General features: G+C 53.4%; 2 protein-coding genes across 4 annotated transcripts; one reads left to right on the plus strand and one right to left on the minus strand.

The window, feature by feature from the left end:
- Positions 1-4,091: 4,091 nt before the first annotated feature.
- Positions 4,092-17,446, plus strand: LOC122123553 (DNA dC->dU-editing enzyme APOBEC-3-like). Its single transcript, XM_042697910.1, has 8 exons — positions 4,092-4,402; positions 7,116-7,265; positions 8,522-8,787; positions 8,928-9,033; positions 12,456-12,627; positions 15,225-15,492; positions 16,661-16,776; positions 17,259-17,446. The coding sequence occupies exons 1-8, from the start codon at positions 4,323-4,325 to the stop codon at positions 17,304-17,306; spliced, it is 1,206 nt and encodes a 401-aa protein (XP_042553844.1). The 5' UTR covers positions 4,092-4,322; the 3' UTR covers positions 17,307-17,446.
- Positions 17,447-18,462: 1,016 nt separating this feature from the next.
- Cbx7 (chromobox 7) lies at positions 18,463-31,785 on the minus strand. 3 transcript variants are annotated; one of them, XM_042697912.1, is made up of 6 exons: positions 31,524-31,785; positions 29,554-29,597; positions 24,275-24,340; positions 23,090-23,156; positions 20,984-21,335; positions 18,463-20,805 (listed from the first exon to the last, which is right to left on the minus strand). In XM_042697912.1, the coding sequence occupies exons 1-6, from the start codon at positions 31,590-31,592 to the stop codon at positions 20,651-20,653; spliced, it is 753 nt and encodes a 250-aa protein (XP_042553846.1). In that variant the 5' UTR covers positions 31,593-31,785; the 3' UTR covers positions 18,463-20,650. The 3 variants fall into 3 exon arrangements, with proteins under 3 accessions (XP_042553846.1, XP_042553845.1, XP_042553848.1); XM_042697911.1 differs by having other exon boundaries at positions 18,463-20,808; positions 31,524-31,783; XM_042697914.1 differs by having other exon boundaries at positions 18,463-20,808; positions 20,984-21,056; positions 31,524-31,773.
- Positions 31,786-69,513: the final 37,728 nt, after the last annotated feature.

The following is a 69,513-nucleotide window of genomic DNA, read 5'->3' on the forward strand; positions in this document are numbered from 1 at the left end:
GGAATAAAACCACACACCGCTCCTCAAAATAGATCTTCGTACATCAATTGACCAGAAAGACACCTGCCTAGCCATCACTGTTCACATTAGCCAAATGATGGATTCAGGGGTGCTGAACAACAGATGAAGGGGTGAAGAAAATATGACATGCACACTCCACACACACACACACACACACACACACACACACACACACAGGAATAATTACACAGCCATAAAGAAAAAGTGAAGGAGCTGGGAGTGTGGCTCAGTGGTAGAGCGCTTGCCTAGCATGCATGAAGCCCTCGGTTTCATTCCTCAGTACCACATATACAGAAAAAGCTGGAAGTAGTGCTGTGGCTCAAGTAGTGGAGTGCTAGCCTGGAGTAGAAGAAGTTCAGGGACAGTGCCCAGGACCTGAGTTCAAGCCCCAGGACAAAGAAAGAAAGAAAGTGAGAGAGAGAGGAAGGCAGGCACCAGAGGCTCACACCTATAATCCTAGTTTCTCAGGAGGCTGAGATCTGAGGATCGCAGTTCTAAGCCAGCCCAAGCAGGAAATTCTGTGAAAATCTTTTATTTAATTATTTTTTTGGGGGTCCAGTGGTGGGGCCTGAACTCTGGGCCTGGGCGCTGTCCCTCAGTTTTTCAGCTCAAAGCTAGCGCTCTACCACTTGAGCCACAGCGCCACTTCCGGCTTTTTTCTTTTTGCTTATGTGGTGCTGAGGAATCGAACCCAGGGCCACCTTCCCAGCCCTTCTGTGAAAATCTTATCTCCAATAAACCACCAGAAAACCAGAAGTGATGCTATGGTTCAAGTGGTAGAGCATTAGCCTTGAACTGAAGAGCTGAGAGACAGCATTCAGGCCCAGAGTTCAAGCCCCATGACCAACAACAAAAAAAATTACAAAAGAAAGACATTATTTTATCTGCAGGAAAATAGATGTAATTGGAGAACATTGTACTGAGTGAAACAAAGCTCAAAAAGCAAAATACTGGGGCTGGGAAGGTGGCTCAGTGGTAGAGCGCTTGCCTTGCATGCATGAGGCCCTGGGTTTGATTCCTCAGCACCACATAAGCAGAAAAAGCAGGAAGTAATGCTATGGCTCAAGTGGTAGAGTGCTACCCTTGAGCTGAAGAGCTGAGGGACAGCGCCCAGGCCCAGAGTTCAGGCCCCACGACTGACCAAAAAAAAAAAGCAAAAAAAAAAAAAAGCAAAATATCCTCCAAATCTTTCTCGTATGTGCAAGCTAGATGTAAAAACATATTATTAGACCTTGCCATATTTTCATACATGTATACACACATCCCAATGTGATCAGTGTGACTATTGAACAAGTTCTGTGTTTGGTTTCTTACATAAACCTTCCCAATAACCTTATTAGGCGGGTACTATGTATACTCACTTATAGATGAGTATGGCTGTCATTTTTAGTTTTGGGTATATTTTTAGTCATGAACTCAGGGCCTGGGCACTGTCCACTTGTTCAAGGCTAGCTTATGCTACCATTTTTTTTTTTTGGTCCGTCATGGGGCTTGAACTCTGGGCCTGGGCGCTGTCCCTGCACCCTTCAGCTCAAGGCCAGTGCTCTACCACTTGAGCCACAGCGCCACTTCTGGTTTTTGAGTGGTTTATTGGAGATCAGAGTCTCACGGACTCTCCTGCTCGGGCTGGCTTTGAACCTTGATCCTCAGATCTCAGCCTCCTGAGTAGCTAGGGTGACAGGCGTGAGCCACCGGTGCCCGGCTATTATGCTACCACTTTGAGTCACAGTGCCACTTCCAGTTTTCTGGTGGTTAATTGGAGAAAAGAGTCTAAATTTCCTGCCCTGGCTGGCTTTAGACTGTGATCCTAAGATGTCAGCCTCCTGAGTAGCTATGATTACAGGTGTGAGCCACCAGAGCTGGGCTATAACATCTTCTAACAGGTGTCCATTTCTGATTTACCACCCCGAGGGCCTTTGTTTTCCCTGACACCAGAAAAAGTTCAAGGCCTGGGAGCGGGGTTTGTGAGGAGGTAGATCAGCCTTCCCCCAGGTGGGGGCGCTGACAGCTGGCATCACCTCGGGGATGGGGATCTGCCTCCTCCTGCAGAGGGCCCAGGGACACCGCCCACAGCCCAGCTTTTCTTGGGACAAAAAATCCCATTGAGGACACATGTTTAGGAAGATTAGCTAGCAGTGTGCATTCATTCCTCCAAAGAATTCTGGGGTTTATCCTTAGATGAACTTAAATAATCAGAAAGCTGTGTGTGTGTGTGTGTGTGTGTGTGTGTGTGTGTGAGTGAGAGAGAGAGAGAGAGAGAGAAAGAGGGAGAGAAGTGAGTGAACCATCCCAACTTCCTGGGGTCGGTGGGACTCGAACCCACAAACGGTGAAAGGAGTCACCAACACTCAATCAGTCGGGCTAGGAACCTTTATTAGCTGCCTCAGCTGCCCTTCACTATATGAAGAGAGTGAAGACCAGCAGCCAAGCTCTCTTGCGCAGAGTATTAAAGGGTCAAGCAGGTCGCACGCTCGCACGCAGGTGGCAGTGTACGTGACAGCAAGCAGGTTTACAGAAGCAGAACTAGCCGTTAGTGAACCCAAATAACAATGACAATTTCCATATGTCATGGAGGCAAAAGTGACATTTCCAGGCTCCCCCTTTGTTTCATTCCTGACATTGACCAAAACACAGTCCAAATTTCTTACTTATCCAAAATCAAACTACCTTCCAAGTTTGCGGGCTCTTTCTAAGTCTCACTGTTATTTACCACATTTAACTCGTCTAACTCCCTAATTTTCTGAGTCTCTGCTTCTGAGAAGTTCCTTTAATAATTAACCTGGGGTTTCTCTCTACTGAGAGGTCCTGCCTTTAATGCTTGCCCTATCCTTACAGTCTGTGTTGGCAGTTCAAATGGGAAAATGATGGATGATATTAATTGGGGTACATTTGAGAGCTTGCAGACTTCTGGGACTACTAAATTCTGGGGTCATGTGCTCCTCCTCTCTCGAGGGAGGAGGGCTCAAGGGAGAGAGTAAGTTCCCTTCAGCACGAGGGTCTGTGGCCAGACAGCAGGAAGGACTTCCTGTTAGTGAACAGTAGCTCAGATGCCCTAATTTTGGTGTGTGTGTGGGTCACCTCAGTGAGTATTACGGAATATTGATATAGTGTGGTGTGGAATCTGGAATCGGGAGTGTAGGTGTGCTATGAAATATATTAAACCGTGAAAGTATGAATTAGGAGGATGTAGTTTGGAATATAGAGATCAGGACACACCCAGAGGCCCGAAGACAGTCACCAGCTGAAGTATAACCTGCAGTGATAACCAGACAGACACAGCCAGAAGAGCTCCAGCCGGAAATACATAAAAACCCAGCACAGGGCGGGGGACCCGCCCCACCCCCCACCCCCACCCCATCCAGTGGGATGATCTCCCTGGGGAGCAACTCCACATCCCCTCCACTGGAGGGCAGCTGCTATCCCCTCCAGCCGTCCAGAGCAGCCGGGAGGACCCCCTGGACGGACTCTCCGCGACCTCCGGACCAAGTGACGTGCCATGTGAGCTCTCTGGGTGTGTGACACACTAAGTAGAATGGAGGATAGGAGTTATTGGTGTGGGTTAATACTGGTATATTTGAAGTGTTGGAATAAATTGGGTGAAACTTATTAGTCTATATGTGTGCTCAGCACAGAGAGAGAGAAACAGAGACAGAGACACCGACAGACAGATAGACAGACAGAGATCCTGGGCTCTAGGTCTAGCTTTGCTGCCTGGTGCTATCTGATCAGTGTCCCCAGCGGCCTGGTCACTCTGGGCAGCTGAGAAGTTACAGGTGACTAATGCAGAGAAGGAAGAACCCAATTAAGGGTCCAAAATATATGTCTGTCTGTCTTGTTGCCAGTGAAGTCCCCACCTGTAATCCTCATTTCCATCACCCCAGACTCTCCACACCTCCCTTCATCCAACAGCCAGGGGCTCAGCTGAGTAGAGGTGGTGAGCAAAGGGTTCCGTGCACAGCCACCAGGGAGGAGCATCTGCCTTGCCTGGCCCTCCTCCGCCTCTCCCTCCCCTCCCGCCTCCCGCCTCCCTCCTTCCTCTTTCATCAGTTACTTTCTCTTTCCCTTTCTAAGCAATCTTGGCCGTTCTGGCCCACATAGGCCCTGACTCCTCTGCCCAGCCAGGGCAGCGAAGGAAGGAGGGAAGAAGTTAGGGCTGAGCTCCGAGGAGGCGCTGGGCACCAGAGCCCTCCCATTGTGGGGCTGAAGCAGGAAGAAGGTGGGGCCTGAATTCAGAAAGCCCTGGTCACTGGCGGTTATCAGGGGAGGGGGTCTGCCCAAATCAGGAGCCTCATAAGCACAAAATGCAGCTGCAGCGCCAGAGACCAAGAGCCGGGCTGGGACCCTCCTGCCTGGGATGTCTGTATCCGTCTACACAGATAAGGTAACGCTCTGCCTGTGGGTCCCATGCTGTGGCTCTGCTGCAGAGCCTCTGCCCCGGCCTCCCCATCCCAGCCCTGGCTTTGCTCCAGGCTCCTTGGTCCCCTGAGAGCACCCTTTCCCCCTCCAGGAGTGAGGCCCAGGCTGTCCATATTGGCCACCCTAACCCCTCCCTCCTCTGCCCAGTGGCCTGGGGCTTTCCTGAGGCAGAAGTAACAATGGGTGTTTGGGGGGGGGGGGGGGTAGTAACTCGGGTTTCCTGGACGTGTCTAGACTTGTCATGAGTCAAAATTGAAGAAAAAGTCAGACTGGGAAGGAAACTTTTGGTCAAAGCATGTTGATGGGTTTTCTGTCATCTTTATGAACAGCCTCAGGGGAGGGGAGGAAAGGGGATCCTCTCCGGAATAGGTGGGGAAGAGAGGGACAGCAGAGGATCCCCCAAACATAAGTACCCCCTGGTCCATTTGGGAAAGAAAACAGGATGCTCAAGAAAAATGCCCACCTTCTTAGATAAAGAAGCAAGTGTCACCCGCAACTGCACAGTTCTGCTGAACAGGAAAAAAATGGCTGAAAGCAGTTGAGGTGGGGCAGGTCCCAGAAGACCGGCTCCCAGCTGCACCAGATAAGCCCAGGACCCATTTTAGAGCCCCACTCAGACCTGCCATGTCTGTTTCTGTAATGGGCTGCCTGCTACAAGCCTCCTGCACTGCCCCGTCCACCGCCGTGTCTGCTTACGCAGCCCCCACATAGAAACCCACCAATTGCACCCCCCCCACAGCCCTTGCACCCTGATCCTGCTCATTTCCCTGTAACCCCCATACTCGGGACCCAGCGTGAGCTCCTCTGGGTCGGCAGCTGGAACATTATTTGTTTGCTTGCCAGTCTGGCATTGTGCAATACTTCAGGTGATCTGGTGTACCCTTGGATCTGTCCTGGCCCAGCTAGGGATCCAGTACCACTAAGTACCAGCTCTGAGATGTGGGCAGATGGCCCCCTTCCCCAGCCCCGACCCTACCCCACTTTCCCAGCCAGACTCTGCTCCCTGGGGACTGGAGCCAGTGAGTTCAGAATAGTAGCTCATAGCAGCTGTGAATTTAGGTGTTACCTTAACTTTAAGACAATAACAAAAGCCCAAACAAAGCCCTGCACTTGCTGGGCGCTGATGGCTCATGCCTGTAATCCTAGCTACTTAGGAGGCTGAGATCTGAGGATCATGATTGAAAGCCAGCCTGGGCAGGAAAGCCTGTGAGACTCTTATCTCCAATAAACTACCAGAAAACTGGAAGTGGCACTGTGGCTCAAGAGCCACTCAGCTCGCCTTAAGCTGAAGAGCTGAGGAATAGCATCCAGGCCCAGAGTTCAAGTCCCAGGACCGACAGAAAGAAAAAAAAAAGCCGAGCACTGGAGGCTCATACCTGTAATCCTACCTATTCAGGAGGTGGAGATCTGAGGATCCACGGTTCAAAGCCAGCCCGGGTAGGAAAGTCCCTGAGACTTTTTGTTTTTCCAGTCACGGGATGTAAACTCTGGGTCTGTGCTCTGTCCCTGAGCTCTTTCACTCAAGGCTCACTCTCTCACTCTCTACCACTTTGAGCCACAGCTCCACTTCCGGTTTTCTGATGGTTCATTGGAGCTAAGAGGCTCATGGGGACTTTCCTGTCCTGGCTGGCTTTGAATCATGTGCCTTAGATCTCAGCCTCCTGAGTAGCTGAGATTACAGGTGTGAGCCACCACCAGTGCCCCGTGTCCATGAGACTCTTCTCTCCAATAAACTACCAAAAAAGCCAGAAGTGGAGCTGTGGCTCAAGTGCTAGAGCTCTAGTGTGAAGCAAAAGGAGTTCAGAGCTAGTGCCTTGGCCCTGAGTTCAAGCTCCAGGACTGATGAAACAAGCCTGGTGCTGTGGCTCATGCTTGTAATTCTAGCTACTCAGGAGGCTAGATCTGAGGATTGCAGTTTGAAACCAGCTCCGGCAGAAAAGGCTGTGAAACTCTTACTTAGTCTAGTTAAGCACAGAAGAGCCAGAAGTGGAGCAATGGATCAAGTGGTAGAGCATCTGTCTTGAGCAAAACAGCCCAGGGATTGTACCCAGGCCCCGAGTCCAAGACCAAGTACTAGCACCTCTTCAAAAAAAAAATCAAAAAGCATGCATAGCTAGAAGCCAGGAATTAAATATCTAATGCTATTATTTGTGAGTACTGAGGATTTTGTTCCTTTTCATTTTCTAATGGGTTGGAGGGGTGCTTCAGCAGGAAGACTGAGTATTATTGGATGGTACGCCCTCTGCCCTCTGTCTGTCTCCCCGGTCTTTCCACCTACAAAGATGGTAAAGAAATCTCAGGGCCAGCCGGGCGCTGGTGGCTCACGCCTGTAATCCTAGCTACACAGGAGGCTGAGATCTGAGGATCACGGTTCAAAGCCAGCCCGGGCAGGAAATTCCGTGAGACTGTTATCTCCAATAAACCACTCAGAAAACCGGAAGTGGTGCTATGGCTCAAGTGGTAGGGTGCTCGCCTTGAGCTGAAGAGCTGAGGGACAGCGCCCAGGCCCAGAGTTCAAGCCCCACGACCAACCAAAAAAAAAAAAAATCTCAGGGCCATGGATGGCTGGGAGGTGGCACACAGCTGTGCCTCTGGGGAGGGCTTGTTCATGGACCAGGTGACACCATGGTCACTTTGGAGGACACCCTGCAAGCGTATGTGTCCTCTCCTGTCCCCAGAGACCCCATGTTCACCTTAAGTCAAGGATCATTCTACTTCCATTTCCAAAACCTTCTTTACGCCAACGGCCGGCACACAACCTTCCTATGCTGTCGAGTGGAAAGAGAACAGGAAGGCCTGATAATCACGAGGGTCTTCAAAAACCAGGTATGGAGGGTTAGGGGAGGGGGGCGTGGCTCGTGTGGTAACTACAAAATCAAAAACAGACACAGGTATGGGACAGACTCTTCCCAGCCTGGGGCCAGAGCTAAGCCATTCTCCCATGTAGAACAAAGAAGCTAAAATGCTAGACAGCGGGAGCCCTTGGCCCTGCCGACCTAGCCTGACTGCCCTGGAATCTGATAAAAGGTGAGATCTGAGCGGGAGGCTCGCGCCCGTCATCTGAGCTACTCAGGAGGCTGAGATCTGAGGACTGTGGTTCAAAGGCAGCCCAGATAGGCAAGTCCAGGAGACTCTTATCTCCTTAGCCACCAAAAACGTGGGAAGTGGCTCTGTGGCTCCAGGGGGGTCTCGTGTGTCTACAAACTCTTGTCGTCACACCTCTGAATGGAGCTGCGTGCTACAGCAGTTTTGAAGTAAGGGAAAAGGTCAAGTTCATTGAAAGCGGAGCATTGTATGTCGCTTGGCTGGCTGCTGGGCTGGCCCCCCTACACCCCATGGCATGGATATTATCACCCAGAACCACGCTTCACCTGCCCGCCCCAGCTGCTTAGAGCCTATACATAAGAGCTCCTGTAGATAACCATCTGGGCAGCTCTTACCAGCGCTGGCACCCCCTGTAACCACTGTGCTGACTGCTGACACATAAATTCTTCATGAAAGCCCAATGCCCATGGCTTGTGCCTGTCCTCCTAGCTACCCTGGCAGCTGAGATCTGAGGATTAAGATTCAAAGCCAGCCTGGGCTGGTGAGTCTGTGAGACTCTTATCTCCAATCAATCACCAAAAAAAATAAATCCAGAAGCGGAGCTATGGCTCAAGCGATAGAGCATCAGCCTACTGACAGCACGTAGGCCCTGAGTTCAAGTTCCAGTACCGGCACGCATGCACACACACAAATTATGCTTGCTGTAGGTGTCAATTCAGACAACCACATTTCAAGGGCTTAGTGTCCACCTGTGTCCAGGGGTCCCCCTGGGGGATGACAGAGTCCCATGCTGTCCCTAGAGGCAGGCAGGGGACAAGCTGACCCCAGCAGGCCTGGCTGGAGCCAGGCTCAGAGGCTTTAAGTGATGCCTGGGAGGAGGGCTGGGGAATGAATGGAAGAGAGAGCTCAGGAGGGGTGGAGAGCGGGGCTGAGTCTCTGAGTGGCATGTCCTCTGCTGCCCCTTGTCCCCCTTCCAACATGGCCTGTCCCTCAACCAGAAGCCTTTCTCCTCTTCTTCCTCCTCCTCCTCCTCCTCCCAGGGCATCCACGCGGAGCTCTGCTTCCTCCATTGGTTCCATGACGAGGAGTTCTTCCCCGGAGAGGACTACCAGCTCACCTGGTACATGTCGTGGAGCCCCTGCCCCAACTGTGCGGAGCAGGTGGCCCAGTTCCTGGCAGCACACCGCAACGTGAGCCTGACCATCTTCATCGCCCGGCTCTACTACCACTGGCTGCCCCAGTTCCAGCAGGGGCTCCGCCGGCTGTGCCAGGAGGGGGCCCAGGTGGAGGTCATGTCCTACCAAGGTGCGAGGCCAAGGTTCAGGGCTGGGGGCTAGATGGGGACTGTGGGAGGGGAGGGGTCTGAGATGCCCCAGGGCCAACACAAGGGCCCGGGGAGAGGCCTCCTGGACTGAACAGCGTCCTTCTTGTGTTTTGGATCTCAGAATTTGAAGACTGTTGTGAAGAGTTTGTGAAGAAGTCCTTCAGGCCGTGGAAGGGGCTGTATACTAATTATAAGCAACAGGAAGGCACACTGAGGAGGATTCTCGGGTGAGGGGCTCCCTTGTGTCTGGTCGCCTCTCCTCACCTCTCCTTCCAGTCTCTTCCTCCCCCGCCCCCCACCGCCCCGCCACCCCTCGCCCCTGCTCAGACCACGATCCGCCTCTTGCCGGGCCTCTCGCCAGCCTGGGAGCCCCACCCTCACAGTGCTGCCCTGGAGATGCAGTCTTGTTATTATTAAACGGAAACGAGCATTTGTACACAGCGCGGATGGGGGTGGGGAGACACCCTGGAGGCAGGCGTGGCTGGAGCATCCTTCAGGACACAGCCATGAGGGCCCAGACTACCAGGACAACCAGGGGTTGGGACTGCAGACCTGGCCATCCGTTCTGGACCATCATGATGCCAGGCTGCTCTAGGCCTCTCCGGTCTAGCTAGCCACCCGACTGACCCTCACCCATCTGTCCTCCTGCCCCATGCGTCCCTGCCATGCCTCTGTATGTCCAAATGTCCTCTTCCAGATAGCTGTTGGGCCCACACCAAGGGACTCCGCACCTGATCACCATGTTTCCAGGGCGTGTCCGCACACAGAGCGTCCGTTCTGAGTTCTGGGGCTTAAGGCTTCAACACGTGCATTTGGGCTCATGACGAGGACCCATGGAGGGGCTTCTGGGGCGGGTGTGGATGTGAGTGCAGGAGTATTTGTTCTGTGTGACCGCACATGGTGTTCCCTGCCTGCCCCCCGCCCCAGCCCTGTCCCACCCCCATGTCCCTCCAGGAGATGCAGCTCTGAATGGCATGCAGACTAGCCATGGTGATGGAGACTGGGGTTGGCGGGGTAGGGGGGGAGCAATGGTAAAAGGAGGTAAATGGAAAAACAACAACAACAAAAAATCATTTAAGCCAGCACGGGTAGCTCACACTGTAATCCTAGCTACTCAGGAGGCTGAGATCTAAGAATCGCAGTTCAAAGCCAGCCTGAGCAGGAATGTCTGTGAGACTCTTTATCTCCAATAAACCACTCAGAAAACAGGAAGCAGTGCTGTGGCTCAAGTGGTAGAGCGCTCGCCTTGAGCTGAAGAGCTGAGGGACAGCGCCCAGGCCCAGAGTTCAAGCCCCATGACTGACCAAAAAAAAAAAAAAGCATAATTAAGACTTTAATGGAAAGGGATTGGGCAGCAGGAGCCATGATTGACAGCTTCTCCCAAAGGAGGGAAGGAAGGCTGGAAGGGAAGACGCCAAGAAGTGCAGCGCAGATGTATCCAGGGGAGCAGCCAGACAGTGGGTCCCTACCTGGACACCATGAGTGGGAAGGGAGCGTGAGTGGAAGGGAACACGCAGGCAGGGAGACGCGGGAGGGACAGCAGGAAGGAGGTGGCAATGGCTCTCCTGCTGCTCCTCCCTCTGCCCCCCACCCCTGGGCCCCCTTTCTGGGGTGCCTAGGTGTAGGTCCCAAGGGCAGCATGTAGCGATTCTTTCTGGCTAGTTTGAGACATTTGTGACCTGACTGCTCACTCCTTGACCATTTGGGTTAACACGGGCCTGGATGGGACACTCTAAACTCTTCCCCAAGCCTCTGTTGCTCCGGACGTAAGGGAATATCATCCCATATCAGCCTGGCACTGGACAATTCCTGAACACAAGGAACAGAGTACCTACCCTGCTCGCTCACATAGTTTTGTGCCGTAGAAACATTCTGTGGGGGCTGGGAAGGTGGCTCAGTGGTAGAGCGCTTGCCTTGCATGCTCGAGGCCCTGGGTTCGATTCCTCAGCACCACATAAGCAAAAAGAAAAAAGCCGGAAGTGGTGCTGTGGCTCAAGTGGTAGAGCGCTAGCCTTGAGCTGAAGAGCTGAGGGACAGCGCCCAGGCCCAGAGTTCAGGGCCCACGACTGGACCCAAAAAAAAAAGAAAAAAAAGAAACATTCTGTAAAGAAACCCAAAAGTTGTCTAATGAGGATTATTAGTGCAGGGCACCGGTGGCTTCCGCCTGTTATCCTAGCTGCTCCGGAGGTTGAGATCTAAAGGATTGAGGTTTAAAGTCAGCCTGGGCAGAAAAGTCTAGGGGATTCATCTCCAATTGCCAGCAAAAAGCGGGAAGTGCAGCTACAGCTCAACTGGTTGAGCACTGGCTTTGCACAGTAGAAAAAGTCAAGTGAGGGCGCAAGGCCCCGGATTCTAGAATCCATGATGGGGAGGGGGCAGTGGGAAGACCCCCACCCTACTTGGGGGAATATGAATAAATCCCGAGGGAGATCGGTGTGGTCAGTCATGTCCAGCTTTGACCTTCAGAGCGCCTGGGGTTCCTGTGCATGTGGTCGGGAGCCCCAGGTGACCAGCGGAGCCCGGCCTCCTCTCTCTCAGGACGCAGCTCTCACAGAATGTTCTTTGTTGTCTTGTTTTTCAAGCTGAAGAGCCTCGCTTTGGCTTGCCAAGGCGGGCAGATAGCTTCAGGAATGTGGGCTTGAAGTCCAAGTCCTTGAATCCTACACTGGGCGGCCCTGCGGGGGGAGGACACAGCCCTCTCCCCCTCCCCCGGGCGCCACCCCAGTCACCCCAGCCGGGTCCTGGGAACAAAGCAGCCTGCTGTGGAGGGGGAACAGTGGCCAGCACTTCCGCTCTGTCATTTACTTGCTGGATGACCTCCAGTAGGCTGAGAAACCTCTCTGTACTTGAGATCTCCTTGGAGATGATCTGAGCCATCCCCTCAGAGGCTTTGGGGGGACTGGGGTGCAGCTCTGGCACACACCGGCCTTCTCCAGGCAGTGACCTCTCTGAACCGTGCAGAATCCTGCTCCTGAGCTACAGGTGCACCCGTTGTGCATCCTCCCTCCCTCCTTCCCTCCCTCCTTCCCTCCCTCCCTCATCAGTTCCTTTCTCTTTCCCTTTTTAACCAAGCTTAGTGTGGGCCCTGCCAAGCCAGGTGCCTGCCAAGCCAGGTGCACTGAAGCAAGGAGGGAAGCAGTCAGGTCTGAGCCCGAGGCGCTCCCCCTTTGTGGGCCTGAAGCAGGAAGAAGTTGGGGCCTAGGTTCCCAAGGCCCTGGTCGCTGGCGGCTCTCAGGGGTCTGCCCAAATCAGGAGCCTCAGAAGCCCAAAACGTAGCCCCAGCCCCAGCACCAGAGACCAACAGCCAGGGAGGCCACGTCAGGACTCCACAGACCTCAGGGCCCTAGGGAGCTAAGGCCACCCTAAGGCCAAGCTAGGACAAAGGTGTGAGGGAAAAGGGAACAAAGGGTCTGAGCCAGGAGGGTGGCAGGTGTCCAAGAGAAAGCTGCCCCTTGGTTCTCAGCCCAGCCTGGACACTGCTCCACCAGCTGGTCGCATGGGAGCCTCTCTGCAGAGTCCCGGCCCTCCCTGACCTCTCCCCAGGGCCTTAGAACCCAACAAGTGGGCTCCAGGGAGTAGGTAGAGTGCAGCGCGGGGCGGCTAGTTCTGCGTAGCTCTCTGCATCTTTTATTTCTCTCTTGTCGCGCAGAAGCACGGTGAGTCTGTTAAAAGAAGAAACCTTCCTCTTCCAGTTCAACAACCGGCACCGGGTGCCCAGGCACTGCGGCCAGCACCGGCCCCGCAGGAGGACCTACCTGTGCTACCTGCTGGCTCGCCCCGGGGACACCACCGCCCCCACCAAAGGCTGCCTTCAAAACAAGGTGCCAGCCCCCCCCCCCCAGCCCCGTGGCTTGAACTCAGGGACCTGCGCTCACTCGTCCTTGTGTTTTTCACTTAAGGCTGGCACTCTACCACTTGAGCCACACCTCGACTTCCAGCATTTTGCTGGTTAACTGGAGATAAAAATCTCAGCTTTGGCTGGGCACTGGTGGCTCACGCCTATAATCCTAGCTACTCAAAAGGCTGCGATCTGAGGATGGTGGTTCAAAGCCAGCCTGGGCAGGAAAGCCTGTGAGACTCTTATCGCCAAATAACCACCAGAAAACCGGAAGTGGTGCTGTGGCTCAAGTGGTAGAGTGCTCGCCTTGAGCTGAAGAGTTGAGGGACAGCGCCCAGGCCCAGCCCCACAACCAACCAAAAAACAAAAACAAAAACCAAATCTTAGCTTTGTCTGCCCAGGCTGTCTTCATAACCCTCAGATCTTAGTTTCCTGAGTAGCTGGGATTATAGGTGTCAGCAACCTTGCTCCTCTCTGAGCGTAAGGCGATCTATACACTCCATCTACACATGAAAATATGCATCATGCAAGCCTACATGAATCCCCTGACCACTTCAACCCCCACTGTTTCCCTGATTTGGGTTGAGGGGGGCCCACATTCTTTTTTTGTCCCTGGTCTGTTCCTTCCTACCGAGTACTCTTCCTGCCCCTTGGAGAGGTGTTAGTGTCTGCTCATCCTCCTGTTCCAACCTCTGAGCACTCCACCCCCTCCCACTGAACAACACCTGCCTCCTGCTTTGCTGCGGTTCCCCTCCAACTCCATCCCTCCGCTTGCAGCAACCCTCCTCCTCCTCCTCCTCCTCCTCCTCCTCCTCTTCCTCCTCCTCCTCCTCCTCCTTCTCCTCCTCCTCGTCTTCTTCTTCTTCGTCGTCGTCGTCATCGGTCATGGGGCCGGAACTCTGAGCTTTGGCGCTGTCCCTCTCAGCTCTTCAGCTTAAGGCCCACGTTCTACTGCTTGAGCCGCAGCGCCACTTCCTGTTTTCTGGTGGTTTACTGGAGATAAGAGTCTCACAGGCCGGGCGCTGGTGGCTCACACCTCTAATCCTAGCTACTCAGGAGACTAAGACCTGAGGATCAAGGTTCAAAGCCAGCCCAGGCAGGAAAGTCCGTAAGACTCTTATTTCTAATAAAACATTCAAAAACCAGAAGTGGCGCTGTGGCTCAAGCGGTAGAGTGCTCGCCTTGAGCTGAAGAGCACAGGGACAGCGGCGCCCAGGCACAAAGTTCAAGCCCCACGACCTACAAATAAAAAAATAAATTTAAAAAAAGGGGTCTCACAGATGTTCCTGCCCAGGCTGGCTTTGAAGCAAGATCCTCAGATCTCAGCCTCCTGAGTAGCTAGGATTACAGGCATGAGCCACCAGCGCCCAGCACAGCTCTCTTCTTGAACCATCTTTGAACAACTCCTGGGTCAGTATGCCAAGCGCATGGGGGACTGTGTCCTGTGTGGTCTGTTTGTTGGCCTCTCTCCTCTGGGCACTGATGGCCTGATCTGGTTTAAAGACCATGGTGTCTGGGTGTCTTGGCTCACACCTGAATTCTAGCTATTCAGGAGGCTGAGATCTGAGAATCTCCATTCAAAACTAGCTTGGGTAGGAAAGTCTGTGAGACTTTTTTTTTGGGCCAGTCCTGGGGCTTGAATTCAGGGCCTGGATACTTGTCTCTGAGCTTTCTTTTGCTCAAGGCTAACACTCTACCACTTGAGCCACGGCACCACTTCTGGCTTTCTTTTTGCTTTTTCTGGTTATGTGATACTGAGGAATCAAACTCGGGCTTCATGCATGCTAGGCAAGCCCTCTACCACTAAGCCACATTCCCAGCCCCTGGGAGACTCTATCTCCGATTAATTACCAAAAGCTGGCAGTAGAGCTGTGGCTCAAGTGGCAGAGTGCTAGCCTTGAGCAAAAAACCTAAGGGACAGAGTCCAGGCTGAGTTCAAGCTCCTAGATCCGGACACACACACACACACACACACACACACACACACACACACACACACACACACACACACACACACACACACACACACAGAGTAAAATAAAGGCCAGGGGGCTTTGGGAATGTTGTAAGGATGGGCAAGATCCTGAAGAACTCAACCTTCACCTCATAACCCCAGGTGCACCTGGATGTACCTGCCCCTGGGTGAAACATTCCCTTAGGGGTTTAACTACAAGTCCCACCTGTCCTCCATTTTCTTTACAGACTCCACCCCCATTAGAAAATTCACAGATAGAGCCCTCTTCCCCCATCTCGGGACTTCCAGATTCTGCCTTCTAACCTTCTCTTTGTTGTTGTTGATTGTGGGGCTTGAACTCAAGGCCTGGACACTGTCCCTAAGCTCTTGTACTGAGGCCTGGACACTGTCCCTAAGCTCTTGTACTGAGGCTAGCGCTCTACCACTTGGAGCCACAGCTCCACTTCCAGTTTTCTGGTGGTTCATTGGAGATAAGAGTCTCACAGATTTTCCTGCCTAGGCTGGCTTTGCGCCATGATCCTCAGATCTCAGCCTCCTGAGCAGCTAGGATTACAGGCGTGAGCATCCAGCTGACCTTTTCTTCTCCACGTGTGGCACCCCTCCAGAAAGGTCACCACGCAGAAATCCGCTTCATTGAGAGAATTCGGTCCATGGGCCTGGACCCCAGCCAAGACTACCAGATCACCTGTTACCTCACATGGAGCCCCTGCCTGGATTGTGCCTTCAAACTGGCTAAGCTCAAAAAAGACTTCCCGCGCCTGACTCTGAGGATCTTCACCTCCCGCCTGTACTTCCACTGGATCCGGAAGTTTCAGAAGGGGCTGCATCAGCTGTGGCTGTCAGGGGTGCTGGTGGCGATCATGGGCCTCCAAGGTAGGAGGGAGGGCTCAGTCTCCACAGGGCAGCTGGGGGCAGGTGGATGGGGTAGGGAGGAAGGATGGTAGTCCACATTAGACAGTGTGGCTGGGCACCAGTGGCTCAGGCCTATAACTCTAGCCCCTCAGGAGGCTGAGATCTGAGGATCAGTTTAAAGCCAGCCCAGGTAGACAAATCAGAGAGACTCTTCTCTCCAATTAACCAGCAAAATGCCAGAAATGGAGGTGTGGTGGGGTGCTGGTAGCTCATGCCTGTAATCCTAGCTACTCAGGAGACTGAGCTCTACAGATCATGTTTCAAAGCCAGCACCCACAGGGAAAACCCTTGAGACTCTCATGTCTTAATCAGCAGAAAAGCCGGAAATGGAGCTGTGGCTCAAGTGGTAGAGTACTAGTCTTTTACAAAGCCTAAAAAAGGGATGCCCCCCAAAGGGAGTGGGGAGGGCAAAGTGGGGAAAAAATGAGGGAGGGGTAAGTTGTTAGACTCGAACTCGAGACCCCCGAGCAGCAAAAGAGTCATTTATTTGCAAGCTCGAGCCTGGATTCACTATCGTCACCGACAGTGGGTCGGAGTTGTGAGCCCTGACCCCTTGTCCATCAGGGTTTTTATTGAGTATGTAGCAGGGGGAAGGATGTCTCAAGCTCATTGGTTAGGAATATGATCATTTCCGGTAAAGGCAGGGACTTTCTGGCTTAGCGGTTACAGGATAGGTTAAATCAGACATCATTGGTTGGGTAAGTGGGGCTAACCACAGGAATGCTGAATTATGTCTTGTCCTAAATCTTTTCTCAGCAGAGCTGGGGGGAGAGACTGCCCAAATTCCTGGACTGGTCAGGGCAGACTGATCCCTTAATAATTCTCACTGTGCTCTTGTCTTGGTGCAGGATCTAATACTTACTCTCCAGTAACAGATGACAAATGTTTTCGTTCTGTCTGAAAAGACTGCTAAACTTATTTTTGGTCTCTCACATTGTCCAAAAAGAAATGTATTCATCACCTGACTTATGTAACTGTAACCCCTCTGTTCATCACCTTTACCATAAACAAGAAAAAAAAAAATGACAGTACTACCGAAGGAAGGTTCCAGAGAGAAGAAGGCAGGAGGGAGACCTGGCCCGGGCTCCCTGGCCCTTGGGCCTCACTGGCTTTGTGGCTTCCTCCTCAGAGTTTACTGACTGCTGGAACAACTTTGTGAACCACCAGCAAAGAAGCTTCGCCCCCTGGGAGAAACTGGATGCGTACAGCAAGAACATACGAGAGAGGCTGGGCCGGATCCTGAGGGTGAGCAAGCCTCTGTCCCCACCGCCCTCCCTCCTGCCCTCCCTCCTGCCCTCGCTCCCAAGGCCTCTCCTCTTTCCATACCCTCTGCTGTCCCTCCCCCCACTTTTTTTTTTTGGTCATGGGGCTTGAACTCGGCCTGGGCGCTGTCCCTCAGCTCTTCAGCTCACGGTGAGCGCTCTACCACTTGAGCCACAGCATCACTTCCAGTTTTCTAGTGGTTTATTGGAGATAAGTCTCACGTCGTTTCCTGCCCGGGCTGGCTTTGGACCGCGATCCTCAGATCTCAGCCTCCTGAGTAGCTAGGATGACAGGCGTGAGCCGCCAGCACCCGGCCCTCTGCTGTCCCCTCTGCCAGCAGGAATTCCTAAGTCTCCCTCCTTTGCCTTTCCCTGCACGGTCTTGTCATCCTGCCCCCACTGTCCCACCCCACCCCTTGCCTCCCAACCCATGGCTCATCCTTTTTTCTTCTCTTCTCTCAACAGTCTTGGGGCTGTGGACCTACACCATCCTCAGGAGGGGATTCAAGGTGACCTTGGAACATCAGTGCCTCCCCCATTCCCCCCCCACCAGGCCCCTAGCCAAGACTGAAAGTCTTTCCTCCTACATTTCTTTTCTTTTGGTGTGTGTTCTGGAGCTTGAACTCAGGGCATGGGTGTTGTTCCAGAGCTTTTTTTTTTTTTTTTTGTCGGTTGTAGGGCCTGTGCGCTGTCCCTGAGCTCTTAACTTAAGGCAAGTACTCTACTATTTGAGTCACAGCGCCACTTCCAGTGTCTTGGTGTTTTATTGGAGAGGAGTCTCTTGCTCAGGCTGGCTTTCAACTGTGATTCTTTGATCTCAGCTGCCTGAGTAGCTAGGATTACAGGTGTGAGCCACGGTGGCTCATTTCCAGCTTTCTACTGGTTCATTGGAGATAGGTCTCACAGACTTATCTGGTGGTCAGGCTTCAAGCCACAATCCTCAGAGCTCAAGCCTCCTGAGTAGCTTGAATTGTAAGTATGAGTCACCAATGCCCAGTTGTAAGTAGGTAAATAATGTTATAATTGAAAAAAAATTAAGGTGATTTTTTTTTTTCTTAGTTGGCCAGGGGGCTTGAAGTCAGGGCCTAGGTGCTGTTCCTGAGCTCTTTGACTTAAGGCTATCACTCTACCACTTTGAGCCACTGCCCCACTTCCAGTTTTCTGGTGGTTATTGGAGGGAAGAGTCTGACTTTCCCTGCCCAGGCTGGCTTGGATGGCAGTTCTCAGAACTCTGCCTCCTGAGTAGCTAGCATAATAGGTGTGAGCCGCCAGCGCTGGCCTAGGTGATCTTAAACATCTAAACTCTGCTGAGCCCTGGAGGACTGCGGTGTAGAGTCAGTCCAGGCAGAACAATAGTCTGGAGGAAACAGAAACGGGAGGGGAGGCCATCAGACAAGTTCGGTGTGTGGGCACCAGAAACGCCACCTCAGTGGTGTAGCTCAGGGCTGGCCCCATGCCCGTTCTGTCATGTGCTGCATGAACCGTGGGGTCTCACGTAGGGGCAAAGTGTGTTTGGAAGAGTCTTAGTTGCCCTGGAAAGCAGGGTCTGGGTGACCTGTCCTGTCAAAGATCTTGTCCACAAAAGCTGCAGACGCTGGGCCCAGGTCCCAGACTGCTTCAGGAGCGTGGAGCTTCTCCCTCAGTCAGAAGCAGAGATCAAATGCCCGAGAACGTCTTAAAATCGTCTTTAATGTATTTGTAATAATTTTTGCCTCGTTTACCAGATAAATCATCTAAATAAATAGATGCTATACAGTCTCTTACCAATATCAGTACAAAAATAAACCGTGCTCTGCGCTCGCGACCCCCTCCCCCAGGGCAGGCCCGGGCCCCACCCCCAAATACATTCATGTAGTCTAAGCTCGGAGCTCACTGTGCAAGGAAGCGTCTTGTGCTGAGACCGGCGGCCGCACCACCACTTATAAAGCAGAACTGTACAGAGCACAGTGGCTTGGCCTCCCTGGAGCGGAGGCGGAGGAACTTGGCAATGGAGTCACCGTCCTGAGAACCACGGAGCCCAGGGCTGGGCCACGCACTGCAAGTGACCCCTCCTCTAGTCCACCCCTCGGTAAGAGCCAAGTACCAGCGCAGCCTCTACATTCAAGGGGGGGAAGGGGTGGGCAGGCAGTCGGGCGGCTGCCGGCCCCCTTCCCATCCAAGTACTGGCCTTGTAGGGGCTATGGAGAGGGGGGTCACCATCCACCTGGCCTGAGCTGGGGCCTTGCTGGGGTCTGAGCAGCCACTGGGTCCTGGGCTGGAAAAGCCGCCTCTGGAGAGCGGGCCCAGCCTGTGCCACGGATTCCCGTGAGCCAGAAAGACAGGAAAAACACATTCTGCTGCTGCAGCAGACAGAAAACAGCTGCCCACCCGCTCGCACAGGACCCAGATGGAGGGGCCCAGAAAGGGCTGGGGGTGGGAGTGTGGTTTCCACTGGAAGCTGCCTGTGTCCTCAAGCCCCGAAGTGGGGAGACACACTCAATCTACTTGAGATCCTGCTCTGAGGAGCCCTGAGCTGCAGGGGCCCCCCGAGCAGGCAGAGGCCCCCCCTTGCCCGCTCTTCTGTTCTCCATCTGACCTCTGGGGCTGGGGGCGGGCGATGAGGCTGTCCCCCAATGGAAGCACTGAATTGACCCTGGACAACTAGAGACTAAGGAAAAAGGGGAGCCCCAGGAGTTTGAAGGTCTTGCTAACGGCATCCCAAACACAATGGGTGCAGGCGCTCTTTGGTTTGGGAACTGAAGAGGGGAGAAGTTGCCCTGGCCTTGGGCCCCACATTCTGCTGGCTTTCCTGGGGACACAGCAGTCAGGGGACAGTGCTGGGCCCCCAGCCATAGTGTCCAGTCCACCTGGACGCCGATGGTGGGGGGACCGGCCTCCCTGCTCCCCTGGGCCCTCACCCATCTGCGTTTTTGCCCCCACAGGATTGGGGTAGGAGTCCTTCCCGCCAGCCGGCACAGCAGCACCGCTCCTGGCAGACGCAAGCCTGGCCCACCACACACAGTGACTCCACCTCCACAGGGGACAAGGTGGCATTCAGGTTGCCTGAGGGACACAGAAGGGGGGGAGGAGGGGTCCAGGAGATGAGGGCTGCCCTGAGAACTGGTGGCCACCTCCCCCACCCCCCGGGGGTGCTGAGCCACAGGGGAGGGCAGGAAGCGAGGGGGGCTGGAAGAGCTGAGCCGGGAAGGACAGGACCCTGTGGAAAGACAGGTCCTGCTGTCTCAGAAGCCACACACGTGTAGTGGCACTGGTGGCCTGGCCAGATCTGCATGCTGGAGCCTAGGAGGCCTCCACGCCCGGACCCTGGGCTCTGAGCAAGCAGAGCTGGCAGATCCCGTCATGGGACGCGCATGCAAGGTGGAGAGAGGGGCTCCGTGGCAAGTTTGCGTGTGCCGAGTCGCCCTGTGTTCTCGGCAGCTTCTGAAGGAGGCGGGCACGGGTGTGCGGCTGGACATACGCGTGGGCGCTTCCATGCCCGCTGGGGAGGAGGGGCTCAGCGGGCAGCCTGCTCTCAGAAGGGCAGAAGCCTCTGGAGGATCAGGACCCTGCCTGGCCATCTCAAGGCCTCCATCTGATCCTGTCCTTGGAGATCAAAGCAGCCTCCAGTTCCACCATACAGCCCGAGCAGACAGGGAGGTTCGGGTGATGTTAGCATGCCAGCCGCCAGGCGGGGCTGGGCCGGGGGCTCTCCAGGCCCGCTGTCTCCATCCCTCACCGAGAAAGGTTGGGTGGTGGGAGGGTTGTGTGTGGGGGGTCTTCTTTTCCACTGAAATATCACCCTGCCCCAGCCCCTCCTGGTCTCTGGGGTCCCCCACCCCACACCCCAGAGAACAGTTGAGGAAGAGTGGGAGCCTGGGTCACAGCTTCCTGCCACGGTCTCGGAAGAAGCCCTCAGCTGCCTGGGCCTCACGGAAGGTGACAGTGACCGAGTTGGCGGTGATGTCTGTCACGGTCACTTCGCTTGAGGGGAGTGCAGGTGTCCAGGATGGGGGCCCATCAGCCAGGTCTGCATCTGCTGCAGCCACGGACAAAGACACAGAGGGCAACAGGCTGACCCCAGGCAGCACGCTGCCCCTCCCGCCCGCGCTGGCTCCTGGGCAGCTCTGGCTCAGTGAGTCCAGTGTGATCCCCCTCCCCCGCCCCCTCCCCCTGGCTGGGCTGGGGGGACCCGAGGGCACGGGCTGCCTTACCCTCCTCCTCAGGGGGCTGCTCCTCAGGCTCCCACTGGCCGGCCGCCTGCAGGGCGTCTGGGGCTGGCGAGTCCTGCGGGGAGAGCTCCTGTCCGTGGCTGTGACTTTCCAGGTAGGACCCGCGGGGCGGGAACTTCTTTCGTGACAGCCGCAGGTACTTGTGGGCCTGGCCCGGCTTGCAGAGCGGGAAGGGCAGGGCGGGCACCAAGGGGCCCTTGTCCACCAGCTTGGGTGTCCCCGCCTTGACCACCCCCTTGGGGCTCCCGCTGCCGAGCGGGCAGGTCAGGGAGAAGCAGAGCTTCTCCTTGCCCTTGGCCTTGTGTGAGCTCCGCAGGTCCATACTGTACAGCCGCTGCGGGGGGAAGCCAGGGCACCGTGGGTCAGCCCGGCCCGCTGCAGCTGCGGCGTCTCCGCTCGTGCGGTCCCCCCCACAACTCAGCCCCACGGTTCAGGCTCAGAGCCTGCCTGCCACTCATCCCCAGCCCCCCTCCCCCGCTCCCCTCCCACCCCCGCAGCTTGGCCACCTGCTTGGTGCCTAAATTGTAGCCCCATCACCCCATGGCCAGGGGCATGGCTCAGGCCAGAGCACCTGCCTGGCTGGTGTAAGGCCCTGGGTTCCATCTCCTGATCAGCATTTAGAGTAAGAATCTGACTTTCTGAAGCCAAGTGAGGAATCACCCTGCACTGCAGAGAAGCAAAGAGCTGAACCACAGCAGAGCTGCAGCAAGGTGAACGGCCCTCAGCAGCCCTGGACAGAGCCGAGACAAGAGCGCGCCAGCAGCCACCACCCAACCCTCTTCTCCAAGGTGGGCCTGCAGCTCTGCCATCTGGGATCTGGGATCTGACTGACTCTGGGGACAATCTGTATGACTATAGGATCCAAAATGTCCAGACCCGGGGAGCTCCTGTGTCACTGTGGGACAGCACCTTCCACTGCCACCTGTCACCCAAGAGTGCTCTGATGGACCTGAGGCCACATCCCTAACCTGGAGGCCCCCAGGGTGTGGGTGGCAGGCTCAGAACCTGCCCCCAATGGCTCTGTGTGTGCCCCAGAGCAGAGCTGGAGCCTCTCCCCAGAGCAACCTGGGCAAACTCCAGCCCCCCTGAGCTTCTTGCTGTCTCCCAAAGCAGGGAGACTAGCAGTGGCTCACATGGAGCTGTGCTGGGCACTTACTTCCAGGCTGGCTCCTTGATCTTCCCACGGGTAAGGGAATGGCCACATAGAGAGGACATATATAACAATTCTATCGGGCTCCCCAACACCCTGGCTGTAACCAGAACTAGGGCTGAGGGGTGGGGGGTCAGTGGTGTGAGGCCCTGAGTTCAAACCTCAGTACTGGCAGGTGAGGTGGGTAGGGGAGAGGTATTCCTAAGTGGAGGGCCCTGGGCACGTGGCACAGCAGGCCACGTGTCCATGTAGCCACGCACCGTGAAGAGGCCACACCCCCATGCCCTCACAGGGCTACTCGGGATGCTCAGTAACCCAGCTCGGCCTTGTTGCACATCAAAGCCCCCCATGCCTTGGCCTCAAGCACCAGCTGGGCCCCATGAGCTGTCCAGGAGAGCACAGACTACTGTGACCCAGGACAGGGCCAAAACCCCAGCTCAGAAACCTGCACTCCCTTTTGAGGCCCCCAACACCAGGTGTCTCTGGGGACTGGAACTGGGGGCGGGGAGGGGCTCCACAGGTTTCTTCCCACTCGCCAAGGCCAGGCTTCTGAGGGTGGGCCAGCCCAAAGCTCTACTCCAGAATCTGGCGTCTCCCGAGCTCCCTCAGCTCTCGAGTGTTGTTTCTCAAGTTCTGGAATATTGCAGTTTTGTGTTCGGGGACTTTGAATATCACAAAGCCTCAGTCACAAGATTGCAAGCTGTCAACCCCTTCACAAATGTGCCCTTCCTGCTGCCAGTGCCTCTCCTGGGGCTGCCAGCCCCAGGCTCCAGCCAACATTTGGCCTTTGCTGGCCCTTCCCTGGGGCGGTGCCCTCGAGTGTCCCGCCCTGCAGTGCCCAGGTATGTGTGTATGTGTGTGGGGGGGGGTTCAGCAGGAGTGCATGCTCATGCAGGGCAGGGCGGAGGAGGGAAGAGGCCCCACAGTAGTGGGGTTACCTGCAGCAGAAGCCGCTTGGGCTTCGGGCCTCTCTTCCTATACCCCGACGCTCGGTCTCTCTCCTCCCTGGGGTTGCAAAGCAGGTGGCAAAAGAAAAGGAAACACTGCTGACATCTACGGGGAGGCAAGGTATCCCCACCAAGGCCACCCCCAGCCTCTCCACTGCTCCCTTGGGACCTAGGGTCCTCATGGAGCCCAGACCATGCAGGCCCCGCCCCCCCGGAATAGAGTTCAGTTTCTACTCTTAGGAGAGTTGCACAGAACTCTATGAACCCCACTCCCTGACTCTTGGGGGAGCTGGTGAGAGCAGAGGGTCCCTGCATCAGGGATCCCTAGGAACCAGAAGAGGAAAAATCTGCCTCAACTGTACCAACTGGCTGGGCAGCATGGGGCGTGGCCAGTATCAGTGCCCAGCAGATACCTGGCTCTGCGGGGTGCCTTTCCCACAGAGGAACACATGCACACCACACCTCCGTGGGACAACACAACCGCGGACTCAGGGCAACAGGGCTCAAGCGGCGGGAGAGATCAGGGCCTTCACTGTGCCTCAGTTCCCTCTGCTTACAAATCCACAGCCCCCACCACACAGTCCCAGGAGCAGCGAATGAAGGACCCAGGCTTTCCCCCTATCCCCCAATGGCTGGGTGACCCTAGGCCAGGCTGTTGGGGCTCAGCCCGGGCATCAAGGCTAGAGCTAGGTCAGATATTGGTCTTCTAGGCAGCAGAGAAGGGAAGATGTTTCTTCATCTACATCAAGCTCTTCGCCCTGTCTCAGATGGCCCAAGTGTCACAGACCCAGGGCTCTGTGACCCAGCCCCTCAGGATATGCAGAGGCCCGGCTTGCAGTCCACACCCGCTCCAGGCCTCAGCTGACCTCATCAGAGGTCCCGTCCTTCATGGGAATCTCCAGGGACTCTGACCTGCACCAGCAGAGTTGCTGCCACCGCCAGTGGCACCTCTGTGGACACCACGGCTTTCACATTCCTCAGGGGAACTCAAGCCCATGCCAGGGGCAGAGTGCTACAGACAGAAATGGAGGCCACAGCCAACAGCACAGGAAAGGGGCCTGGGGTCCTAGGTGCCACCCTTTTCCTCTGGCTGCAGAGCAGGCTGGACTATGCCATCAGATGCCCCGTCCTGCCCTCCGGCCAGGCCAGGCCCAGCAGCAGACCGAGGGCGCTTACTTCTCCTCGTAGGCCATGACGAGGCGAGGGTCCAGGATGTGTTCCTCCGGCTCCCACGTGCTGTACCTGGGGAGAGGGAGAAGGGTCAGGGCTTCCCTGCCTCCACCTGGCGCTCCCAAGGTTGTGGCTGCTGGGTCAGGGCCGAGAGCCACCGGCCTTGGCTCTGCCAGTAAGGTGTGACTGACCAATGCCGAGGGGCAAGCCTATGCCAGCTGGGCTCCAATGATGTCAGAATTCTCCTTCGCCCACACACCCCAGTCCACGGAGCCCTGCTACAAATTATAGACACCACATCCACGCCGGGCGCTTGGGTTCCTGCGTGGCCTGGGACAACCACAGCCAGGGCCGAACCCCAGCCCTGCCCTCAGCTTGCTGTGCAACCCTCAGCCACCTCCTCCACAGCTCTGTGCGCCAGCGTCCGCATGTGTAAGACTGGTGTGGATAGAGCCTAGCAACTGAGCGCTCGGGCAGCGCCTGGTTGGGACAGTGCTCTGGTGTTCTCCTGTTTTGATGGGTGCTCAGCCTCCACCGTGGGGGGCAGCTCCCTCTACCCCAGCACACTGGGCCACTGGGGCCAGGCTCTGGGCCTGGTCCACAACTGGCATCTGATAAACACTGGCTATAGAAGCCATGCAGTGGTGCAGGATTCCTCTGTCTGTCCCCAAGTGCTTCCACATCTGTCCATCACCACCCCAGACCACAGGACACAGAGGGCAGAGCTGGGGTAGCAGCGAGCACTTCGACCCCTCCCCTCCCTCTCCTCACACCTGCGCACTGGCTAACTCATGGGAGAGTAAGCTACTCTCAGGGTCTGAAAGCAGCTGGGGTGGGACGGGGTGGGGCTTGGCATTGGGACTTGAACTCAGGGCCTAAGTGTCCCTTAGATTTTCTTTTTCCCTAAAATTTTGACTTTTAGAAACTTTCCCGCTTGGCTGGCTTCAAAACTCGATCCTTAGCTCTCAGCCTCTGAAGTAGCTAGGACTAATGGAGAAAGCCACTGGCACCCAGAAACAGCTCTTTTCGAGACAGGGTCTTGTCACATACCAGGCCTGCAGGGACCTCTCATCCTCCCTCCTCAACCTCCAGAGTACTGGATTACAGGTGTGCACCTCTATACCTGACTCAAGCAGCTCACATGTTGTGTCTAAATAATTTCATTTAAAAAGTACACTTTTCCAAAAATGGAAAAAAAACAGTATTGCTATGAACAGATGCAAATACAATATCTACTTTTTGTGCTGATCCCAGGGCTTCCACTCGGCGGCTAGGTGCTGTCTCTGAGCTTTTGTGCTCAAGGCTGGTGCTTTACCCACGTTAAGCCACAGCTCCATTTCCAGCTTCCTGGTAATTAACTGGAGATGAGAGACTCGTGGATTTGCCTGGGCTGGTTTTGAACCTTTATCCTCAGACCTCAGCGAGTAGTTAGGATTACAAACAGGACAGAGTCACCGGCCCCTGGCAAGTGCAATATTTTTAAATAAAAAATGCAAAGTACAACCTATCTATGCACGGATTGCGGGAGTATGTGCTTACACACTCGGACGCACGACACGTGTGCGCACACCAAGGCACGGGTGGCAGCGGGGCAGGCGGCGCCCCGAGATGCACGCTGCCCCCGCAGCCGTCCACTCACCCAGGAGCCGGGGCGGGTGCAGCCGAGCTGCAGAAAGCCACCCCGCCACACTAGGGGCCTCGGCCCCACCCGCCCCTCCGGCCTGGGGCAGGGGCGGCCCCGCCAGGCACTCGCCTCGCCCTCCCCGTTCTCCGGGGAGGTGGGTTTCTAAGTCACCCCACTTCACAGATGAAGAAACTGAGGCACGGAGCTCGGGCGCTGTGCCCTGGTTTAACCTCGGCCATCCACGTCGGACCGAGTTCCAGGTCCCGGGCGGGTCCTCCCGGGGTCCCCGGGGTCCGACCCGGGCCTGGCACCGCCCCTAGCCACGGGACCCCCCGCAGCTGCGACCCCCAGGCTCGCCGCGGGCGCGCCCCGGCCGGGCGCGGTCTCCGCCGGGCTCTGAAACGCCCTCCGCGGGAGCGAGCGCTCCGAGCCCCGCCCCCGCCCCGGCGGCGGCGCGCACGCACGCACGGAGGGCGCGCGCCGGGACGCCGCACGCCAGCGGGGGCGGGGCGCGCGCCGGCTGGAGATAAACACGGCCACGTGACCGCCGCCCCGCCCCGCCGCCCCGCCCCCACCCGGGTAAACAAGCTGCGGCCGCCGCGCCCCGACCGGCCGCGCAGGCTCCCGCCGCCGGGACGGACGGGACGGGGGCGGGGACGCGGCCGCCCCGCTCCGCTCCGCAGCGCCGGGAGCTGCACCTGGCCGCGCCCAGGCCCAGGCTGCAGCTGCGGGCCTTGAGCCCGTCGGCCTCACCTCTCTGGGGCCTCGTCCGGTGATCCCTTCCCTCCCTTCCCATAGGGTTGCGTGGAGCGCAGACGCTAAGCCACTAGACGCACTTAGCTCGGCGTGCGCGGCGCGTAAGAAAGGCAAACAAGCGGAAACAATTTCGGAAACCTAGAGTGCAGAAGCTTTGTCCCTGGCCTGGCGTCGAGGACTTGGCTCAGGCCATCCTCAGCAGGGCTTCAGCTTACAGATGGAGAAATGAAGACCCAGAGAGGTTGAGGTCTTTGCCTGGGGTCACACAGCTGGCATCCATATACATGCAGAGTTCGAAGGCAGGGTGCTCAGACCCTGGTCTGCGCACATCCAGTGGACCAAAAAATGACCAACGGGCAGGAAGGAGACTGCTGGTCCCCTCTGGTGGAGTAAGCTGCATGCCACGGCATAGTTCAAGTCTTCCCTGGCACCGGCTCTTTCCCACCGCGGACCTCTGTCTTCCCATCTGTACATGGGCCAATGCCTGGCTTGTGGGGAGGCTTACTGATCGGCAGCTTAGTTACTACTGTCCCAATGATAAGCATTACTAAAGCTCTACGAACCAGGTCTGCTAGAAGAATGAGGCCACAATCACAGTGGACAAAAGGTGTTCTCAACCGGGGGTGAGGGGCTGGGGGTGGGGTTGTAGGAGGGCTCTGGAAAGGAGGAACTGAAAGTGGGGTACTTGGGGTCTTTGAGACCTAGGCCACCTACAGCTGATAACATTGTAACGCCTTGTGGCCCAGCCCCTCTTGCGCCATCTGTGGTGACTTCCAGAAGGTAGCCCTGTGCCACTTCTACTGGAGCGAGGGAAGTCAGTCATTTGCCTACTGTTGCAGAAAGAAAATGGGCAATACTTGCACAGCATCCTGGCTCCAGAGTGTTATTTCTAATCACAGCTACTGTGTTGTGATTACTAGATGTCTTCCTGGCTAGAGGAAGAGTGTTGCTGAGCAGGACAATTGGCCCCCTGCCCAAGCTGGCACTGCCCAGCCAAGGCTCCCAGCCTAGCAGAGCAGCCTGACAACAAGGCTCCCTGGGGTGGGAGGCCGGATGCAGGGGCCCAGGCTCTCCCCACCACACACACACACAACATCTGTCTCCCCAAGCAAGGTCTGGTACAGCCGCTGCAACTGCCTCATGCAGATGGCATTGTGGATGGCAAGAGTGGGCACTGCACTGCACGCGGTTAGTAGCTACATCCTTGTGATGACCTCCCCTCTTTGGGCCTCAATGTCTCCACCTGGAAAGACTACAGGAACGTTATTCCTTTTTTTTTTCTTTTTCTTTTGTGACAGTACCAGGGCTTGAACGCAGGATCTTGCTCTCTTGCTGAGCTATTAATTGGAGGTAAGTGAGCCACTGGCACCCAGCAGAGGACATTAGAATAACTAAGGAGGTTTTGAGATCCAGTTTGGAAGTGCAATCCCTTAGCTTCAGTCCCCAGTGTGGGGCAAACGAACAGGAAAACAAGCCTAGAGGCCAGCCAGCCCCTGCACCCACAGCCTGCACATTCACACAAGAGCTCAGGCTCCGCAAATCCAGCCTACAACCTCACAACAACCTGCAAAGGAAGGGTTCCCTACTGCAACTCAAAGACCAGGAGGAAGAAGCCCAGACATCTGGGGGTCTAGGCAGGGGCTAACAGCTGACCTGGCCTGGAATCTAGGGAGCAACTTGGGAGCAGGCAGAAGGAAGACCCACATTATCCGGTCAGATGGCTCCCAGGACCTCATCTGTCAGAAGGGCCCACCTGGTGGTCTCAGCATTTTAACAGAAAGAAGCACGCACGCAGACCAGGGTGTGCACAGACACAGAAGGGCTCGGAGGACTTCAGCTCCTGGCTGGTGCTCCCTCCCTCCTTGGCCAGCAGATGCGGACTGGTCCAGGGTTTCCAGGTGACCAGCCCCCCAAGAGGCCAAGGGATGGAGTGAGGCCCCCTCCCAGGTGCTGTCTGGGTCCCTACTGGCCACCATGCTGCCATCAGGATGCCAGGGGTTCACCTGGAACCCGTGCCCAGGACCACCAAGCCCGCCTTACAGAGAGGGAGGCCAAGTGGTGCTCATGCTCAGGGCTGTCTTTCCCACCATGCCCACAGAGCACCTTAGAACTCAATCCTAGGTCAGCCCCTCGCCCCACTCCAGAAGAGAGAAGCCCCAGCACTGATACACAGCAAGGCAGGGGCGGCTTCCAGGAGCCAGTCTCTGGGAAGGGGGGGGCAGGGCACCCACATACCAACGGATTAGTTCGTCCCCACCCTGACAGACAGCTCTTCCTAGGGAGGTGACGGGTTTGAGCCAGAATCCCTGAGTGGGTAGAAGAGGCGGGGCAGCTGGGAGAGGTCTTAGCTCAGATCCTCAACTCTGGGATGGGAGTTTAGGGAAGCCAAAGAGAAGAGGCTTGAAAATGGGAAGACTTAGTTCAAGTTCCCAGTTCTGCCTCCATGCTGGGTAACATGAGGCAAGTTGCTTACCCTCTCGGAGCCTGTGTGCTCATCTTGAGAGGTTCAGTCACATCACGAGGCTGTCTTGACTGGCAACTTACCCTGTAGACTGGGAAGTGCCACCCAGTGGCTCTGCCTCTCCAGACAGGGCACTGGAACTTGCAGTCTCCTCACCCAGCGCTGGACCTGCTGCACCTTGAGACCCTTGTACCTGGCCAGCAGCCGTTGCTGAAGCCAGGTCTTCACTCACGGCGGGGAGAAGCAGTTGGGGGAAGGGAGGAGGCAGTTGGAGTGGAAGAGGCTGGACACCCACACATGCCAGCCTGTGTTCAAACCTCCGTGGGCAGAGGGGAAACTGAGGCCCATTGAAGCCGATCATCTAGTCTGGGTCAGCTGTCCGAGCTGGAACTTTTTAAAGCTAGGCTTGGGAGGGGTGGACAGACACACACACAGGAGCCTTACTTGGGGGGCCATCCTTTCCACTTCACCAGGTATTCCACCTTGCCCTGTGAAGAGAGGGAATGGACACAGTGAGACACATGCTTGTCCCTGCCCCCCCCTCCCCCCCCCCCCCCCCCACCCGGCCATCTGCAGCGCAGACTTCCCCAAACGCTGGCTGCGTATCACCGCCTCAACAGACAGCAAGCACATCTGGACAGCACTGTGAGGCCCAACTTCAGAGCCTGGAGAAACTGAGGCCACATGTACATAGACATGTGTGCAGTCTCAGAGCCAAGGCCACACCTCTTCCTTTGGTGTGTGTGTGTGTGTGTGTGTGTGTGTGTGTGTGTGTGTGTGTGTGTGTGTGTGTGTGTGTGTGTGTGTGTGTGTGTGTGTGTGTGTGTCAGAGAGAGACAATACTGGGTCTTAACTCAGGGCCATGAGTTCTGTGTTTTGGTTTTTTCAAAGATTCTAGCTCCACTTCTTGCTTCTTGGTGGTCAGTTGGGAGTCTCACAGACTTTCAAGCCAGGGCTGACCACAGCAATCCTCAAATCTTAGCCTCCTGAGTAGCCTGGCTTACAGGTAGGAGCCACCAGCGCCCAGCTTCCTCTTAGCATCCTAAGACATTCCCCACAGTTCCAGTCCCCGCAGCTGGCTGAGGCTCAGCAGGCCAGCAGTACACACTTGGAAAGACCGGGAAGGACCCTGGAGGAGGCCGGTCAGCCTCCAGTTTAGGTCAGCCCTGCCCCGGGCGGTGGATGAAGCCCCTCTTCACCAGACCTTTGAGATCGGACATGACACCTCCTTCAGAGACCGCTTCCCTCCTACCTAGCACCTGAGCTCTCCCCACAAAACACAGCCCAGCCAAGGCATCTATTTCCTCCTCATTCATCCAGAGTCTGCAGCCGCCCCCTGCCCCCTGGCCCCTGCCCCCAGGGGAGGGAGGGAGGGAGGGGGGCCCCGGCTCAGGACGCGGCTCTAACACTCCAGGAGGTGGCTGAGTCCTCCCCGCAGAGCCGTCGGGGGCCGCGGTGGGGACCGGCTTCAGGCCGCTGGCCACCGGGAGCCGGAGCTGTTCGGACTCAATTAATCCTCTGTAAGCAGGAGGACTCGCTCCCTGGGGGAAGGGAGCTGAAGGTCGGAGCTCCAGCCGGAAGACAGAGCCCCCAGGCGGCGTCGGGGAAGGAAGAAGTTGCTGAGGATCCTCGGCCCGGGACGCGGAGGGGAGCCGACGGGCACCGGCCAGCCCCGCGCTCCGCCTCTGCCCGCGTGGGGCCCGCGTGGACCTCCGGCCGGGCACTCGCCACCCCACCGGCCTCCCCGGGAGCGCCGGGGAGGGGACGCGGGGCGACGCGCCCGGCCAGGGGCCCGGGCGGGCACTGCTCCCCACGATCGTGCCCGGTCCCGGCGCGGGGCCGCCCCGCAGGCTCGCGGGGTGCGGAGGGCGGGGGGGCGGAGCCCGGGGATGCCGGGCGCGGGCGGCGGCCGGGGGAGGGGAGCGGCGCCCCGGAGAATCGGGGTGTGCACTGCGGGGGGGGGGGCAGGGATCCGAGAGGCCAAAGTCCGGCGGAAAAACTTGCGAGGCGCGGGGGAGACTTTCCCCAGGTCCCGCCTCCAACTTCTTCAAAGGACTTGGTCCTGAGGTTCGAGGCTCAGCGCCGCCACTCACGCAGGGGGCGGGCGAGTTGTGTCCTCGACCTGGGCCTCAGTTTCCCCACGCCTAGGGGAGGAGGTGGGGGGCGAGCCGGGACGGCGCTCGGGGTCCCCGCGGGCCCATCCCCGTCCCAACTCTCCCGTGGCCCCGGAGGCCCCGGCACCTCGGAGCGATCCCTACAGGGAGGGTGGCGGGGAAACTGAGGCACGGGCCGGAGAGACGGGCTCGGCCACGCAGGGCCGCCCGCCCCGCTCTCCCGCACGCGAGCCTAGAGGGGGCGGTGCCGGGGGCCCGAGGCGACGCGGCCGGGGTCCCGGGGCCGCTCCGGCGCCTCACCTTCCGCACGCGCTTCTTCCGGATGCTCTCCACCGCGAACACCTGCTCACCGATGGCTGACAGCTCCATGCGGGGCGGCGGGCGAGCGGGCCCGGGGCCGGGCCGGGCCGGGGGCGGAGCTGCGGGGCCGCGGCTGCGGCGCGCGATGCTGGGGCCCGCGGGGTCCCCGTCACCCTCGGCCCGGCGCGCACGCGCACGCGCGCACACCCCCTCGCGCTGCCTCACGCCGCCGCCGACGTTCCATTTTTGAACCTGCGCAACGTTTTCCTCCGCGCCAGCGGGCGGGCGCGCGCGCGCGCACGGGGAGGGGGCGGGGCTCCGGCGGGGCGGGCGCGCGCCGGCGAGCTGGCCGTGGGGCCGCGCTCGAGCCCAGAGGGTCAGCCACGCCCCTCGGCGCTGTGACCACGCCCTCCGCGCCGGAGCCACGCCCCCAAGCCGTCCGGCGGATTCGGACGCGCGCTGCGCTGCCGGCCGGTTTTCTCGGTCCTCGCCCCGGCGGGACTTATTTGGTGCGGTGCGGCGGACCACGCGCTTCCTCCCGCGGCCCGATTCCTAGCCAGGACGTGATCTTTAAGAGCGAGGCTCCGGCCCTCAGTCCTTTCGAGGACCGACACCGGGCCGGGAGACAGCAACCGGGCAGGGGCGGGGAGGTCAAGGGCATCACCGTCCGTCCAGCCTCCAGCGGAGCGGGCCGGGCCGGGCTGCGGGAGGGCGGGGACCGCGGAGCCTTCCGCACCGCGGTGGTCCGGGCGTTGCGGGCACCGGAGATCAGGACTCCGGCGTCCGACCCTGGCCAGCTGCGCTGGGCCCGGGCGGGCCGTCCTTGGCCTCCCGCGCACTCTGGGCCGGTGCGGCGGACGCGCTCCGCCCCACAGGGGTTCTGATTTGTGGAATGAGGGGGTCTGGGGTCCGAGAAGCCCTCCTCACCTTCCTCCTTTTCCTTTCCTCTGCCGCGCCTCCACGCATCCTCACCAGGATCCCGGCCCCGCCGGCTGCGGCTTCCCTCGGGCGGAGACCCTGAGCGACCCCAGGTGCTGCCCCTCCCAGGGCTCCACACCCAGCCCGCCAAGTCCCGATCCCGCCTTCTCCCCCGCCGCCCCGGCCCAAGGTCGCCTGAGGATGCTCGAGGGTGCAGCCCTGGGGGCTGGGGCTGGGGGGGCGCCTGCCTGGCACGCACAGGCCCTGGGGCTGGGGCTGGGGGGGCACCTGCCTGGCACGCACAGGCCCTGGGGCTGGGGCTGGGGGGGCACCTGCCTGGCACACACAGGCCCTGGGCCTTGGGGTGCGGGGGGGGGGCGCCTGCCTGGCACGCACAGGCCCTGGGGCTGGGGGGAGCGCCTGCCTGGCACGCACAGACCCTGGGGCTGGGGGGGTGCGCCTGCCTGGCACGCACAGGCCCTGGGGCTGGGGGGGTGCGCCTGCCTGGCACGCACAGGCCCTGGGCCTTGAGGTGGGGGGGCACCTGCCTGGCACGCACAGGCCCTGGGTTGCATCGGCAAAATATATAGGTTTGAAAACAGTTTTAAGATGGGGACCAGACTGGGTAGCACCCCAATTTCTTTTTTAATTTTTTTTATTGTGAAAATACTGTACAGAAGGGTTACAATTACATGGGCAAGATAATGAGTACATTTCTTATCAAGCATTGTAGCTTCCTCCTTTGTTTCCCCTTCCCATCCTCACCCCCGCCTCAAGCACCCCAATTTCTTCCGGATAAAATCCAAACGATTGTTTGACACACAGGAAAAGAATGCTAGATATTTTTTTTTTGGTAATCAAGAGCAATAGATGGAAAGAAAATACCCTCCATCCTAGAACTAAATACCTTCCGAAAGGGAGGATGAATAAAGATGTTTGCAAACACAGACTCTAGGAATTTTCCCCTCTCGAGGGGAATTCCAGCCCGAGGAGTGGATTTAGGAAGGAGGAACTAAGACAATTGAGAGTTTGAAAATGAAACCATGTCTTGTAGGTAAAAATAAAAAAAGTTGCCCGAATGTGGGTCGTAAAACGGGGGTGAGTGTTGTTCAAGTGTTCCAAGGTCTTCTTCCGGAGGGAAGAAGAATGTGGAGTTGAAGGTCCGGGTTGCCGGCCCTCGGTAAACACTCCATGAATGGAAACTATTACTGGAGAAAATAGAATGAGAAAACCAAACAATCCAGGTGGAAGCAAGAAGGGAGGGGGGGAGGGAGAGGGAGGAGAGAGGAGAGAAAGAAAGAAAGGGAAAAAACCATGGTAAACCCAAATGTCTTCTGATTCTATAAATGCAAGTGGACCGGGTGTGTTAAAATACAAAAGTTGTCGGGTTGCCTAAGATCCATTCCCATTGCAATTTGCGAGAGACATAGGAAACACACTAAATGGTTGAAAGTCCTCCGCTGGAGGGAAATGCCATGCTAATAGTCACAAAAAGGTGGCAGAAAGAATTTCAATATGAAGGAAAACTCATCACAGAGACAAAGGGGGTATTTCATCATCGTGAAAGGGGTCTGATTAGCCAAAAAAGAACAATTCCAAATTTGTAAGAAAACACCAGTCCTTAAATACAAGAAATAGAAGAGAACTGTAATGAAAAAACAGACAAGTCTAAATTATAGTGGGAGATTTAAAGCACATCTTTCTATAATCAGTAAAATAAGCATACAGAAAATTCAGTAAAATACACAGGATTCCAACATGAATAAACTTGACTAATGATCTTTCCCAGAACAGTAGCTTGTACTTGTTTTCAAAAAAGTATTTCCCAAAAGAGTTCATCAGGAAATTTTAAGAAACCTCTAAATGTAGTACATGTAAACTCAAAATACAAGATAATTTCAACCATTGCTTATGTTTGGAAATTAAGAAGCTTATTTCTTTTTTAAATCTTTTATTTTTTTTTATAAAGGTGATGTACGGAGGAGTTACAGTTACATAAGTCAGGTAATGAGTACATTTCTTTTTGGACAAAGTCACCCCTTTCCTCTCAAGTACTTTCCCCTCTCTTCCCCACACACAAGTTATGCAGTATCTAGTGAGTACCACTTCTGCATTTGTTCACCTTAAGTCCCTCAGTTTCTGTGCCTCCCTCTTACTCTTCCAAAGACAGCTAAACAAAATACAAGACAAAAAGGAAAAGAAAAACAGCAACAAAGAAAAAACTTCTTGTTTCCATCTCCTAGAGTTCATTTCAATAAATATTATTTATAGGATCAGAAGCACACAGAAGTAGCATATTTCAAACTCATCAATCAAAAAGGCAGAAGTCATAGAAATTATAAAGTATGTTCACTGAGTGAGAATGAAAATATTGGATGTTTTTAAAGTGTTGGCTATTGCTAAGGTATTACTGAAATAGGACTTTTAATGCTTATTTTAGGAAAAAAGAAAAAACTGCAAATAATGACTGAGCACTGATTTTGAAAAGCTAGGAAAAGCTGGGCGCGGGTGGTTCATGCTTGTAATCCTAGCTACTCCAAGCTGAGATCTGATGATTGTGATTCAAAGCCAGCTGGGGCTAGAAAGTCCCTGAGACTCTTATCTCCAATTAACCACTAGAAAACTGGAAGTGATGCTGTGACTAGAGAGGTAGCCTTGAGTAAAAAGAGCTCAGGGACCGAACTCAGGCTGTGAGTTCAAGCCCCACAACTGACAGAAAAGAAGAAGAGGAGGAGGAGGCAGAAGCAGCTAGAAAAAGAACAGCAATTAAAATGGAAGAATAGAAGGCAAGAACACAGAATCAGCAAAAGCAAACAAGGCAAAGACCAATCGTGTGGACATGGAGATGTGGCTCAGTGGCTGAAGAGAGCCCAAGTTCAATCTCCAGTACCAGGATAGAGAGAGAGAGAGAGAGAGAGAGAGAGAGAGAGAGAGAGAGAAAAGGCAATAACTGATATGAATAGTATTGGCAAATACTAACTTAAGAAAAAAGAAGAAGCTGACTTAATGGTGAAGCCAGTCTCTGCCCTTAAAATCTTAACAGGCCAGGCACGGGTGGCTCCTGCCTATAATCCTAAAAAGCTGAGCTGTGAGGATGTTGGTTCAAGGTCAGCCCAGGCAGGAAAGTCTGTGAGATTCTTATCACCAATTAACCAACTCAAAACCAAAATTGGAGCAATGGTTCATAGCGGTAGAGTGCTACCCTTGAGTCAAAGGGCTCAGGGACAGCACCAGGCCCCGTGTTCAAGCCCCATGACCAACCAAAAAGAAAAAAGACACAACTCATAAATATCAGAAATGAAAAGCTCAAAAAACAGATTAAAAAAAAAAAGAAAACTATATTTTCATGTAACTATAACCCCTCTGTACAGCATCTTTACAATAAGACAATTTTTTTTTTTTAAAAAAAGAAAAGGGTATATTTGAAAATTTTTGGGGGGTGGGGGTGGGTTAGTCTTGGGGCTTGAATTCTAGGCCTGGGCCTTGTCCCTGAGCTCTTCAGCTCAAGGCAAACGCTTTACCAGTTGAGCCACAGCGCCACTTCGGGTTTTCTGGTGATTAGTTGGAGGTAAGAGTCTCAAGGCCTTTCCTTCCCAGGCTGGCTTTGAACCACAATCCTCAGATCTCAGCCTCCTGAGTAGCTAGGATGACAGATATGAGCCACCAGTGCCCGGCTTGAATAATTTGATTACTACAATTCCTTGAAAATCTAAATAAAACAGACAAATTTACCAACTCAACAGGAAGAGCAAATGTGAATGCTCATGGCCCCTGGTGGCATCTGGAAAGAGTGTGCGGGACCTGGTCACACCCCCACTTCCCGTGTTTCCTCCGCCAACCTTAGCACCCAACCAGAGGTGCTGGTGTGTCACACTCTGGAGCTTGGCTTACAAGGGAGAACTGAGGAGCCTGGGCAGCCCTGTAGGAATTGTGGCCCTTAAGGGCTTGAGCCGTGGCTCTGTACCAATGGACATGAAATTATCATAGTACTATTTTGCAATCTCAATCCCAAGTTCTGTGGCATCCACTGAACTTCAAACCACCTCATAATATTAAAGATGGACCATCAAAGAAAGCTCAGATTCCAGGACTCTGCTAACTGAGCACTTATTCTCTCTCTGGATATATATATATATATATATATATATATAATCAAGCTAGTTTCTCAGGTCTATAATACTAATGACCCGGGGGGCTGAAATTTTAGGATTGAGATTAAAAGCCAGACCAGAAAGATGCATGCCATCCGAATGAGCAAAATGCTAGACTGAAGGCATGGCTCATATAGTAGACAGAGCCCCAGCTTTGAGCAAAAAAAGCCAAGCAAGAACACAAATCCCTGAATTCAAGCCCCAGTACCAGAAGAAGAAAAAAGCAAAAAGAATGATCAATAAAGCTGTCATTGTCAGATTTTATACACAAAATAAACTTCAGGGGCTGAGAATATGGCTTAGTGGTAGAGTGCTTGTCTAGCATGCATGAAGCCTGGGTTTGATTCCTCAGTACCACATAAACAGAAAAAGCCTGAATGCTATGGCTCAAGTGGTAGAGTGCTAGCCTTGAACTTTAGTGGAGGGACAGCACCCAGAGCCTGAGTTCAAGCCCCAGGACTGGCAAATAAATAAATAAACTTCAAATTATTTATTAGAAGAAGAATTTAGCAAAAAACCATTAGATAGAAACAACATACAGGAGGTACCAGTGATTCATGACTGTAACCCTAGCTATTCAGGAGGCTGAGATTTTAGGGCCATGATGTGAAGCCACTTTGGGCAGGAAAGTGTGAGACTCTTACCTCCAATTGAATCACCAAAAAGTAGGAAGTAGAGCTGTGGCTCAGGTGGTAGAGTGCTAGACTTGAGAAAAGAAAGAAAGAAAAAAGAAAGAGAGAGGGAGGAAGGGAGGGAGAGAGAGAGATTAGGACAGAGTCCCACTCTGTGTTTAAGTCCCAGGATTGACAAAAAAAAAAAAAAACACAAATAAACCAAAAAAAGAAAGAGAAAAAAACCCTGCAATATAAAAAAATCAGTGGTGTCTCATTTTTCTTTTCTTTTCTTCTTGTGCAGGCCTGGGCTTGCATTCAGGCCTGGGTACTGAGAAAAAGCTCAGGAGTTCCCCCCCTCTCCCCCTGCCACCCCCCTCCTCCTCAAAGCTAGCACTGCTCTACCACTTGAGCCACAGCTCCACTTCCAGCTTTCTTGTGCTTAATTGGAGATGAATCTTACAGACTTTACTGTAAGGCTGGCTTTGTACCATGATCCTCAGATCTCAGCTTCCTGAGTAGATAGGATTACAGGCGTGAGCTACCGGTGCCCAGCTTGGAATTTCTATATACTATATTTAACCACTTTGGAAAAAAGCAATATAAGATGTAATTTATAGTATAATAAAATATGTAAAAGTATCTGAGAATGTATCTAATAAAATGTGCAAGGCCTTCATGGCATGAAATCATAAAGTTTTATGGAGAGATGTTAAAGATTTGAAAATGAGGAATTAATCCATATTCATGGGTTGAAAGAGTCAGAACTGGAGCCAAGTCAATTTTCTCTAAATTGGCCTCTAGCATCAAGGCAACGCTAATCAAAACCACCACAAGTATTTTTTTAGAACTTGGTAAGTTGATGTGAAATTGATATGGAAATATCAAAAGCTAAGTCTAGTCAAGGCCTTCTAGAAGGCATAAGGTAGGGGGAGGAGGTAGCAGAGGTGAATCATCTCTGGAGGGAGCCAGGTGAAGAGGTAGAGAAGACAGAGTTTGATTGGCATGAGAATGGACAAATGGGATGAAGGGACAAAAGGGAGAGCCTCTCCAGGTAGATGATAGATGGATGAATGGATAGATAGATGATGCGTAGGTAGATAGATGATGGGTGGATGGGTAGATCAATGATAAATAATATGTAGGTATACAGATAGATTGATTGATGACAGATAATAGTTAGAGATAAATAGATGAGAGATAAATATGATAGTGGATGATAGATAGATATATAGATGACATATATAGACTATATATAGGCTCTGCATTAAGAGAGGCTACCTATCAAGTACAGTGAGAAGTTGGGCACTGGTAGCTCACCCTGTAAGCCTAGCTACTCAGGAGGCTGAAGTCCTAGGATCATGGTTCAAAGCCAGCTCAGGCAAGAAAGTCTGTGAGACTCTTATCTTCACTAAACTACCAACTAAACCAGAAGTGGAGCTGCGGAAGAAATGGTAGAGCACCAGTCTTGAGCACAAAATTTCAGGGACAGTGCTCAGGCCCTGAGTTCAAGTCCCAGGATTGGCACAGAAAGAAAAGAAAGAAAGAAAGGAAGGAAGGAGGAAAGAAAGAAGGAAGGAGAAAGAGAAAGAGAAGGAAGGAAAGAAAGGGAGAAGGGAAGGAGGGAGGAAAGGAAGGAAGGAAAAGAAAAAGAAAGGAAAAAAGGAAGGAAGGAAGGAATAAAGAAGGCTGGCAATGTGGTTTAGCAGTAGATTGGTTTTTTTTGTCGGTCATGGGGCCTGAACTCTGGGCCTGGGCGCTGTCCCTCAGCTCTTCAGCTCAAGGCTAGCGCTCTACCACTTGAGCCACAGCACCACTTCCGGCTTTTTTCTTTTTGCTTATGTGGTGCTGAGGAATCGAACCCAGGGCCTCATGCATGCAAGGCAAGCGCTCTACCACTGAGCCACCTTCCCAGCCCCTAGCAGTAGATTGTTTGCCTAGGATGCATGAAGCCTTGGGTTCGATTCCTCAGTACCACATAAACAGAAAAGGCCAGAGTGGTGTGGCTCTGTGGCACAAGTGGTAGAGTGTTAGCCTTGAGCAAAAGAAGCTTAGGGACAGTGGCCAGGCCCTGAGTTCAAGCCCCAGGACTGGCAAAAGAAGAAGAAGGAGGAGGAGGAGGAGGGAGGGAAAGAAACAAAGAAAGAACGAACGAGGAAGGAAGGAGAGCAAGAGCCACTCTTATCATTGCTGAACCCAAATAACTGAGCAAAGCAACTTAGGGAGCTGATCGTTATTAAGGTTCTCCGTCTCTCCAGTTACACTGGCCTCTATCAATGGACAGTGTGGTGGAGCAGCCAGGAGACGCAGGGAGAGCGAGAGAATGAATGAATGAACAAATGAATGAATGGGCTAGTGTGCTCATGCACTCGCTCAGAGGCTATGAGATGGGGTCATCCACCTTTGGAACTGGCTTCCCCTTCACCTCACCCTCTGGTTGTACACTTGTTCACACTCGTAATGACCAATCCAGTTGACCATCAACATTGACATCACAGCTGTGATGTCATACTTTAGATGATACAGAGGTAGACAGATGACGGGTGATGGATAAATCAATGATAGATAATGTCTATATACCTATCATATGTCATACCACACATCATTAAGTCATACTTTAAGTATGACTTAAAATCCCAGCGGCTCATGTCTGCAATCCCAGTTACGCAGGAGGCCGAGGTCTGAGGATCAAGGTAGGTTCAAAGACAGCCCAGATAGACAAATCCCAGAGCCTTTTATCTCGAACAATCGGCAAAAAAAGTCAGAAGTGGAGCTGTGACACAAGTGGTAGAGCCTCAGCCTTGGGCAAAGAAAACCAGGCAAGAGCAAAAGACCCTGAGTTCAAGCCCCAGATCTGGTGCACCACACACACACACACACACACACACACACACACACACACACACACACACACACACACACACACACACACACACACGCAACCACGACTAAACAGTATAAACAGATAGTTTAAATATTCCTAAATAAGCCAGGCACTGGGGGCTGATACCTATAATACTAGCTACTCAGGAGGCTGAGATTTAACTTCCTAAGTTGGAAGCCAGCCCAGGCAGGAAACTCTGTCAGACTCTTATCTCCAACGAACCACCAGAAAACTGGAAGTGGCGCTGTGGCTCAATGTGGTAGGGTGCTAGCCTTGAGCTGAAGAGCTCAGAGACAGCACCCAGGCCCTGAGTTCATGCCCCGTGACTGACTGACAAACAAATTCCTACACAGACGTAGGTGGTGGGAAGGAATCATTATGAATTAGAAGCAAGACAATCCATTTTATCCCAACATGCCCAGGAGACAATGCAATTGGGCTTCACTGCCACCTGATCAGCAGCAACAAGTAGTCTGATAAAAAAGTTCCTGCAGGTCCTGGCATGTACCGGGGTCAGGGCAAACTCTCCTCCCCTCTCCCCCACACCCCCCAGCTGCCAGGGAATGGAAATGGGTGAAGCCCTGGGGAAATGCCACTTGGCACTGCTGAGTACACTTGAACCTGCCAGGGGTCCCCTTGGCACATTCCTTACAACAACCCTTGCAAACATGTTTGAAATTGTTCATAGCAACCATATTTGTAAAACTAGAAACAGCCCCCGGAGGGGGGGGGAAGTAAAGTCTAGAATCTTCACACACTGAGTTATTATACAGAATTGAAATGAAAGGATTTATGGTTACGCAACAATCTGAATCTTTCAAAGTGACATCGAATGAAGGGACTGAGAATCACATGCATGAGTTCCCATGTACGGTTCACACTAAACGTTGCCTTGTATAGGAATGGTAAAACCAGTCAGAAAGCAAGAAATAAGCTGGGGCCCGTGGCTCAAACCTGTCATCCTAGCTACTCAGGAGGCTGAGCGCTGAGTATTGTGGTTCGAGGCCAGCCCAGGCAAGAAAGTCTATGAGACTCTATCTCCAATTAATGAGCCAAAAAAGCCAGAAGCAGAGCTGTGACTCAAGTAGTAGAGTGCTAGCCTTGAGCAAAAGAGCTCAGGGACAACACCCAGGCCCTGAGTTCACTCCCCAGGACCAGTAAAAAAGAAAGAAGAAGAAGAAGCAGAAGAAGGAGAAGGAGAAGAAGGGGAAGGAGAAGGAAGAAAGAAGAAGAGGAAGAAGAAATTAAATTGAAAATAAATGATCTACAGCTATAGCATTCAGATCATGTCCGATCCAAACCTAAGAAGGGACAAGCCTCAAGCAGTAGAGTGCGTGCCTAGCAAGCATAAGGCCCTGAGTTCAAGCCCAGCAGTGCCAAGAAAAAAAAAAGTAAATGATTCTGCATCTGGTTTTAGGAGCCAGACACTAGGAGACATTTTAAAGGATTGTCTTCAGTCTAAAAGTACCAGAGAACCAGGCGTCAGTGGCTCACGCCTAGAATCCTAGCTACTCGGGCTGAGATCTGAAGATCAAGGTTCAAAGCCAGCCTGGGCAGCAAACTCTGAGAGACCCTTATCTTCAATTAATCACCAGAAAACTGAAAGTGGCGCTGTGCTACAGCACTAGCCTTGATTGAAAAAGTTCAGAAACAGCACCTAGGCCCTGAGTTCAAGCCCCAAGACCAACAAAGAATAAAGTACCAGAGAGTTAAGGGGAAGCTAGACTTAAAAGGGAAAGGATAAGATGAAGGCAGTGTGTAAAGTAAGGGGTGGCTTAGTGGAGAAGAAGCTAAAGATAATTCAGGATGAAGAAGATAACTTTGAAGTTCCTCAGCTCCTTTAAGAATGGCCACATCCACCAAGAAGAAGAAGAAGAACCAGAAAACAACAACAAAACGTGAAGACAAGCAAGTCTTCTACTTTAGAATGTTGTTGCAGTTTTTTGTTTTGTTTTGCATTCATGGTGCTTGAACACAGGGCCTGGGCAATGTCCCTGAGCTGTTTTTTTGTTCAAGGTTAGCTCTCTACCACTTGAGCCCTAGAACCACTTCTGGTTTTCTGGTGCTTCATTGGAGAGAGGAGTCTCACAATGGGCACTGGTGGCTCACACCTGTCATCCTAGCTACTCAGGAGGCTGAGATCTGAGGATCACAGTTCAAAGCCAGCCTGGGCAGGAAAGTCCATGAGACTCTTATCTCCAATAAACCACCAGAAAACTGGAAGTGGCGCTGTAGCTCAAGTGGTAGAGCCCTAGCCTTGAGCTGAAGAGCTGAGGGACAGCGCCCAGGCCCAGAGTTCAGGCCCCATGACCAACAACAACAAAAATTAAATTAAATTAAAAAATAAAAAGGGTTCATTGTGACATTTCCAGACATGCATACACTGTCTCTGGACCAACCTCCCCTCCTCCTCCCCTCTCCCTCCCCCCTCCCCTTTCTTGCAAGTTTCAACAGGTTCTATGGTTCATTTGCATATATGCAAATGAGCCACCTGAACCATAACCATCTTCTCCTTAGTCCTCCCCTGCTCCCTGCCAAAGCAGGAAGGATTTCTCAATATCTAACACCTACGCACACCACAAAGCATCTGAAATCAAAGACAGGGAATGCTCATTTCAAAGCTTCCTATTGGGGGGAAAAATCACAAAGAGACAAAGAAATATGAATCATTCTCACATCAGCACTCACAGAAGCTAGCCAAAGGCTTCAGATTCTGCAGGAAAATCACTTTGAAAGTAAATTATATACCTTCTGGACCTGCTGACAAATTCCCTGGTGGCAGAAAATATGAGTTACCGTATCTTAAACTAAGACGGCTAAGCTGGGTGCCCAGAGTCATGCCCATCATCCTAGCTACTCAGGAGGCTGAGATCCAAGGATTGCAGTTCAAAGCCAGCCCAGGCAGGAAAGCCCATGAGACTCACTTCCAATTAACCACCAAAAAAACCCCAAAAAACTGGAAGTGGAACTCCAGTGGCTCAAGTGGTAAAGCACTAGTCTTGAGCAGAAAAAGCTCAGAGACAATGCCCAGGCCCTGAGTTCAAGCTCCAGCACTGGCACAATAAGGGGGGAGGGGACAGAGAGACAAAGAGAGCTAGTTGTTTTTCATTTAATAAGACATCTGTTGTCCTGATAGCAGGCAGGCATAGTTTGCTCTTTTCTTTGAGTTATATCTCTGTGACTCCGTGTTATATTTGTCTCCACATGGTACAAGATGACTGCCACAGCTCCAGACATCACACTCATGGTCACTGCAGGGAGGAGGAGGAAAGATAGTGCCATAGACCTATGTTGCTCTCTCTTATGTTGATTTTTCTCAGGAAAGCAACGATTATTCAGGACACCCAGATGGACTTCTGTGGTAGCTCCACTCAGCTGCCAAAGACTGAAAAAGCAAGAATGCAACCAAATTATCTACCTGCCTCCATGTGGAGAAAGGGTTCTCTGTTAGCCAGAAAAGAGGAAGGAGACATAGTGAGGAGTAACTACTGATTCCACTGAGAGGGCTGCATAAAATCACTGGCAGCCGGGCGCCAGTGGCTCACGCCTGTCATCCTACCTACTCAGGAGGCTGAGATCTGAGGATCATGGTTCAAAGCCAGCTGGGGCAGGAAAGTCCGTGAGAACTCTTATTGCCAATATACCACCAGAAAACCAGAAGTGGTTCTGTGGCTCAAGTGGTAAAGTGCTCGCCTCGAGCTGAAGAGCTCAAGGACAGCACCCAGGCCCAGAGTTCAAGACAAAGAAAAACAATTGCCAGGCAGCTCAAGTCTTCCAGCTTTAATTTTCAAAATCACATTGTGTCTCTAGGTCCTCCACTTTCTGTGTAAGATTGAGGATGGAGCCTGGCTTCAGTGGCTCACGCCTGTCATCCTAGCTACTCAGGAGGCTGAGATCTGAGGATCGCGGTTCAAAGCCAGCCTGGGCAGGAATGTCCAGGAGACTCTCATCTCCAATGAACCACCAGAAAACCTGAAGTGACGCTGTAGTTCAAGTGGTAGAGCACTTGAGCAAAATAGGAGCCCAGGGACAGGGCAGGCCCAGAGCTCCAGGCCCAGAGCTCCAGGCCCAGGATTGAAAAAAAGAATGAGAATGGGCTTGCTTGTGCACATTTGTTAGGGGGAAACACTGCCTCAGACTGCATGGCAGACTTCTCCCCTAACTGACCAGGTCCGAGGTACCCTGACAGCGCCTGTTCCTGACTCCCCCTCACCCCGGGAAGACCCAAACCTTCCCAGACAGCCCAGCCCCCAGCCCAGCCCCCAGCCCCTCTGCTCCAGTCCCTGCCACTTGCTCCAACCTGCCCCAAGAGCTGGAGTCCTGGCAGCCTTCAGGCATGAAGAAAGAGGGCAGAAGTCCAGGCTCTGCCCCTGGAGATGAAAGGAGTATTAAAGGGCCAGCCACCATAGGGACACAAAGAAACGAAAGCGCTCTCACAACACAAACCCAGGAAGAGACACCAGCCAGGATTCTGGGTGTCTGGAGCCCAGGCAGTCGGTCCGCCCTGTCTTTTAAGCCCCAGCACACAGCAGGACTCACTCTGACCACCAGGTGGCGCCAGGCTCCCAAGTGTCTGGCTGCTGGGCGCACACCCCAGGTTTTTGACTATTGATGGAGCTAGAGCCAGACTGTAGGACCACAGCCCCAAGGGCACAGCCTCCCCCTGGGCTGGGCCTTGGGGTCACTAGCTGCTTTCATTGGAGGTGTACTGCCTGCACCGCGGGACAAGTCCATTCGTTAGCCCCAGGAATCCTTTGATGCCCTCAGATCTCATTAGCTCCATTCCATGGTGAGGGAGTGGAGGCTCAGAGAGCTTACTTAGTTTATTGAGATCACACAGCTAGGTGGGGGAGTCCTGTCTTGCTGGCAGCTGGAGGCAGGCATTAGGGAGAGGAGATAGGGTGCTGCAGAGGGTGGAACCAGGGAGGAAACTGAGGCTCAAGAGTGTGTTTGGGGCCGGGCGCTGGTGGCTCACGCCTATAATCCTAGCTACTCAGGAGGCTGAGATCCGAGGATCGCGGTTCAAAACCAGCCTGGGCAGGAAAAGCCGTGAAACCCTTATCTCCAATTAACCACCAGGAAACTGGAAGTGGCGCTGTGGCCCAAGTGGTAGAGTGCTCTCCTTGAGCTGAAGAGCTGAGGGACAGCGCCCAGGCTGAGTTCAAGCCCCACGACCGACCAAAAAGACAGTGTGTTTAGGGGCTGGGAACATGGCTTAGTGGTAGAGTGCTTGCCTAGTATGAAGCCCTGGGTTCGATTCCTTAGTACCACATAACACAGAAAAAGCTGGAAGCGGCGCTGTGGCTCAAGTGGAAAAGTGTTAGCCTTGAGCAAAAGAAGCTCAGGGACAGTGCCCAGGCCCTGAGTTCAAACCTCCAGGACTGGCAAAAAAAAAAAAAGAGTGTTTTGCACAGATTTGTCATCAGGCAGCTATCAGTGGGAGAAGGAGATTTTCCATTCAGCCCGATCCCTTCCTAGCAGGACAGCAGCTGTAGGACTTGGGGGGTGCAGAGATATGCCTGGCCAGTGGTCCCCAAAGCTTTCCAAAGATGTACAGAGCTATACAAAGGCCAGCAGGAGAAGCTGGGCCAGGCGAGGAGGCTGGACAGAGGGGCCACCGCGAAGGACCTTCAGGTCCCCAGGAGCCTCTTCTGAGAAGGAAGTATTATTGAACCTACATTGTGTTGGCAGAGAAAACACGGGGTCCTTGGAGCACGCCCAGCCGCTGCCTTCAGGCCTGTTTGGCTTTGTTTTTTTGGGTGACCTTTTTTTTTTTTTTCTTTCTTCCTTTTTCTTTGGGCTAATTGTTCTCATTAAATCTTTTTGTCCTGTTTTGTTTTGCTCGCGGCTGACAAGGCTGCCCAGTGCTCTCTTCGGGCTCGGCTTCCTGTGTTTCTGCCTGGACCTCCACGGGGGGCCCTCACTTCCTGTTGTGAGCTGTTGCCATGGCAACCGGAGGCCTGGTGGGCTCTGTGCTGGGATGGAGAGCCCTGGGTGACATCACCCGGGGGTGGGGGGGGGGAAGGCGAGGGGCTGGGGTGGGAGAGGGCTGCACGGAGGCCGCCTTTTCGGGAGGCAGCGGAGGCCGCATTGCTGTGGGGTGACTCAGCCTTGGAAAGGGGAAGCAGGGCTCGCATTCTTTCGGGAGGTAAACAAGGTCAGGGAGAGCCCGAGAAGATCCTGTTTACCTGGGCCTGGCCCCCCCTCCCCAGGGACCAGAGGCCCCCCCCCCACCCTGCACAAGCCACCCGGGCTGGGAAGGGGTGAGGGACCCAGGCTCCAGCCCAGACCCCTGCTGAAGCTGGTGGATGCCTGAGGCTGTGCACAGGGGTGGAATGGACCCCGTGTCCCCCCCCAGCCTGGCCTCCTGATGGAGTCTCAGCACAGCTGTCCACATCTGCATTTTCTCTCTCTTGTCTCTCACCTGCCAGCAGGGCCCTGGGGTAAGGTTGGGTCTGCCCAGTCTCACTCAGGGTGAGGACCAGGGAGGCCAAGGCTTCGAGGCTGATGGAGAGAGACTGGGGACAGCATTGGAACATCACCCACCACCGGCCGAGATGAGGCTGCAGCCTTCTGAGGAGGGGCAAGGGTCAGTGCCAAGGCCGACCCACGAAGCACAGGCTGCGGTCGGGGTGGAACTCACTTCTCCCCTCCGTGACAGCCTGCTCAGCCTCCTAGCCCCCTTCCTGGAACTCTGGGAGTGCCTGTCCCTAGGACCCTCCAAGAACAGCTCCAGGCGAGGCTTGGAGGCTTGGAGGCGAGGCTTGGTCCGTGTGTCCCCCATCTCCGAGCAGACTTCCCAGACTGACCTTCAGAGCTCTTTCTCTACCTGTCCCCCCTACTCCTCCACAGGCCCTGGTGGGGTCCCCAGTGGCCACTGGTCCAGCAGCCAAGTTTAGTGACCCCCCCCCAAGTCTGGCAGGCAGGGGGCACGGGGAGGGGGAGGGTCTTGGAGCAAGTTCCTCAGCCCTTTCCTGATGAGCTACTGTAAGAGCAAGTGAATGAAGGCCTGGGATGCACACAGTAGGACCTCAGTAAGTGTTGGACCGCCCCCCCCAGCAGTGCCCAACCCCTCCCCCCCCCCCCCCCCCCCCCCCCCCCGCGCCCAGTGCCCTGTGCTTTTCCCATAAAGGGACCGGACTTGGGTTTCCCTGGCCGGCGGGGTTATCCTGTCCCGGGCTGGAGGGGGAGGAAGAGGAGCGGGAAGGACGCTGCGGCGGCTCCGCATTCCTGACATTCTTGGCAGCCGCCCTGTCCAGCTGCCTGGCAGGCGCTGGGGGTGCTGGACTAGTGCTACCCGCTGGCCTGCAGGGGGGGGAGCATTCCGCTTTGGGTAGGTGTTTGCACCTACCCATCCCTGGCTATCCCAACCCCTTAGACAGGTGTGATGGGCAGGTGGGGTTAGGACGGTCAGCCGACAAGGGAGGACTCTTGGTTTTCAGTTTACCTATTAGGGTTCCCCAGGGATGCAGCAAGGGGCTGGAAGAGAAGAGGGCTTCAAGAGGTCAGTGTTTGGGACAATCATGCCTTCTCTGGCTCTGTCTTCATCTGATTCTCTGGTTCTTTTTTTTTTCTTTTTCTTTTTCTTTTGGTGGGTCATGGGGCTTGAACTCGGCCTGGGCACCATCCCTGAGCCATTCAGCTCAGGGCAAGTGCTCTACCACTTGAGCTACACCACCACTTCTGGTTTTCTGGTGGTTCATTGGAGATAAGAGTCTCACAAACGTTCCTGCCCAGGCTGGCTTTGAACCACAATCCTCAGATCTCAGCCTCCTGAGTAGCTAGGATGACAAGCATGAGCCATGGGCACCGAGAAGATTCTCTGGTTCTTTGGGTCTGTGTCTCTCAGGCTGGTCTCAAACTCACAATCCTCTTGTCTCTGGCTCTGGTGCTGGGATTACAGTCATATACCACTTTACCCGCTTCATCCACTGTTAGAGGGTCAACTCTGCTCGGCAGAAGGGTGACTGTTACTGCTGGGAGCTCTGGCGTTCCCCCCCCCACAGCCCCCACAAGCAGGGAGGGGGTGCCTGGTGGGTCTGAGATCCCACGTGTAGCTGGATTTGCTGCTCCCTGCAAAGCTGCCCACACCTGGCTTCATTCTCTCCCATGTTTTTTTTTCAAGCTAGCCCCCCTACCCCCACCCCAGTTTCTGACCCATGAGAGCTGAGCAGTCTGGGCGGGAGCCAGGACCCTGCAGCTGCCCAGCCTGGCTTGACAGCCCCTCCTTCCCTCCCATCAGAACTGGGCCTGCAGCGGGCAGGTGGCCCCAAATGCTCTTCCTCTCCCCTCGCCCGCAGGGGAGGGGCTGGGGCACCGAGGCCGCATCTGGGGCTCCCTTCTCTCCCTCTTCTCCTTGTCCTCTGCTCTGCCCCAGGGCATTCACACTAGGCACCTGACTGTCCCCCACACACCCCCATGGCTTCTTCTGGTTTTGTTTGTCAGTTTTGGGGCTTGAACTCTGGGCCTGGGCGCTGTCCCTCAGCTCTTCAGCTCAAGGCGAGCGCTCTACCACTTGAGCTACAGCGCCACTTCCGGTTTTCTGGTGGTTTATTGGAGATAGGAGTCTCACGGTCGCTCCTGCCCGGGCTGGCTTTGGGCTGGCTTTGAACCGCAATCCTCAGATCTCAGCCTCCTGAGTAGCTAGGATTGCAGGGGTGAGCCATAGGTCCCAGGCTTGTCTTGTTTTTCACAGGACCCCGGTAGCCCGGTCCTGGCCCCACAGAGAGGCAGGAAGCACTCTGTGTCCCATCGGCTGGACTCTAGCAACTGCTCCTGACAGCCGCCCTCCGTGCTCCTGGGATGCTCAAGTTCAAGTTCCCTCCCTTCCCACTGCCTTGAGAATACGAAGCAGAGGCCCGGCGCCCGGTCCTTGCCTGGAGCCCGGCACCCTGCTTTCAACCCCACCCCATCCCCAGCGATCAGACACCCCATCCCCATCCCCTCCACCTTTGAGCCTCGTGGCTGCCTGTCCTGTCTGTCTGGCCAATTGTCTGTCTGTCTGTCTGAAGGACAGTAGGAGGAAAAGCCTGGAACCCCACCCTGCTGGGTGCACGTGTCCAGTGCGTTGGTCCTTCTCCCCGGGGAAATCCTCTCAATTGTGTCGCCGGGGCGCCGCGGCTGCGTGCCAGGCTGGAAGGTGTGGGGTGCGTGGGGGGCCGGGTGTGGCTGTGGAGGGGGGGCAGTGCTGTCGCCCCTGGGATGTGGGGTGCTTGGTTAGATAGAGGATGATGACACAAGCTGCCAGCAAGTGACGCAGCCCTGTACCGTGAGGGCCTTGAACGGCAAAGGCCATGCGCACAGCCGCCCAGGGCAGCTCCCGCGACCGCACCGCGGGCCTCGCCTTCCCCGCGTTCCTGTGTGTGTTCAGTGCGTGTGGGCCATCAGCATGTATATGTGGTGTGAGTGTGAGTGTGTGTGAGAGAGCGCTAGGGCTTGAATTCCAGGCCTAGCTTGTTTACTCAAAGCTGACTCTCGGGCTGGGAAGGTGGCTCAGTGGTAGAGCGCTTGCCTTGCATGCCTGAGGCCCTGGGTTCGATTCCTCAGCACCACATAGGCAAAAAGAAAAAAAGCCAGAAGTGGCGCTGTGGCTCAAGTGGTAGAGCGCTAGCCTTGAGCTGAAGAGCTGAGGGACAGCGCCCAGGCCCAGAGTTCAGGCCCCACAGCCGGACCCAAAAAAAAAAAAAAAAAGCTGATTCTCAACCACTTGAGCCACAGCTCCACTTTTGGCTTTTTGCTGCTTAATTGGAGATTAGAATATCACAAACTTTCCTGCCTAGGCTGACTTCCAACCATGGCTCTCAGATTTTAGCTTCATGAGTAGCTAGGATTACAGGTATGAGCCACCAGTGTCCAACTACCTATTTATTTATTTACAGTTTTTTTTTGGAGGGGGGGGTCTGTTCGTGGGGCCTGAACTCTGGGCCTAAGCGCTGTCCCTCAGCTCTTCAGCTCAAGGGGAGTGTTCTACCACTTGAGCCACAGCGCCACTTCTGGCTTTTTTTGTTGTTGTTGTTTATGTGGTGCTGAGGAATTGAACCCCGGGCCTCATGCATGCAAGGCAAGCACTCTACCACTGAGCCACCTTCCCAGCCCTATTTCCAGTTGTTTTTTTTTAATGCCAGTATTGGAACTTGAACTCAGGACCTGGCACTGTCCCTGAGCTTTTTTGCTCAAGGCTAGCGGTCCACCACGTAAGCCACCGCTCCACTTTCCAGCTTTTTGATGGTTAGCTGGAGATAAGAGTCTCATAGACTTTCTTGCCAGATCTGGCTTTGAACCTTACAGGCAGCCTCCTGAGTAGCTAGGATTACAAGTGTGAGTCACTGGCATGGGTACCTATTAGGCTTTTTTTTCTTTTCTTTTTTTTTTTTTTGCCAGACCTGGAGTTGAACTCTGGGCCTGGGCACTGTCCCTGAGTCTCTCCGTGCTCAAAGCACCACTTCTGGCCTTTTCTGAGTAGTTTATTAGAAATAAGAATGTCATAGACTTCCTTGCCTGGACTGGCTTCAAACTGCGATCCTCAGCTCTCAGCCTCCTGAGTAGCTAGGATGACAGACATGAGCCACCGGCACCTGGCTTTTATCATTGGAAAATAATTGATGGAATGTAGCTGAATGAAAGAGCAACCAGACAACAAAGAAACACGGCTTAAACGAAAACAAACTGAAGCCAGATTAAAAAAAAGATCAAACATCAAACATCAAGCTGAATGGGTGTTTACTGCAGATTAGCAGACATTGAGTGCCCCTGCCACGTCGGGGCCATGCTGAGTGACGTGGGCGGGATACCTGCACGGAAGGGGACCGCAGCAGCCACAGCAGCGCAGACCCAGGCAGAGTGGGACGCGCTTCCCCCGGAAGAGAGACAGCGTGAGAGAGGAGAGAGGGGCCAGGGAGATGCCTGATGACTGAGGGAGGCCGAGGGTGGAGCTGCGGGCCTGGTGGGAACCCCACTGGGTGGCCGGGGTTCTTGACCTGGTTGGGCCAAGCCGAAATGAGAAGCGGGCTCCAACCCTCTAGAGAAATCGAAAATGGCCAAGGGAACATTCCTCGGGGAAGAATGCAGCAGCTGATTTGGCAGTTCATTCATTCATTCATTCAAAAGCAATTTCTAGCTGAGAACCTGTAGCTCACACTGTTAATCTTTGCTACTCAGGAAGCTGAGACCTGAGGATTATGGTTCAAAGCCAGCCTGAGCAGGAAAATTTGTGAGACTCTCATCTCCAGTTAGCCAGCAAAAAAAAAAGTCAGAAATGGAACTGTGGCTCAAGCAATAGAGCAACTAGCCTTGAGCAAAACAGCTCGGGGACGGTGCCCAGGCCCAGGCCCAGGCCCAGAGTTCACATCTCAGAACCAAAAACAACAACAACAAAGAAGAGACTTAGGGACTGTGGAAAAACCAAAAAGTCCACGGGTATTTGAGTTTTCAAGTGACTCTTAGCCATTGCAAATGAATCCGGACGTGGGTTTTCAGCCTCATTTCTCGGCCTCCTGGCCTCAGACTTGTCCCAGGCTAGCCATCCCAAGAGGGACTCAGGATGGCTCCCAGGTGGGTCTGAGTCTATACCTATAGTGAAAACTGGGAAATTCTACTTCTCAGCTCATGTAGAGATCTTGGCTCTGATTGGCCCAACTTGGGTCACGTGCCTCTCTCTGACCCAATCACGGAGACCAAAGGACAGGATACCTTGGTTGGCTTAAACCAGTCAGAGGTGGTGTCTCTCCCATGCAGACTTGAGCTGGTCACAAGGGTCCTTGTAGGAAGAGGAAACAGAATGGCAATGCCAGAAAGGAAGCTCCTGTGTCTGCCACTAAGACACCCAAGAACAGACAGGGGCTCAAAGCAGTGTCCTTGGCTCCACCCAGCCGAACCTTCTAGAAACTGTGTACTCTGTCAGACAGGAAGTGGTTGAGCACAGGAAAGGGGAAATCTCTCAACAGGGCTATTTCCAGCCACCAGTACCAGCTGCCCATCTGGCTGGGCCCATGGCTCTCAGATGGGACAGCCACCCTTGGCAGGAACCTGGGGTCTGCTGCCTGGGCCGCTTGGCAGTTGGAGATTGACTGCGTTGGGAAAAGCCCAGGCTGGGGAAGGCACTGGTGTCTTCCCCGACACTAAGTGGGGAAGAGAAAAGGCACAAGGAGGAACCCATGTGCCCAACAGCTCAGACACAACGCTTCCCTCCACATGATAGTGGCCCCCCTAGAGCACAGAGCATGTGTCTCCTCCAAGGTCCCGGTGACCGAGACTGAGACCATCCTATTGCTCGCAGGAGGAGACTGAGGCCCAGAAGGCAGGGAGAGCCCAGAGTCCCAGATGCTCACAGCACAGCTGGAGCCACACCCTTCCTGCACAGAGCAGCTTGATCATGGTGACCCATCTGCCACCTCTTGGGGGGGGGGCAGGTGTACCACGTCCTGCAGCCCCCACTAGCCAAGAAGCAGAGGGAAAAGGGGCTGTTGGATCCAGGTGCCCTGAGTTCACATCTTGCTTTCACCACTCAGACTACCCAAGCTTGGCCAAGTCTGTATCCTGACTTGCAAAATGAAGGAAGCAATATATACATTTGTGTGTGTGTGTGTGTGTGTGTGGGTGTGGGTGTGTGAGCGCGCGCATGTGCATGTGTGTACCAGGATTGGAGCCTGAACTCACAGCCTGGGTGCTATCCCTTAGCTTTTCCCCTCAAGCCTGGTGCTTTATCGTGTGAGCCACAACTCCACGTATGGCTTTTGGGTCGTTTATTGGAGCTAAGAGTCTCAGGGACTATTCTGCCTGGGCTGGCTTTAAACTGCGATCCTCAGATCTCAGCCTCCTGAGTAGCTAGGATTACAGGCGTGAGCTGCTGGCACCTAGGGAGAATACTAGGCCTGTTGGAGTTCCCTGGGAGTGTTCTGCGTCTGTGCGTGGGGCAGCCCACCCCACAGCCAGGAAGGAACACGTGTCCCACGTGCGTGGAAGGCAGGCCTTCTACAGCATCTTCACCACACAAGGCAGCCAGGCCCCAATGCTCATCTGAGCCCAGGCCTGGAGTAGAGGTTGGTGAAGGGGAGACTCTGGGGTGTCAAGATGTTAATCAGGGGTGTGGATGTGGGCTCCTGCTCTCAGGTTGCCTGCTGCACGCTTCCCCAGGACCTCAGCCTCAGGACCCCAGGCTGAGGGGACGGGGTGGGGGGGTCACTGTCCAGCCAGGCTGGACCCAGATGGATAACGAGGGCCCAGGGTCCACGCACCCCTGCTGTGTGTGGAGACATCTGTGTCTTGGTTGCTATGGGAGACGCAGATCCTCCACTGGGCAGTGTCCTGACGGTGACCCCCGAGCATCTCTGACAAGCAGCCTGGGAAGGGGCCTGGAAGGACAAAGCTGCCTTTGGCTGCGGGGTGGCTGGTGGCAGAGTGTGCGTCAGCTCGTCAGCCAGCCAGAGATCTGGAAGCCAGCCGGGGTGCCCCCGGGCTGTGGTGGCCAGGCATCTTGTTTTGGGTCGTGACATGGCATGGCAGATGCTTCTTGTCAACCAGTGAAGTATGGTTGCACCTCCGCCCCTGCAGTGCGCCCACAGCCGCTGCCCCTCACCTCGCCACCTCGCCGCCCACCGCACCCTTCCTCCCGGAGCGTTGCTCCTCTGCCCTGCACTAACAGGGAGTTGTTTTTGTTTTCAAATTTTTTATTGTGATTAAGTGGTTACATAATTTCCCCAATTTCACAGTATTGTGGGATAGTGATGCTCAGTGAAAGTCACAAACGCGTTCTGTCGTTCCTGGAGCAAATGGTCTATCACCATCTATCACATTGATGAGTTCTATGAGCTTTGCGATACAGTTATTTCTTCCACATCGGGTGGTATGTACATTTCCTTTGTTTTGCATAGCATCAGCTGTTCCCTCTTTCCCACTTGTTCCCTCCCTCCCATCGCTGCCCTTGAGTTGCTTAGTTCATTTTGGTCAATGTCCTGTGCAGCTGATGGGTTCCGCTGTTGTGTGTTTTTCCCTGATTCCCTCTAGTTCTGTGTCGTCTTCCTGGTTCCCCTCCGGTGTACACATACATACCATACATGTGATCAGCAGCATGGGGTTATTTAGTAGTGATTCAACCAGATGAGTGGAAGTCCTTTGCTTCTTAAATCCTGTTAATTTTGTCATATCACCTAGCATTTTGGATTTAACATCCACTTATCAGGGAGACCATGTGCTGTTTGTCTCTTTGCACCTGGCTTACCTCGCTCAACATGATTTCTTCTAGCTCCATCCATTTCCCTGCAAGTGCCATTATTTTTTTTTTTTGGGTCCGGTCGTGGGGCCTGAACTCTGGGCCTGGGCGCTGTCCCTCAGCTCTTCAGCTCAAGGCTAGCGCTCTACCACTTGAGCCACAGCACCACTTTCGGCTTTTTTTCTTTTTGCTTATGTGGTGCTGAGGAATCGAACCCAGGGCCTCTGGCATGCAAGGCATGCGCTCTACCACTGAGTCACCTTCCCAGCCCCCAAGTGCCATTATTTTGTCATTTCTAATGGCTGCATAGTATTCCATTGTGTATAGATACCACAATTTTTGGATCCAATCATCTGTGGTGGGTCATCTGGGTTGTTTCCATATCCTGGCTATTGTGAACAGTGCTTCAATAAACATGGAGGTGGGGCTGGGAAGGTGGCTCAGTGGTAGACCGCTTGCCTTGCATGCTTAAGGCCCTGGGTTCGATTCCTCAGCACCACATAAGAAAAAAGAATAAAGCTGGAAGTGGCGCTGTGGCTCAAGTGGTAGAGCGCTAACCTTGAGCTGAAGAGCTGAGGGACAGCGCCCAGGCCCAGAGCTCAGGCCCCACGATCAGACCTCCCCCCCCCCCAAAAAAATAAAAATAAAATAAACATGGAGGTGCATGTGTCCTTGTATACTGGTTCCTGTTGTTCAGGATAGATGCCTAGAAGTGGTACGGCTGGGTCATAGGGGAGGTCAATATTTAGCTTTCTGAGGACTCTCCAGACTGCTTTCCAACGTGGTTGTATAAGTGTACATTCCCACCAGCAGTGTAATAGGGTTCCTCTTTCTCTGCATCCCCACCCGCATTTGTCATTGGCTGACTTGATGATGTGGGCCATTCTGACTGGGGTAATGTGGTATCTCAGGGTTGTCTTTATTTTATTTTATTATTTTTTTGGGGGGGGGTCTGGTCATGGGGCTTGAACTCTGGGCCTGGCACTGTCCCTCAGCTCTTCAGCTCAAGGCTAGCGCTCTACCACTTGAGGCACAGCACCACTTCCGGCTTTTTTTCTTTTTGCTTATGTGGTGCTGGGGAATTGAACCCAGGGCCTCATGCATGCAAGGCGAGCGCTCTACCACTGAGCCACCTTCCCAGCCCAGGGTTGTCTTTATTTACATTTCCTTTACAACCAGGGATGATGAACATTTCCTCATGTGTTTCTTTGCCATTTTTATCTCTTCATCTGAGAAGTCTCTCTTTAGTTCCTTTGCCCGTTTAGTGATTGATTTGTTAGGTTTGGGAGGGTTTAGTTTCTTGAGTTCCCTGTCTATACTGGATATTAACCCCTTGTCTGATACATTGCTGGTAAATACATTTTCCCAATTAGTTGGTTGTCTTTCTAGCTTGGTTGCGATAGATTTAGCTGTGCAGAAGCTTTTTATTTTAAGGTAGTCCCATTTGTCGAGTCTCTCTCCAATTTGTTGTGACCCTGGGACTCTGTTAAGGAAGTTCCTTCCTGTGCCTGTAAGTTCAAGTGTCTCTCCTACTCTGTCCTGCAGTAGTTTCAGAGATTCAGGTTTAATGTTAAGGTCTTTAATCCATTTTGAGTTGCTGTTGGTGCATGGTGATAGGCTGGGGTCCACTGTTAGTCTTCTGCATGTGGCCGCCCAGTTTTCCCAGCACCAGTGGTTGAAGAGGCTGTGTTTCTTCCATTGTATGTCTTTGGCTTCTTTGTCAAATATCAGCTGACTGTAGGCATGTGGATTTATTTCTGGATCTTCTATTCTATTCCATTGGTCTTCGGGTCTGTTTTTGTGCCGGTACCATACTGTCTTTGTTATTATGGCTCTATAGTAGAGTTTAAAGTTCGGCATGGATATCCCTCCCATGTAGTAACAGGGAGTTTTTAGAAACATAGTCTGGCCACATTCCACCACCCTAGAACCCTGGCTGGCCCTGGCCTCTGGGGTGTAGCCTTCCATACGCATATACACACATATCTGTGTGTATATATGTATATATATATATATATATTCATTTATATCACATTCATGAAACTAGGTGCCAGTGGCTCATGCCTGTAATCCTAGATACTCAGGAGGCTGAGGTCTGAGGTTCTCAGTTGGAAGTGAGACTGGGTAAACAAATCCTTAAGATTCTTATTGCTCACTGGCCAGCAAAATGCCAAAAGTGGAGGCATGGCTCAAGAGGTAGAGTGCTAGACTTAAGCAAGAAAGCTAAGCAAGAGGCCAAGCTCTGAGTTCAAGCTCAAGTACTGGATTATCATTAACCCCTAAATGATACACTATGACAATGACTTGCACAGCAATTACATTGTGTTAGGTATAATTCATTTGGAGATGGCGGTAGTAGATGGAACCCCATAGACACTTTACAAATACTAAAGCATGTGAGCTGGATGCAGGTGGCTCACACCTGTAATGCTAGCTACTAGGGAAGCTGAGATCTGAGGAGAGAGGTTCAAAGCCAGTCTAGGCAGGAAAGTTGGTGAGAGTCATCTCTACTTAACAACCAAAAAATGGGTAGTGGACCTGTGACTCAAATTAGTAGAGCGCTAGCCTTGAGCACAAAAGCTCAGGGACAGTGCCCAGGGCCTGAGTTCAAGCCCCAGGAATACTACAAAACAACAACAACACCTAAACCATTGTACATAGACTTGATCATCCATAGATTTTGGTATTCTCCAAGAGTCCTGAAACCTGCCCCACCCCAACAGATACCAACAGATAAATATAACTGAAAATCAGCATCTACCTGACAAGGAACTCATATCAAGAAAGTACTTAGACACAGAAAGACCATCTATAGAGAAGGGATAAACTTTAAACAGACTGCACCGAGAGGTTCTCCGAAGGGTTCCTATATGAATGCACGCAAGGTGTATTTTTCACTGTGGCATGCAGCATAAACCCATTGTGCAGAACCACTAAGATTGCTAAAATGAACATCATCAACAATACCAGGTATGGATGAGAAAATGGAGCCATGGGAATGCTCCCGGGTCACCGCTAGAGCAGGGGAGAGGACGGAACTTGCTGTTAGTACTTTGTGATCTACTGCGGCTAAGATGACCTGTGACTGGGCTGCCCTGGAGCATGCACGCAGCAGAAATGCATGCAATTCATCCCAACCCAAACTAGGACAGCAGCACAGAAGAAGGAAGGAGGCTGGGGGACAGTGGTGAGATGCACGCTTCTTTCTCTGTACGTCCATTAGTCTTTAGTTGTTTGCTTGAAATAACCTGCCTACAAGGTGGAGTGTAAAGTCCTCCATCACTGTCTTATCACAGAACCTTCTAGAGCCACCACCTGAATGTGTTACACAGTGCCCTCTGCCTGGAGCCCCCTTTATGCACTGGACAGATGGTCTGAACTTGAGTCACTGCACCAGAAAGAGGCAGTCACCCCTTCCTTGGGGACCCAAGCCTAGCCTCACCCCGCCCGCCTCTCCAGCTGCATGTGTACTTGTTGAACACTTGTGTGCAGGGCCCTGGACATTGGGAACAAAAGTCATAAATGACCTGTTAGATTCAATGTTTGAAACAGTCATAGAGATAAATTGATCCTGACAAATGACAGTAAAGGCCCCAGATGGATGCCAATTGGTTGGAGAATGATTCAGATGGAGGAGGAGCACAAAGAGAATGAAAGGGACCAGAGCACCGGCTCTGCCTCCTGGCGTCACACACTGCCACGCTTTCTCCTTTCGATGCCAATCTTGGGGCTTGAACTCAGGGCCTGGACACACTTTCCTTTAGCTTTTTTTTTTTTTTTTTTGCTCAAGGCTAATGCTATACCACTTGAGCTAACGCTCTACTTCCAGAGTTTTGGTAGTTAATTGGAGATAAGAGTCTCATGGGCTATCCTGCTTGGTTTCAAACCACGATCCCAGGTCTCAGCCTCCTGAGTAGATGGGATTACAGGTGTGAGCCTCCGGGGCCTGGCACATCATCCTTTCTCAATCTCCAGGAGTACATGGCCTGGCCCAGTTAGCCGTTTTGACAACACCTTAGTGACTCACTGAATGAATGAATGGATGAATGAATGAATGATGGGAGGCCAGAAGAGAGAGCCAAGCCAAGCCATCTGCCATGCACCTGGATTCCAGGAGGCAGAAGCAGGAGAATCACAGATTCAAGGCAAGCCCCAGAAAAGGGCACTTGACCTTGTCTCTAAAACAAAATAAAAGCAAAAGGACTAGCGTGTAAGTCAAGTACTAAGGGCTTGCCTAGCATGCATAAGGCCCTGACTTCCCAAAATGGGGACCTGTGTACCCCAAGAACCTAGGAGACCATCACAGGTGTGTACCCCCAGCTGGTGATGAAAATGAACCCCAGGATTCTGCATGGAACTCAGAGCTTAAGGTCATTCCCCCTTCCCTTCGTTGTATTGACAAACACTAACTGCCATTCCCTTCGCCTCTCTCCTGTCACATCCCCAGCAGGCTCCTTCTCTTCTAGATCTCCTGAGACCTTTGGGGTTCAGACTGACCTGGCCGCTGGATGTCTCCCCATCTGAAACCTTAGTCCTCACCCTGGGCCCTTGCTCTCCTGATCTGCGGGGGAAATCCCGCGATCCCAGTGACTCACAAGCTCAAACTTGATGGAGGGAGCAGCTGTCACTTGGCCAAAATAACCTCTGCCTTACCAAAGGATTCCTAAGGTGACTTTAATTAGTTTCCTAACGGGATTTCCCACACGCAGCAGGCAAGCGCGGACATTGGTGCTGCCTCTCCGAGAGCCAGATGCCAAAAATCCCAGCAATCAAGCAATCATGCCAGCCCGGGCCTGCCGGCCAGCAGCCCACTGCTTGGTGCAAATCCCAAAGCTTACTGTACACAGGCCTTGGGGAGAGGGTGTCCCAGCATGGTCCTGTCTGACTGAGAGCAGCCCGGTAGTCAATGCGTAGTGTCAGGTTGCATGAGATAGGCAGACTTGCGTAGAGCAACTAAAAAGTCTAGTAGAGTGCTTGCCTTGCATGCCTGAGGCCCTGGGTTCGATTCCTCAGCACCACACAAGCAAAAAGAAAAAAGCTGGAAGTGGCGCTGTGGCTCAAGTGATAGAGCGCTAGCCTTGAGCTGAAGAGCTGAGGGACAGCGTCCAGGCCCAGAGTTCAGGCCCCACAACTGACCAAAGATTAAAAAAAAAAAAGGAGATAAATTCTACATGTGGTGTGTAGAAGCAGCACGAGGAGACGGCTAGTTGGACATCTCAGGACCCAAGGGGCAACACAGTGGTGAGGTTCCTGTTGGCTGGTTTAAATTTGTCTTCTCTATCCCAGACTGAGAGCTAAAGAAGCCCCTGGCTAGCAATGCACACAGGCTTCCACATAAAAACCCCAACAAAGCAGGCACTGGTGGCTCACGCCTGTAATCCTAGCAACACAGGAGGCTGAGATCTAAGGATGGCAGTTTGAAGCCAGCCTGGGCAGCAATGTCTGTGAAACTCTTATCTCAAATAAACTACTCAGGGAAAGCCAGAAGTGGGGCTGTGGCTCAAGTGGTAGAGTGCTAGCCTTGAGCTGAAGAGAAAGAGAAAGAGAGAGGGGTGGGGAGCTCAGGGACAATGCTCAGCTCAGAGTTCAAGACCAAAGACTGGCAAGAAAGGAAAAAACAAACAAACAAACAAACAGGAAAACTATTCCTAATAGCAATGGGCAAAAAGCACAAAAAGACATTTCAACAAAGATAACAGGTGTCAAATATAGTGGTACATACCTATAGTCCCAGCACACAGGACATCGGGGCAGAGGATTTTGAGTTCAAGGCCAGTCTGGCCACATAGCAAACCCCTGTCTCAGAAAAAAAAAGAAAACCCAAAAAACAAAAATCTGCTGGGTGCCAGTGGCTCACACCTATAATCCTGGCTACTTAGGAGTCTGAGATCTGAGGATTGCGGTTCAGAGCCAGCCCGGGCATAAAACATAAGCCCAGGCATAAGTCCATAAGACTCTTACCTCCAGTAAACCACTAGAATACTGGAAGTGGTGCTGTGGCTCAAGCGGTAGAGCTCTAGCCTTGAGATGAAGAGCACAGGGACAGCGCCCAGGCCCAGAGTTCAAGCCCCATGACTGACAAAAAAAAAAAAAAACCTAAATTTTCCTGTGCTATATCTGCAAAGCCTGGCGGACAGCAATGTTTACAACTGGGTTTGTTGAATATTTTAGGCTCACTATTGGGACCTAACTGCTCAGAAAAAAAATATTCTTTTTTCCCAAAATATTACTGCTCATTAGCAATGCACCGGCCACCACCAGCGCTGCTGGAGAGGCCCCGGGAGACCTGTTCATGCCTTTCAAGCCAACAGGCAACCTGCAGCCTGCTGACCAACGGCAGAGTTTGACTTGCAACTCTTACTTCTTAACAAGTATATTTCCTAAGACAACTGATTCCTCCGTTCGATCTGGACACATAAAGCTGAAAAGCTGGAATGACTTCATTATTCTAGGCACCATTAATAACATGAAAAGCTGGGTATGGGTGGCTCACTGGTGTAATCACAGCAGCTCAGGAGGCTGAGATCTGAGGATCATCATGATTCAAAGCCAGCCTGGACAGAAAAATCTCCTAGACACTAATCTCCAATAAATCAACAAAAAGCTGGAATGAGAGGCATGGTTCAAGTGGTAGAGTACCAGCCATTAAAAAACCAAGGAAGAGCACCAATTCCTGAGTTCAAGTCCTGATCACTCTCATATACATGTATACCATACACACACACACACACACATACACACACCATTCACATGCCTGGTGTAATGTAGGCAGAGTGCACACTCAAGCCAGCCAGGATTATAGGTATACAAGATTCTATATCAAAAAAGCCAAAACAAGCCATGTACTGGTAGTTCATGCCCGTAATCGTAGCTACTCAGGAGGCTGAGAGCTGAGGATCACAGTTCAAAGCCAGCCCTGGGGAGAAAAGTCTGTAAGATTCTTATCTCCAATAAACCACAAAAAGCCAGAAGCAGAGCTCTGGTCAAGTGGTAGAGTGCTAGCTTTGGGCAAAAAAGCTCAGGAACAGCACCTAGGTCCTGAGTTCAAGTCCCTAGGACCAGCACTACAACTCAAGTAGTAGTTTGTTGGCACAGCACTTGCCAAACATGTACAAGGCCCTGGAAACGATCTCTAGTGCCACACACACACACACACAAGGAGGGGGAAGAGGGGATCTCCAGATGGCAAACACACATGAAAATATGTTCAACGTCATTAAATATTAGCAAAATGCAAATTGAAACCACAGTGAGATAGCATTACACACCTATCAGTATGGCTGAAGTAAAAAATAGCAACCACACCAAATGTGGTCCAGGAGGAAGAGAAACTTGATGGTTTAGACACTGTTGGTGGAATGTAGAATGTGAAGTGAAACAGCCACTCTGGGAAAATCTGGCTGCGTCTTTTAAAATGAAACCTGCAGCCAGGTGCTGGTGGCTCACGCCTGTAATCCTAGCTACAGGAGGCTGAGATCTGAGGATCACAGTTCAAAGCCAGCCAGGGCAGGAAAGGCCATGAGACTCTTATCTCCAATTAACCACCAGAAAACCAGAAGTGGTGCTGGGACTCAAGTGGTAGAGCAGGTGCCTTGAGCTGAAGAGCTGAGGGACAGCGCCCAGGCCCAGAATTCAAGCCCTACAACCAACGAAAAAAAAAAAGAAAGAAAAAATGAAACCTGCAAGCCAGGTGCTGGTGACTTGTAATCCTACCTACTTAGGAGGAGGTCTGAGTTCCGTGGTTTGAATCCAGCCTGGGGAGGAAAGTCTGTGAGACTCTTATCTGCAATTAACCACTCAAAAAGCCAGAAGTGGCGCTGTGGCTGAAGTGATAGATTGCTGTTCCTGAGCACAAAGAGGCTCAGGGACTGTGCTCAGGCCCTGAGTTCAAGCTTCACAACCACCACCACCAAGAACAAAAAGTCCTACAACCATCATACAACCTAGCAAGCACACTCGCTGCCTTTCCCCTGGGGAGATAAACCTTGTGTCCAGGAAAACCTGCACAGGAATGTCCACAATCGCGTTCTTTAACACCCAAAGCCAGAAGTGACCCAGATGTCCTTCAGCAAATGCAGAGTTAAAGAAAGCATGGAAAACTACTCAGCAGTGAATGAACCAACATGCAGTACCGTGCAGAGTTAGGCTCAGCGTTGGTTCCCTGCCCACCTGCCGGCCAGCCGGCCTATCTCCTTGCCCATCTACCTAAGAGCATCCTGGTGGGGTGATAGGTGACAGAGAACCCTATGTCCCCTGCTCTATGAGTGACACTTAGCACTATGTGGATGATGTCCTCCTCCCCTTCCTCCTTCCTTCCTTCCTTCCTTCCTTCCTTCCTCCTTCCTTCCTTCCTTCCTCCTTCCTTCCTTCCTTCCTTCCTTCCTCCTTCCTTCCTTCCTTCCTTCCTCCTTCCTTCCTTCCTTCCTTCCTTCCTTCCTTCCTTCCTTCCTTCCTCCTTTCTTCCTTCCTTCCTTCCTTCCTTCCTTCCTTCCTCCTTTCTTCCTTCCTTCCTTCCTTCCTTCCTTCCTTCCTTCCTTCCTTCCTTCCTTCCTTCCTTCCTTCCTTCCTCCTTCCTTCCTTCCTTCCTTCCTTCCTTCCTTCCTTCCTTCCTTCCTTTTCTTTCTTCCTTTCTTTCTTTCTTTCTGGTGTGGGCACTGTCCTTTAGCTTTTTTGCTCAAGGCTTGCTTAGCACACTACCACTTGAGTCACAGATCCACATCCAGCTTTTTGGTAAGTGCGTTGGAGATAAGAGTCTCATGGACTTTCCTGCCTAGGCTGGCTTCGAACCGTGAGCCTCAGATCTTAGCTTCCTGAGTAGCTAGGATGATAGGCGTGAGCCACCAGCACCTGGTTTGTCTTTCCCTTTTAATTTACTTTCTGGTCTGGCCTCACACTTTTACCCCATCCAGCCTCAGATCTTGCTCCTCTTACCTCTGCCTCCTGAACAGCTGGGCTTGCAGGAGTGACCACTACTATACCTGGCCCTAAAACATTTAATTAAAAAAAAGAAAGAAAAAGAAAACAAACAACTGTCTCCAGAATGGCCTCCCTCTTTCCCTGACCTCCCTCCCCACCCCAGCTCCCGGGACCCAGCTGGGCTGAGTCCAGCTGTGCCCAGCTCGGGAACCACTGCTGAGCACCAGAGCCAGGCACTGGCAGCAGGCAGCGCTGGAGAGAGCCCAGCCCGAGCGAGCAAGGCCCTGGGTTGCATCCTGAGCGTCACACAAATACATACATAAACAAACGGGGTTCTGCATGGCGCTAGGCTCAGCCGCCAAGCCTTGTGTCCCCTCCTCCAGCTTCCAGCCACCATAGGCGCCGCTTCTGCTCCTCCGGAGTCCTGAACCCCCTCAGGGTCTGGGAGGCCGGGGCCTGGCTCTCCTGTTCAGGGGATGGCTAAACTAGTTTCCCAAACGTAGCTCCCCAGTCATGTTGGATATGTGAGTTGGCCCAACGTGACATATTTATAACACATTCTGGCACCAGCGCCCATGCCTGTCATCCTAGCTACTCAGGAGGCTGAGATCTGAGGATCATGCTTGGAAGCCAGTCTGGGCAGGAAAGTCCTGGGAGACCAGCGAAAAGCTAGAAGAGGAGTAGTTCAAGTGGTGGAGCACCAACCTTGAGCAAAAAGCTAAGGGAGAGCGCTCTTGCCCTGAGTTCAAACCCAAGTACGGGCACACAAAAAAAATCATAACTGGCCAATCTTGGTTATTTCTTATTTTACTTTTTAGGTCAGTTGTGGGGCTTGAACTCTGGGCCAGGGCGCTGTCCCTCAGTTCTTCAGCTCAAGGCGAGCGCTCTACCACTTGAGCCACAGCGCCACTTCCAGTTTTCTGGTGATAACTAGAGATAAGAGTCTCACAGACTTTCCTGCCCAGGCTGGCTTTGAACCGCAATCCTCAGATCTCAGCCTCCTGAGTAGCTAGGAGTATAGGTATGAGCCACCAGTGCCTGCCTTCAGTTTTTAATGTAAACAAAGACTTCAAAAACAAAAGTTTCCCAAGCTTCTCTGGACCCAGATGAGTTCCCGGGTCCTCATCCCTCTCCCCCTCCCCCCACTCTCTTCTGGGATGAAGAAGAAAGAAAATAATTCCTACTGCCCGACCCAGAGAGAAAGGCTAGAGCTCAAGTCCATGTCCTCTTTTTGTGGCCTTAGTTTCTCCATCTGTGAGATGGGAGCAAGCTTGTGGGCTTGAGGATCCCTTCCTCAACCTCCATGCTGGTTCCCAGAGGACACCGCACCCCTCGGGCACGCACAGTAGGTCTCCAGGCAGTGGGCCCTAGCCATAGAACAAGCTGGTCCTCTCTGCCAACCCAGCCGCCGCCACAGCTCCTGGGGCAGGACCTGGGACCCTGTGAATCAGTGACCCCTCTTCAGCTCGGCTCCAGGCCAAGGCCTGATAAGCTGAGCCTGGATTTGCCCTCCAAATGCCCTTGGGTGCTTGCAGGGTGCAGGGGCCTCACCTGGGAATTCTTTAACATCGGTTTGCCTTCTGCATTCACTCGTTTGCCTCGGAGTGCTTCCAAAGCACCGGTTCATAGCATAGAACATGGATTTCCTTTACCCAGCCCAGCCATATTTGTTCAATCAACAAATTAACTAATTGGGGGCATCTGTGAAGTGTGTAGTCACACCATTTGCACCTGATCCATGCATGGCCGAATCCACGGCTCCCAAGGCCACTGTTCGTGGCCTTCCGTGGACATGGGATCCTCCTCATATCAGTCGGGCAGCCAGGCCTCACATCCCTGTCCTGGCTGTGTGTCCAGCTGACCCCTGGTTGGCCATCAGCATCACAAGCTCATGTACTTGACCGGCCAGAAGGCGGAGGCCCGTTTCCTGCCTGCCCCCACGTCTATCCCTTCTGCCACATACACATGCGTGCACGCACGCGCGCGCACACACACACACACACACACACACACACACACACACAGGAGCATGTCTGTGCATGCATATGCATGCTAGTGTACACTTGCCAGGTACAAACCCCAAGCCCTGCTTTGCCCTCCCGTGAGTCACAGGTGACTCAGTTCTCTCCTCCCTGATCTTCAAGGGAGACAGACTCACAGACAGCAGGAGACACGTCTCAAAACTAAACCTAAGAAAGTGACTTAGGCCAGCTGGGACAAGCAGGGTCAGGGCTGGGGCCAGGGGTAGGGGCCCCGGATACCCAGCTGTGCCAGTCTGGCTTGGGCCTCCCCCGGGGGAGGATGGCACTGCGATCAAGTGGGGTACAGCAACAGCCCCTCACAAACACAGCCCGGGCCTCCCAATGAATTCTTGGGGGGTAGGGGGCCATCCTGACCCAAAGGCCCATCCCCAATGACTGCCCGACCTCCCAGCCAGGCCGGGTTCTCATGGGGTCCCTCACACAAACCCCTGGGTGGTGCTGAGAGGGAGGGAAATGCAGGGGGGGGCAGCTTGCATTCCCTCCACTCCCCTGCTCGTGGGGCGCAGGGTCAGCTGCGGGTCTGGAAGTTTCCCAGGCTCTGACAGGTGGTGGTGGTCGGTCAGGCAGGCAGGCAGAGCTGGGGAAGGCATGCGGGAGCAGCGGGAGGGGGGTGGGGGGTGCCAAGAGACGCCTGTGATTTCCGCCTTGATTAACAGCAGCATTCTTGCCTCTGTCATGGGAAGGCTGCTGTCACCCCGGGAAGTGCAAACAGGCTCCAGCTGCCTGGACACCCCCCCAGGCTGGGGCTTACCCCCACACACACCCAGAACCAGGAAAAGCCGCATGAGGAGGGGCAGGCCTTGCTACCACCTCCCACCATAGGAAGGGCCAACTTGGCTCTCCTTATACACATTTACACGTGCACACACATACACACCACACACAGGATGGCTCCTGACACACCAAGCAATGGCTGCAACACAACTCTGCATGTGAGCCTGCACTCTCACACTTTGTGGGGCCCCCACCAGGCTGAGCTGTGAGAGTGAAGATCTGATGGCGGACACCTGGCACACAGTAGGTCGACTTGGGTCAGACCAGGGGGTGTATGCATCCGCTTCACCCACATACAGATGGGATCCCAGTGCACATAGTAGGAGCACATGAAATGTTGGTTGAATGAATGTCTGAGACACGTCACTGGAACTACAACATGTTCAAGGAAGAGAAGAAATAGAAGCCAGGCAAAATGGTGAACACCTGTAATCTCTGCACTTGGGAGGAAGGGTGGAAGGATCCTGAGTTCCAGGCCAGCCTGTGCTGCATAGCAATACTCTGCCTCATTAAACCAAAAATAATAAATGAGTAAGATCAGAGACAGATAAGGCCCAGCGCCTGACCCCCAAAGCAAACCATCTAGCTCCTTGAATCCAAGATCCCCAGAAACTGGGAAAAGCACTGAGGCACACCCACAGGCTGGGCCTGGGGCTGAACTTTTCTTGCTCTCTCCTTCCTAGCCACAGTTTACTTCCTGCCCCAGGATCCCTGGTCTCCAGGAGACAGGCCTACAGCACCCTTCCCTCCCAGAAGCCCTCCCAGCCCACGCCTAGGCGGCTCCACCCGCAGCACTCCAGCTTAGAGACGTGAGAAGCTCTGAGAATTCTGTCTTACCCAAGGATGGAAAAGAACATGAAGTCAGGAAAAAACAAAATAAACACTAGCATTTATTAGGCTATGTAATAGTATATGCTATTTAAATGCATTCAGAGGCAGGTAAAAGAAAAACTCAATGTATAGTGGCTTAAGGAAGAAATGGGGGGGGTGGGGGGAGAATGGGAAGGGATGGGAAGGGGAAACAAAGGCGGAGGTACAATGCTTGATAAGAAATATACTCATTATCTTGCCCATGTAATTGTAACCCCTCTGTACAGTATTTTCACAATAAAAAATTAAAATAAAGGAAGAAATGAGGGTATTTCAAGAAGTCTAGAGGTAGTAATAGCTGGGTACTGGTGGCTCATGCCTGTCATCTTAGCTACACAGGAGGCTGAAATCTGAGGATTGTGGTTTAAAGCCAGCCCGGCAGGAAAGTCCATGAGACTCTTTTTTTTTTTTTTTTTTTTTTTTACTGGTCGGTCATAGGGCTTGAACTCTGGGCCTGCACACTGTCCCTCAGCTCTTCAGCTCAAGGCTAGCGCTCTACCACTTGAGCCACAGCCCCACTTCTGGCTTTTTTTTCTGCTTATGTAGTACTGAGGAATTGAACCCAACCCAGGGCCTCATGCATGCAAGGCAAGCACTCTACCACTGAGCCACCTTCCCAGCCCTCCATGAGACTCTTTAATTAACTACCAGAAAACCAGAAGTGGTGCTGTGGCTCAAAGTGGGAGGGCACTAGCCTTGAGCAAGAAAGCTCAGGAAGAGCACTCAGGACCTGACTTCAAACCCCACAGCTGACAAAAAAAGAAAGAAAGAAAGAAAAAAGATGGCTGGAGCCTTGAGCACAAAGGTGCCCAGTCCCTGAGTTCAAGCTCCAGGGCTTGGGGGGGGGGGGCGGGGGGGAGAGGGGAGGGGAGAAGAGGTAGTAAGAATTGACTTCACCATGTCAGAGCTGGAATTCCTGCTCTTCTTTGACCTCTTTACCATTTTTATTGCCTCAACTACAAAATGGCTGCTAATTCCCCAAGTAATATATCTGCAGATCAAAGAAATTGCTGTCTTCCTGGAAGTCTCTGCCTTTCTGTTTATAAATAGTTTCCACTGTCACCATCTCAAGCACCAATGGACTTTCTCTTACATCTCAGTAGCCAGAATGGAGTTAGATCAACCACTGGCCTTGGGAATCAGATGTCTGAGGTTGGATTAGACCAATCACAGTTCATCCACAATCAAGTTAGACCAATTACAATTCATCCATGTGGGGGATGAACCAATCACTATGCATTACATCATGTTAGACCACTCATAATTCATCGATAACTGGGTTAGACCAATTGAAATTCAGCCACAGTTTGGTTACGCCAATCATAATTCACCACCAGGCGCTGGTGGCTCATGCCTGTAATCCTAGCTATTCAGGAGGCTGAGATCTGAGGATTGTGGTTCAAAGCCAGCCGGGGCAGGAAAGTCCGAGACACTCATCTCCAATAAACACTCAGAAAACTGGAAGTGGCGCTGTAGCTCAAGTGGTAGAGCTCTTGCCTTGAGCTTAAAGGTGCAGGGACAGAGCTCAGGCCCAGAGTTCAAGACCCATGACTGACCAAAAAAATAAAAAATTCACCTACAATCTGACTAGACCAATCACAATCCATCCATGATTGGAATGAGCCAATTACCAGTCATCCACAATCTGGTTGGGCCAATCACAATTCATCCATGATCAGGTTAGACCAGTCAGTCACCACTCATCTTCTGCCCCTGAGGTTGCAGTATTTCTGCGGGTACCATGAGCACATGAGGGTCTGCTTTGCAAGCAAAGGGAGGGGTGGCCACTGGGCAGGGTCTGCTCCTTCACACACCACGCTAAGCACTAGATCTGTTCCATCTGACCCTCATGCAACCTTACAAAGCCAGGGGCCGTGTTACCTCTATTTAGTAGATGAGAAGACAGCCAGTGGGTGGCAGAGCAGCACCTCCTTCCTGCTGGATCATCGAGGCCTCAAAAGCAGAGGGGAACCAGCTCCTGCCCAACGGGACTGCTGGCAGGTGCCGAACACCTTCACGTTATCCTCATCTGCCACTTTGGCCTGAGTGGCCAGGTGCTGACAGGCTGACGGACGAGTGCTTCGTGCCACGGTGCTCTGGGAGCCGGGGCAGGACCTGGACAGAGCCCTGCAGTGCGTCCCTCCAGCCACGTAACGTCTTCCATGCCTGGCTCCAGCCAGGCCCGGGGGGCACAATTCCGGTGACTTGGAACAGATCCTGTCTCAGAGAGAGACCGCTCCAGCCCCTCCTAATCCGAGGGACTCAGGGTGAATATCTGGATGGATTCCGAGGAAGAACAGCAACCTGCTGGCCGGGAGGGCCCCAGGGGCAATCTTTCTATTCTTCAGAGTTTTTTTTTTTTTTAACTGAGGCAAAATATGCATAACATAAAATTTGCCATTTACTATTTTTAAGCGTACAGCTCCGTGGTATGAAATACATTCAGAGGGTTGTGTAACCAGCACCATCATTCATGTCTGGAATTCTTTTCATCTCAAGACAACTGAAACTCTTTGTCCTACTAAATGCTAACGGGCACGCTCCCCTCTGCTCCCCCTGGCAGGCCCGCTTCCACGGCCCAGCTACAGGCGTCCAACTGCATTTGTCCTTGTGTGCTG

The sequence above is a fragment of the Dipodomys spectabilis genome, unplaced genomic scaffold, assembly GCF_019054845.1.
Source record: "Dipodomys spectabilis isolate Male_0828 unplaced genomic scaffold, ASM1905484v1 ptg000230l, whole genome shotgun sequence".
In the NCBI taxonomy this organism is placed as follows: domain Eukaryota; kingdom Metazoa; phylum Chordata; class Mammalia; order Rodentia; family Heteromyidae; genus Dipodomys; species Dipodomys spectabilis.

Coding starts and splice junctions, on each gene's coding strand:
- LOC122123553 (XM_042697910.1), top strand. CDS start 4,323: ATGCAGCTGCAGCGCCAGAGACCAAGAGCCGGGCTGGGACCCTCCTGC. Junction 9,034..12,455: donor ACACTGAGGAGGATTCTCGG/GTGAGGGGCTCC, acceptor CTTGTCGCGCAG/AAGCACGGTGAGTCTGTTAA. Junction 15,493..16,660: donor GGCGATCATGGGCCTCCAAG/GTAGGAGGGAGG, acceptor CTTCCTCCTCAG/AGTTTACTGACTGCTGGAAC.
- Cbx7 (XM_042697911.1), bottom strand. CDS start 31,592: ATGGAGCTGTCAGCCATCGGTGAGCAGGTGTTCGCGGTGGAGAGCATC. Junction 29,598..31,523: donor GGAAGAAGCGCGTGCGGAAG/GTGAGGCGCCGG, acceptor CTCTCTTCACAG/GGCAAGGTGGAATACCTGGT. Junction 20,809..20,983: donor GCAGCCCCCTGAGGAGGAGG/GTAAGGCAGCCC, acceptor CCGTGGCTGCAG/CAGATGCAGACCTGGCTGAT.